At 41.3% G+C, this 71,194-nt stretch overlaps 3 protein-coding genes and 2 pseudogenes across 4 annotated transcripts; 3 read left to right on the top strand and 2 right to left on the bottom strand.

The window, feature by feature from the left end:
• Positions 1-6,392: 6,392 nt before the first annotated feature.
• LOC146671154 (interferon-induced very large GTPase 1-like) lies at positions 6,393-9,207 on the top strand (annotated as a pseudogene).
• A 58-nt stretch (positions 9,208-9,265) lies between these two features.
• On the top strand, positions 9,266-10,008 carry LOC146671153 (interferon-induced very large GTPase 1-like; annotated as a pseudogene).
• Positions 10,009-30,881: 20,873 nt separating this feature from the next.
• On the top strand, positions 30,882-52,131 carry gucy2ca (guanylate cyclase 2Ca). Its single transcript, XM_085403333.1, has 27 exons — positions 30,882-31,434; positions 32,531-32,643; positions 34,120-34,187; positions 34,271-34,489; positions 34,586-34,704; positions 34,923-35,022; positions 35,133-35,238; positions 35,317-35,461; positions 37,317-37,402; positions 37,498-37,615; positions 37,723-37,804; positions 38,055-38,148; positions 38,618-38,680; positions 38,768-38,839; positions 38,927-39,031; positions 40,517-40,603; positions 40,856-40,988; positions 43,044-43,181; positions 43,379-43,467; positions 43,651-43,742; positions 43,956-44,114; positions 47,332-47,524; positions 47,695-47,869; positions 49,006-49,104; positions 49,233-49,327; positions 49,444-49,520; positions 51,930-52,131. Exons 1-27 carry the CDS (start codon positions 31,212-31,214, stop codon positions 52,129-52,131), a joined length of 3,252 nt encoding a protein of 1,083 aa, XP_085259459.1. The 5' UTR covers positions 30,882-31,211.
• A 542-nt stretch (positions 52,132-52,673) lies between these two features.
• On the bottom strand, positions 52,674-57,597 carry LOC146671151 (uncharacterized). The gene is made up of 3 exons (XM_085403334.1): positions 57,371-57,597; positions 56,864-57,046; positions 52,674-53,468 (listed from the first exon to the last, which is right to left on the bottom strand). Exons 1-3 carry the CDS (start codon positions 57,471-57,473, stop codon positions 53,146-53,148), a joined length of 609 nt encoding a protein of 202 aa, XP_085259460.1. The 5' UTR covers positions 57,474-57,597; the 3' UTR covers positions 52,674-53,145.
• A 2,069-nt stretch (positions 57,598-59,666) lies between these two features.
• On the bottom strand, positions 59,667-66,072 carry LOC146671150 (lysosomal leucine aminopeptidase-like). 2 transcript variants are annotated; one of them, XR_014911409.1, is made up of 12 exons: positions 65,710-66,072; positions 65,151-65,373; positions 64,964-65,047; positions 64,504-64,645; positions 63,912-64,052; positions 62,765-62,909; positions 61,956-62,156; positions 61,671-61,811; positions 61,392-61,577; positions 60,562-60,668; positions 60,189-60,442; positions 59,667-59,932 (listed from the first exon to the last, which is right to left on the bottom strand). XR_014911409.1 is itself a non-coding variant. In XM_085403331.1 (11 exons), the coding sequence occupies exons 1-11, from the start codon at positions 65,777-65,779 to the stop codon at positions 60,266-60,268; spliced, it is 1,617 nt and encodes a 538-aa protein (XP_085259457.1). In that variant the 5' UTR covers positions 65,780-66,071; the 3' UTR covers positions 59,667-60,265. The 2 variants fall into 2 exon arrangements, 1 of the variants encoding a protein (XP_085259457.1); XM_085403331.1 differs by having other exon boundaries at positions 59,667-60,442; positions 65,710-66,071.
• Positions 66,073-71,194: the final 5,122 nt, after the last annotated feature.

The raw sequence follows: 71,194 nt of genomic DNA, 5'->3' as shown, positions 1-71,194 counted from the left end.
GCGCTGCCAGGGGAAGAATATCGGGAAACCGTAGCCATCCGTTTACAGAGGATGGTGTCCGGACTCCCATGGCTATTCTGCGCGCTACACCCCCACATCCAGGACTTCCTTGTCTCCACCGTACGCATCCACCCGGAGCAGCCGCTCCAGTATGAAGAGTCGGAGGATGTTCAGCCCGGTCCGCTGGAGGATTCGCGGCCTGGCTTGTCTCCTCCCCCTTCTCGGCGAAAACGGCGTGCACGCCGCCAGCGTTCCCGAGCAGCGGAGCAGCTTTCTTCCTTTGGTGAGAGTGATCGTGTTTCTCACATTCCGCTCAAGCATTCGGCTCCCAGGCTTCCGGACATTGCACCCTCTTTGAGTAAGACTGTGCTTCCCTCCGTGGACTTTGTTAAGCCTGAATCTGTAGATTGTGACTCAGCAGAATTAAAGTGTCAGGGTTTTGAGGCAGTTAACTCAGTAGCATCTGTTTCCGTGCCTGTTGTTCCTCTGAGTGAATCCAGTGTCAATGAGCGAGCAAGTGATTCTTCTGTTCTGCCTAAACCTGGTAATATAGAGACAATTAGCCATGTAGCTACTCAGAGTGACTGTCTTACCTGCTCACCTGCTCTGTCACCAGAAATCCATGACAGTAACCAAATGGGCTCGGTTAAGTGTTGTGTTCCACGGTCTGACCATTTGAACTCTGTGCACCAGGCATTTAGCTCAGTCTCTGCAAAGAATGTTCAGGAAGCGCCTCACGAAACGACTTTTTGTGTTGTTTCCTATGGGACTGCCACTCAAACCTGGGACGGTGCTGCACCTCAGCTGGTAAATGTAGATGGCAACGGAGCGCCACCTTCTCTCGTGCCTGCTAAGCAGGAGACTGTTTCTGTTTTTCCTCGTGGACTCCTTGAAACTGTGTATTCAATGCCTGCTAAGGTTAAGAGCCGCAAGGTTTCATCTGCTATACATAGACTGGCAAAGGATTTTAGTTTGAGCACAGCAGAGCTGGTTGCACAGGTTTACTTTTCTGTTCCCCGGTCATGTCAGTTTAACTCTGTGCGCCATGCTTTTTGGCCAAGTTTCATGGACTCTGTGTGTACTACGTCTCGGGCTACATCCTGTACGACTGTGTGTAGTGTTGTTTCACATCCAGGTTATACAGACGCTGCTTGTGTGAGTTCTCCAGTACCTGTGACTGCTCCTAAACTCACTCCTTCTAAGACTGCTATCCTACACCAGACTCACCCACATACTGCTACCAGAATTGCAGCCCCGCAGAACTGTTGTAATCAGCTTGTACACTCTGAGGTTTTCCAGTCTGAGCTCAGCCACACACCACCACCATCATCAGCCCTAGATATAACAGTGCATGCTGAGGGCACAAACCATCTGAGACTGAGTGTTCTGTAACTGATGCTCCTTCTAGTGACTGTTTCATGTGCCAACCCGTTCTGTCTTTTGACATGTCCAGTGGGGCCCAGTCAGCTCCACAACCAGTGATTAATCATTCAGTTTCTCGAGTGAGCGGTAACAAGATGGTCGCTTCCTTTGTTAAGCTAGCCAAAGCTGTTCGCTACTCCTCTGAACCTGTTGCTGTGAAAACTGTTGTGGGTGTTACTTCGTCCCTGGACTGTGTGGCTCCCCATCCAGTTAGATCTGAGTCAGCCTGCCGAGTCGGTTCACCTATGGACTGTATGAAAATTGACTTTGTTTCCCAACCTGTGATTGTCCTTCCAGCCTCGATTCTGAAAAGACCTGTTTCTGGCGTTCTTCCTTCTCTGACCTGTGTTAGACAGCACACCGTTCCTCAAGAGACAGTTGCTGATGTCTGTTTTGAAACTGCTTCGGTGACTGTCCCTGAGCTAACCTCCTCCAGGACCGCTAGCGCTAACCTGGAGAGTTTAATAGCAGTGGATTTCCTAGGACCTGCTTGCTTTAAGCCTAGGTCTCCTAAAACTGAGTTTGGCACCAATAACTTAGTTCACCCAGTGACTGTTACTGTTCCTGTGCTTCGCTCTCCACCTCCAATTCCTCTACTCAGGGCAGCACGGGCCCAGCTTTCCCTTGCACCCGTATCAGCTCCTCGGGTGAGGGTGGCTGAGGTCAAGCTGGTCCCTGCTTCTGTCCCTAGCCTGGCAGAGGCTCCGTTCATCCCGGCACCCGTACCTGCTCCTCGGTACGGGTGCCGGTACCGAGAAGCACCCGTACCTGCTCCTCAGTAATGGCTGGTTGATGGACACCCAGCCATTGCCTGCACCTGTTCCGGTTCCCCGGGTGAGGTCAGCCGTGACCCTGCCGACTCCTGCACCCGTCTCAGTTCCTCGGGTGGGAGCGGCAGAGGTCCCGCTAGCTCCTGCACCTACACCGGCCCCCAGGGTAAAGGCAGCCAGAGCCCAGCTCGTCCCTACACCCATATCTGTTCCTCGGGTGGGGATGGCTGGTGTTCGGCCAGGCCTAGCACCTGTTCCTGTTCCCAGGAGGAGAGCAGCCAAGAGTCAGTCACCTGCTCAATCACAAGTTCAACTACCTGCTGACCCGCCATCACTGCAACCACCACTACAACTTGCATTTCTGTCCATAGCACAGTCATTAGCTCAGTTATCAGCCCAGTTCCCTGTTTGGTCACCAGCTCATTCTCTAGTTCAGTTAGCTCAGTCACCAGCCGAGTTAATAGCTCAGCAACCCGTTCAGACACTGCCAACCTCAGCTGGAAGCCTTTGTGCGCTTTCTCCGCCAGCTGAGGACTGCGTGGTGCTGACAAACTTTGGACAGACTGTTTGCCCTGCACAGCCCCAGCCGTTGCATCCCAAGCCGACTGCGTGTCCTGTGCAGCTACAGTTAGCGTCCCCTCAGCCAGAAGTCTCTGCACCTGCTGGCTCTGCATCTGTTCTCGCTGGGGGTTCAGGGGAACCTCTCCAGCCTCTCCTCGTCTCCGCTGGGGGTTCAGGGGAACCTCTCCAGCCTCTCCTCGTCTCCGCTGGGGGTTCAGGGGAACCTCTCCAACCTCTCCTCGTCTCCGCTGGCGGCTCTGGTCAGCCCGGCCAGCCTCTCCTCGTCTCCGCTGGCGGCTCTGGTCAGCCCGGCCAGCCTCTCCTCGTCTCCGCTGGCGGCTCTGGTCAGCCCGGCCAGCACCTCCTCGTCTCCGCTGGAGGGTCCGAGGGGCCCGTTCAGCCGTTGCCTGGTCCGGCCTCTGCATCAGCTGCACCCACGCCCGGTCCGGCCTCTGCATTGCCTTCAACGTTGCCTGGTTCAGCGTCGGCCTCGGCCTCAGCTTCGCCTTCAGCTTCGCCTGGTCCGGCCACCGCTTCGGCTTCAGCTTCGCCTGGTCCGGCCACCGCTTCGGCTTCAGCTTCGCCTGGTCTGGCCCCCGCTTCGCCTGGTCCGGCCCCCGCATCCGTTCCAGCTCCGTCGCCTGTGGCTGCCACGCCGCCGTCTGGTCCTGCCTCGTCTAGTCCTGCCTCGTCTGGTCCTGTGCCCACCAAGCCTCAACCAGTACGCCTGACGCTCTGTTGCCGCCGCCGTCTTCCACACGGCCGGCCTCCGGACCCGCTCTGCTGCCACTGCCACTTTTCGCGTGGCCGGCCCCCGGAACAGCTGGACTGAACTTTTGTGCTGTCGCCCCCAGGTTAACCTTCCAACCTCTTTGAACATTGCTTCCATGTTTTGACCTGTTTTTGTGCTCCTTGTCTTTTGTTTGGTTTCGTTCTCTCCGTCCTGGTCCCCCGCCTCCCGCCCTGGGTGGGTTGTTTTCTGTTATTCTTGTGTTTTGGTTCTTGGGTTTGGGCTGTCGGGAGCCAGCCCTTGAGGGGCGGGGGGGGGGGGGGGTTATGTCATGATCCTGGGCCATGTTGGCTCAGTATTCCTAGTTTCATGTATTTTTGTATTTTGTTCCTTATTTAGGCCATGCTTCCTGGGCTGCCCTGTTACGTTGTTCCCCAAGTGTTTTCCCCTTGTGACTCTTACCCCTTGTGTGCCCCTCTGTGTATCTGTGAGCCCTCGTCTCTCCTTGTGTTTTATTCCATGTTTTCCCCAGCCCGTTATGCCTGTGTTCTCTCCGTGCTCTCTCTCCTCCTGTCTGAACCTCTGTACTTCCTGTTTTACTTTGCCCGTCTCCCTCAGTTCTGTGTCGCGTTCTCCCTCATGCTGTGTGTTTCTACCTGTAGCTCCCTGTGTGTTTTGTTAGAGTCTTCCCAGTTTAGATTTTGTAGAGTTTTTGTGTTCAGCAATAAAAGCTGCCATTTTGAGTTCAGTCCTGTCTCCAGTGAGTTTGCGTTTGGTTCCAATTCCTGCCGGCACACAGCCAGATCATGACATGAAAGGAATTATCAGAAAGATTTTATATGAACCTCATAGATCCTTCCAGCTTGAATTCATGGCCAAAGTCCCTGGAGTCACAGTGGATGAAGATGATGAAGTCTGTCAAAAAGGGAAGTCTGCTGCACTGAAAACAGTTAAAATGCTTCAAGGGATGGGAATTTCAAAGAACAAAGATACATTTCTACCTTGTCAAGGCGATCTGTGGCATGAGCGGTGTAAAATAAATAAAGAGCTGTATCACCTTAAAGGAAACATTGAGAAGGAAAAAAGTCATAAGCAACAGCAACTGAATAAAATAAGACAAAATCAATGCAAAGCTTCATGTAGTGAACTGATGAAGTCATTCACAGAAAGCCTCTTGTCTTTGCCACCAAAACAGAAGGAGTACTTCCTGAAATGGACTCAGATCTTAATAGATGCCCTATCCACAGACATAGCTGGACTGGCCATCGCGCATACCGGGCAAATGCCCGGTATGGTTTTATGGGCCGATGGATTTTTTTTTTTTTTTTTTTTTTTTTTTTTAGGAAGGGTATATATAATGAAAGGTGTTGGATTGGCCAATTGGTCATGATCGACTTTGGGCTGGACCAATTACAGGCCGGATGCACCCTCCCCCTTGTTTAGCAATCTCGTGATTTTCGCGCATTGCATGCCGGGAACTCGTGGCAAAACAATCCAAGTAGCGCATCAAATGCAAGCATTTGCAGCACCGCAAAACGTTCATTCTCCGGTTCCAATACCTTCTTGTTTTTTCTTTGCCGCACAAAAAAGGAATGTACAAAACAAAAGGAGAACAATGCCGGTCCGTACAAAGACAGACTCGACGAAAAGACAAAGAAAGGATACGAGGAAAAATCAAAGGAGTGAAAGGGTCAGACCCTTACGAGCACACAGAGTGGACAAAAGACGTTAGCGTGCTGCCCAACTTTCACCACGCTCAGATTTATAATTATACGGTTCTTGGAGTGAGTGCATACACTCATGAAGTTTAGTAACTTCAGGTCACTGCAACAAGCCCAGGTACAGTTTACCGACGATGGGTACAGGACCTTGAAATGCACCGTGAAAGACCATCGTACGAACAAAGGTAAGTTTACCAGTCTCACAAATCGTCGTCATAAATATACTTTCGTTAACCGTTTATTAATAGGACCTTTGAGCTCAACGGTAATTAATTAGTAGTGGAAATAATTTCTGGTAGCATTACAGAAATGTAGCAGTGACAATAATATTGTATGTTGTAATCGTACTGGACAATTAGTGATACAAAACAACTGTTTTATCCTGTGAATAAAAGTATATGTTTTTGTAAATGTACCATGGTAATAACAGAAGCGAAACGCAATATTGTGTCAGGACAATTCACTATTTATGCACAATAAACAAAGGAGCATAGCGCAACAATTTCTGTTCAGCGCCAGACTTGCTTGTAACCTATATCACCAATTATGTTAAGAAAAATGACGTATTAACTACTACAAAACTCTGACCTTTGTGGGAATGCTTGGAGCAGACTAACATGTGAGCTGAGTGTTCTGAGACGTTATATTTGGTATATCCAGACCATCCGTCGGCTCTTACTTCGGAAACATGGCTTAAAAAATTTCTCTTCAACAACGTAATCCGATTAAAAAAAAAAAGCGATCTCTTTACCCGTCGGCTTCCCGTGGCTGTCATGCGACCGACTATTGCAGTTAATAATACAACAGCTTGTTGCCATTTTTTGGGTTTCTTTTTATCGCTGTGTAACTGAGTTCAATTGAAAGCCTGCGTGCGCTAGTACCTCTTGCCACAAGTTCCCAGAATCCTTTGCGGTTTTACCCCTGAATGACGTCACATTTTCAATCTTTATCCTGGTGGGCCGGTCTCTAGTCAAAATGCCTGGGCCGATTTTTTGTCCCAGTCCAGCCTTGTCCACAGATGATCTCTCTTCAATTCTCCAAAGCTATGATGAAAAGTGGACTGAGCTCTTGACTCTGAAAAAGAAACACGACAAATCTGATCTGTTAGCAAGCAAACAAACAGAGCTTGAACAAATCTCCAAAACACTGCAGTCTGCAACCTTTTGCCTGGAGCACATCTTCAGAGAAATGGGACAGATCTATGAAGCCCATAGAGCAGTACAAACACAGAATAAACTGACTTCCTGGTCTAAATATCCAAAGTTGGCTGCAGATCTGATGATTTCAGGACACCCAGTGGAGCTGATGGATGGTGATGCAGGTCATGTGCCTCTAACATGGATCTGTAGTTTTTTAGATGAAGTCATCAAGAAACTAGGTGACCAGAGAGTTTTTGTGTTGTCAGTTTTGGGCGTACAAAGCAGTGGAAAATCAACAATGCTGAATACCATGTTTGGATTGCAGTTTGCAGTGAGTGCAGGCAGGTGCACCAAAGGTGCCTTCATGCAGCTGGTCAAAGTGTCAGAGGAAATCAAGAAAGACTTCCAGTTTGACTATTTTCTAGTGGTGCACACTGAAGGACTGCGAGCTCTTGAGCTGGCAGAAAATGCTACTCTTCATCACGACAATGCACTAGCGACATTTGTTGTTGGCCTAGGAAGCTTGACACTAGAGCTGGGCGATATGAGATTTTTTCATATCACGATATGTTTTTTTCATTTCAGGCGATAACGATATCTATCACGATATAAGCCAAATAACTATATTTGTAAGATTTAAATGTGCCGTTGCTCACAAGTAAAATGTGAAATAATCAGAAGCTTGTTTTTAAATATTTATTTCCCATAATAAGTTCAACAGGGTAGATGTACTTAAGGAACATGAGACTTTTTCAGATAAATAAAGGCAAATATTGCAAACTACACAAAAGGCAGCCGCTAAAGCGTTTAAGTTTCAAAATAGAACAAACGAAACAGACTAAATTGTCAATTCCACTTAGAAACAAAATATTAATTGTAAAAATAAATCTTAGTTTGTTTTACAGAAGAACAGACAAAACTGACTAACTTTTGTCAATATCAAATAAACTGAGAACTAAAAGGAAATTCTCAATCTCTCCTTGTTGTATAGCTTAGCTTTTCAAACAGTTTTAACAGTTACTTTAGTCTGACAAAAGCCGAATGACGAATTAGCGCTTCCAGTCAGAGACTGAGGCTACGTCCACACGTACACGGGTATTTTTGAAAACGGAGATTTTCCGTTTTCGTTTTAAAAAATAATCCCGTCCACACATAAAGGCAGAAATGAAGGAAAACGCTGCTATGAACATGCCAAAGCAGCAGGTGGCGCTAGATTCCTAACCGTGCAGAAATGTTGGCCAATCAGAAGTCTAGAAGCCTCGGTGGGAAAAAGTAAACAAAGCTGGGGCATAGAAGCAGAACCGAGTCGTATGTGTGGACGGACAGTAACTGTGTGTATGTGTAAGCATTTAAACACTGCAGAGAGTAGAATTAACAGTAACAGTATTGTAGAAATTCATTTCACCGAAACAATAACGTGGCGCACAGTGTGACGCATGCACCAGTTTATTGTATTTCCAGACTTGCTTTCGGCACATTTACAGTGCACGCTACTCTGTTTTTTGTCAGACTTGAAATAGCCGAAATACCTTCACACTACGGAACTTCTATGGCTCTTCCGTTCGACAATCTCTCCGGCGTTGGAACCATTATCTGTTTTCTCTTTGGTCACGCTCGGTTGATTTTTCTAGTCGGCACACTCATTTCCTCCATTACCCGCTGGCTCCATTACCCGCTGGCTGCTTCCCAAACAAACACACGTGCGGCTTGGCACTTGTGCTGTACGTTACAAGTCACGCGACGTGACGCTGCGGCTGTGATTGGTTTGGCTCTGCGTTACTTAATTTGGATTGGCTGATCTTTTTTTTTTTTTTTTTTTTAAGAGGACAAGAGCGGCGAGGTCTATCGCGATAGCTTAATTTCTCTATCGAGTAAAAGTTATATCGCGATACATATCGTTATTGTTCTATCGCCCAGCTCTACTTGACACTGATCAACATCTTTGGTGAGAATCCAGCTGAGATGCAGGATGTCCTGCAGATTGTTGTTCAGGCTTTCATGAGGATGAAGAAAGTTAAACTTTCTCCCAGTTGTGTGTTTGTTCATCAGAATGTGACAGATATGGCAGCTACTGAGAAAAACATGGATGGGAAAAGACGCCTGCAAGAAAAACTGGACCAGATGGCTCAACTAGCTGCTAAAGAGGAAGTGTGTGATGCTGAGTGCTTTAGTGATATCATTGACTTTGATGTGCAAAAAGATGTGAAATACTTTGCTCAGCTATGGGAGGGAAGTCCACCGATGGCTCCTCCAAATCCAGGCTACAGCGAGAGCATCCAAGAGCTGAAGAACATCATCCTGTCTAAGGCTAAATGCTCTCCTGGGATCACTCTCTCACATTTTAACAGAAAGATACAAGACCTGTGTAAAGCTCTGATGAATGAACACTTTGTTTTCAGATTCAAAAAACACATTAGAAATTGCAGTTTACAGAAAACTTGAGGTTGAGTATGGAAACTGGACCTGGGCCCTGAGGAGCAACATGCTGGTGATTGAAAACCAGCTTCATACCAGAATTGAAAATGGAGAACTTGACAAGGTTGAGCGTAGTGATGAGTGAAAAATATAAAGAAGTAGAAAAAGATATGTCAAAGTACTTTGAGGATGACAGAGACAAAGATATGTTGGTTCAGTGGAGAGGCCGATTTGAAAACAAAATAAAGGAATTCCAAGAGGAACTGGTGAGAGGAGTGGAACGAAAACTGGATGAAGTTATTCAGCAGAAGAAAGCTTGTAAAAAGCTGGATGATAAGAAGACCGAATTTGAGAACAAGCTGCTGCAAAAGAGTAAAAAGCTTGCTCATAAGTTAAAAGACAAAGCAAAAAATGAAGAGGAACTTAAAAAACATTTCAAGTCAGTTTAGGATTACTGGGTAAAAGAGTTAACTGCAGATGCACAACCCATTCAGGACATCAAGCTGGATGACGATCAGGCAACTATCTTTAATGACCTTGGTTTTGAATGGAATCTCATATTTGAATGCAAAAAGAATGGCAGATACAAAAAAATATCTGAGGTTGGCAATTATTCTGATTATATTGTCCTTGGCAAGCACGAAGATACAACAAGAAAAGGGCTTGCCAGCCAAGTGGCTACATTTTTTGAAGTTGGTGCTAAAACAATAATACATTACTTAAAGAGACCTTTTGAGCATGAAGACCAGGAAATGATAAGATCCCTCATAAGAGACCTGATCAAATCCTCATCGATCAGCTGTGTAACTGCTGCTGGGAAACCTGCCCGTTCTGTGCAGCTGTTTGTACCAACACAATTAAAGATCACAGTCCTGGAGATCACAGTGTCCCCTTTCATCGATCTCAAGCAATCAATGGTTGGCACTACAGAAACACTGAGATATTGTGTGTCGACTTTTGTACAACCCAAGTTGCAAGTGAAGGAAGTTTTTACCCTTGCCATGACTCAAATCATACCATTCCTTTTAAAAAATACAGAACTGCTGGACCACCATATGAAAATTGGAGCATTACCCCTGATGAGTCTAAGCTCAAGTATTGGACATGGTTTGTGTGTCAGTTTCAGGAGAAACTCGAAAACCACCATGGTTTAAAATTCACACAGCGTGGTGAGATTCCCAGTGAATGGAAAATGCACAAAAAAAAAAGAGGCTATTCAAAGTCTGGATGAAATGTACAGTACAAACTGAACAGTTTCAGTTTTACACATTTTTAGTTTGCTGAAAATCACAAGAGCTGTTTTACCTTGATTACTCACAAATAAACTTTAAAACATAATGTTAGTGATTTAAACATTACATGTGGGTGACAGAATGGTATATATATATTTCTGCTTTGGTCACATAAATGCTCACACATGAGAGAAACAATCATTTTGAGAATATAATGAGAATTAAAACCAAATATATTGTTGTGAACATTAACAAATAGTTTATTGTTTTATTTTTAATGAGAAATTACAATATTTTTCTTTTTTGTAGCTTCATGAAACATTTCTTTCGATAATGTGTTTATGTGTGTGTTCTATTCTAATTTTATTTAGATGTAAGGTGTAACAAATGAATATTTTATCTTTCTGATGTTTATGTTTCTTTACGTTTCTGATTTGACATACGAACTTTAACTTCATTTAAATCATCACAGCATGTTTTACCTTTTACTCAAATCTGAGTTTATTTTAACTATTGAATATTTTTAAACAATGTTGTTTCTATTATTTGTGGAATTGTTAATCAATGACAATAAAAAAGTGGAATTTGACCCCATGTTATTAATGGTAAATGGCCTGTATTTATATAGCGCTTTACTAGTCCCTAAGGACCCCAAAGCGCTTTACACATCCAGTCATCCACCCATTCACACACACATTCACACACTGGTGATGGCAAGCTACATTGTAACCACAGCCACCCTGGGGCGCACTGACAGAGGCGAGGCTGCCGGACACTGGCGCCACGGGCCCTCTGACCACCACCAGTAGGCAACGGGTGAAGGGTCTTGCCCAAGGACACAACGACCGAGACTGTCCAAGCCGGGGCTCGAACCGGCAACCTTCCGATTACAAGGCGAACTCCCAACGGTGTTTTTATGTAGCCTATCTGTTTAGTCAATTTAATTAAAAACTTACAGATGACTTCTTATTTTATAGGGTAATCTTAAGATAAATATCAATACCACTGATTTTTTTGGACACTTTTTCTTCTTTCTGAGGTAACTTCCTCCAAACCATCATTTTAGACCATTCATTAATACTTCAATCTTAAATATGACGAACATATGTCTATTAATTGGCTATGTTCTAGGCTGCCTCCTCTTTTAGGAGAATTTGGAGAGTTCATTAGTGGAAAAGAGGATACATCTGAGATGACTGTCAGGTTTATATTGTTGATTGTCATTTATGCTTAGAAATATATAACCATATATGCTTAAAGGTGTATAATCAACTGTGTAGTGATAGGATGTGTGATCCTTAGTAGTCTGCAAAGACTTTGTGTGCATTCCAGAGGCTTCTGGCATACACACACTCAGATCCTAGGGTCATGGGGAGAGGTCGTACCTTATTTTATTGTTTTATGGTAGTATAACTGTATCTATGTCTGTTTTAGTCTAAGTGCCTTTTGTTTAGATGAACTGCTGGACTTCCAGACCAGCAGGTTTAGGGAAGTGCCCCCCCCCCCCCCCACACACACACACACACACTTATACAACGCACAGACAAGGTACTCTTTGTTTGTATGTATACGTCATATGTTAATGAACCTATGCATACTCATGTAACCTCAATAAAGAGCAGTGTTACAGGGGGAGCGGACAAGAGCAACTGGGGTCAAGCGAAAGAACGGTGTTTGTCCAGTTCTCTCCCATGCACGAGAAACATAAAGAACTTTGGCTGCTTGGTGTTTAATCCTTTTGGTGTGTAGTTGAACTGTCTTGAACGTTCCAGCGAATAGGTTTATGCTACAAACCTATCAATGACCGATTGTCCTCTGATATATATGCTGCTGGCATCAGTCTCTCTCTCTCTCTCTCTCTGCATACTCTACAGACTTCACTGACCTACATAGTTATGGTTATTTTACTTTTGTTTTGTTAAATAAACACTTTGCTAAAATATGATATGTGGCCACCTCCTTTTTGTCCCTCCCATGCTCTGGCAGTACAGATACAACAATTCAAAATTGCCACTGTCAGCCAACTCTAAGCCGCTGGGAGTCCTCCTCCTTCTCATGGGGTGTATCTACTTTCGCCCCTTTTAGTCAATTGCAGTGTCACCAGGAGATGGTGCTTTCTTCAAAAAAACTTTGACTTTGATAGTTAGCTGTCGAAGTTTATCTTAGTATTATTTCATCATGGTAATGGAAGTAATCATCAGAGCTTCAAAATGGCTGGTGGTGGGGGTGTCAGCGGCTCACATCTGGAATCCAGTTAACACCAGTCAGGGCCTTCATGGATCACATAACGACTAAACAAATTGCATCTAGACTAATGACTGTTCTTTCTACAGTCATTGGCCTAGACACCATTTTTTGGTAGTATTCTAATGTCCCTTTTTTTGAAAGGCACTATGAGGTGTTTGCTCAGTCCTGCCGTATATACCAGAGGTCACTAACAGGCAGACTGCAGTCAGGAACCAAAAGCGGTCCCATATGGACCCAAAACAGATTTAAAACCTGAAGGGACGTTTCTATTTTAAATGGTGCAGCTTTTCTGTTCTTTACAGTAGTAGTCCAGCATGTGAAGAAATGCACAAACCAGTTGAATGAAGGTTAGCCATTCCACCACTAAACGCGTTACTTGTAACGCGTTACTGCCCATTTCTGCTTACAGTGTACTTGTTTCATTGTTTCCTGCAAAAACCTGACTTGTTGCCTGCAAATTGCATGTAAATACAGGGTATTTGCAACCTTATTCGTGGGTCATGTTTTAAAGTGTATTTTGACATGAAAACTACAGAATATTTACATCTTCTCCACAACTTATCATCGTCACTGAAGCACAGCAGCCACAAGAGGGCAGACAGAATCAGAATCAGAATCAGAATACTTTATTGATCCCTGGGGGAAATTATTTTTTGTTACAGTGCTCCATTTTAAACCAACATTAAGACAAGACAGACAATACGCTAACTAAGAATAGTACAATATATACATATATATACATACATACATACATAAGTCACTTATAAATAAATATTTGGAAAAGAAACATGTGTAGTTGTAGCAGCAAACAGTGTGTTAAGTGGATGCGTTGTACAGGGAGATGGCCACAGGCAGGAATGATTTCCTGTGTCGTTCAGTGGTGCTTTTCAGTAATCTCAGTCTCTCACTGAACGTGCTCCTGTGACTGACCAGCATGTCATGGAGTGGGTGGGAGGTGTTATCCAACATTGTCTTTATCTTGGACAGCATCTGCCTCTCCGACACCACCTTGAGGGAGTCCAGCTCCATCCCCACAACATTGCTGGCCTTACGGATCAGTTTATTAAGTCTGTTGGCATCTGCGACCCTCAGCCTGCTCCCCCAGCATGCAACAGCATAGAGGATCGCACTGGCCACCACAGACTCATAGAAAATCCTCAGCATTTTCTGGCAGATGTTGAAGGACCTCAGTCGCCTCAAAAAATAGAGACGACTCTGGCCCTTCCTGTAAAGTGCTGTGGTGTTTTTAGCCCAGTCCAGTTTATTGTCAATGTGTACTCCAAGGTATTTATAGTCCTCCACAATGTCAACACTGACCCCCTGGATTGAAACAGGGGTCAAGTGTTTCCTGGTCTTCCTGAAGTCCACGATCAGTTCCTTGGTCTTTGCCACGTTGAGCTGCAGATGATTCTGCTCACACCACGTGACAAAGGAGTCGACCACAGCCCGGTACTCTGTCTCATCATCCCTGCTGATGCATCCAACCACCGCAGAGTCATCAGAAAACTTCTGAAGATGGCATGTCTCTGTGCAGTGGCTGAAGTCTGTGGTGTAGAGGGTGAAGAGGAAGGGGGAGAGGACAGTCCCCTGTGGTGCCCCTGTGTTGCTAATCACCGCTGGCAGGGAGTGTGGTGGGGGACAATAGGCCCCCGCACCTATGGGAGCCTGAGATGTTCCTTGAGAGTTGGAGTCTAAGACCTGAGCTGACACATAAACATAGAAAAACAGGCACACACAGACACAAGCATGCATTTCCACCGTCATGTACACATATACAAATACACGCACACTTGCCCAATGAAGAGAAAATCTCCGTCCCGGTTTCCCTCCAAGGCGTGAGCACCGATAAGCAGAGTTTTGTCCTTTCCTTATAAGATTCCTAATTATTCAAAGTAACACTCAAGTATGCCGTTCAGCTGGGTTAGTTACAGCGCCGGGAGCAGCTTGGGAGAACAAGGAAACACAGACTGCTTCAGGTTGCCTTCCCAAACCAACTCAAAGGTTTATTCAGTACAAAACAGCTTATATAGAGGAAAAAAAGGTTCGTGTGTCAGCAGGTTCTCAGTTCAAAACCGGTACAGACCAAATAAGGAAACGTCTTCCTGCCTTGTGAGCAAAGAAGTATCCTTTGTGTAGTTTATCTCTTCAGTTACAATTTATGATCATCCCAGCAAAATACACTCCTAGACATAGAATACAGAGTTCTTTCATTAGTGAATTCTGAAACAAACCACCTGGCTTTTTAACAAGCTCTTTTCTAAAAGATAAGGAAGGGAGGATGGGAGTAAGGAAGTGGTCTCGTCTCTGTGGTATTTTCGACCTTGGGGTACCATCCTGTGATTCTTACACATCAATTCTTGGGTCAGAGAGAAAGAGAAAAACAACTAGTAAATGGGCCTTATTGAGTAACTCTTTTCCTGTATAATATCACTACAAAACAATATCCTGTAAATGCTACCATGGTATCAAAATATCACAACACCCAACATGGAGTCAAAACGGGTGCACAGACCGTTCTGTGTGCCCACCCACACGCCCTATATGTATGTGTCATAAGAGTGTAAATAATGTGAGCGTCTAAGTCAGGGGTCGGCAACCCTAGGCACGCGTGCCACAGCTGGCACGTGAAGGGTTAACTAATGGCACGACCATAGCTGGACTGGCCATCGGGCATACCGGGCATTTGCTCGGTGGGCTGATGGTGAATTTTCGTTTTTATGGGCCGATGATTTAAAAAAAAATTTTTTTTTGTAACGGTATAAACAATGAAAGGTGGTGGATTGGCCACTTGCTGGCTGATGTGTAAAAATAACTCAGTTGTTTGGTGGTGGCTATGGCGGCGCTTCCACAGATTCAGTAACATTAGTAAGTGGTGGAGGCCAGCAGGTGGATGAGGGAAAGGGGAGGCAGGAGGAGGAGAGACCCGAGGCGGGGCCGGTCGGAGTGTCAGGTGAACTGAACTTCAGGTAAGAATTTATGACCTGCAGTCTATCTGGGTCAGATATAAACCAAGTTTAGGTGGAGTTTATTTTCGTTGTGCTGACTTTTTACAGTCAGTTAATGACTCGCACTGCGTACTAGCTAGCATGACGGAGTTTCTATACAGCTGGGTGGGTGCTATGATTTTATTGATAGTGATCTTTATTTTATTCATAAGGTTAATTATTAGAGCTGCCAACCGTCCCGTAAAAACGGAATCGTCCCCTATTCAGAGAAAATATTACGCGTTTCGTATTGAGCTGAAAAGAAACGCAATTTGTCCCGGACTTCAGCTAGAATAGAAAAAAGGACAAAGCTGGACTTATTCTGCGTCTTTGCTGCACAGCTGCCTCTTCTTATCTCATTCTCTCCCCTCTCTCTCCTGTTGCTACTTCAATCATGAAACTGATCAATGATCAGCTGATCGGCTTTTCTCTCTTGTTTGTTTATTGCCCACTTTGTGCCAGAAAAGCTTGATCAGCTGTTGTTAGAATTTATTTAATATTGATTTCTAGATGTTTGCTGGAGCCACAGCTGGAAAAGCTGCTGGTCATGATGTCGGTTTGGATATGTGGTGAGAGGGAAACATGAAGATGAAACCAGGAGATGTCCTTACTGAATCATCAGAGCTGAGCAGGTGATGGAGAAACAGGTTTACCTTTTAGGTCACGTGAATGAGTTGAAGGGAAGTTATGAACTGTTTCTGAGAGACAAATAACACCAGGATCCTTTTCTTTTTTTTTTCTTTTTTTTTGTGTGTCCCGTTTGGATCTTTAGCTGTCAGAATTGTTGTCTTGAGGCCAAGAAAGAAAACTATATTCAATAACACAAGGAGCCTACTTTTTGGTATTTAGGCCACGGGTCATTTAATTATGTTTTAAGTGAAAAGCTGAAGCTGTGAGAATATTAAGTGTGACAGATGTTGTAGGTTAAGGGAACTGAAGCTTTTTTTCATACAATATTATCTGTGCATTATAGATCTAGGCCAGTGTTTGTTTGGACAGTTACATTTTATGTCAGCCTGTTTTCTTCAGCTTTTTTCATTTGAAGTGAAATAATGAACGCTCCATTAAGGTGTCGAGTTTAGACGGAGTGGATTCATTATTGTATTTCAATCTGAATGTACTGCAAACTGAACTGAATGCAAAGCAAAGAGCCTGAAACAATAGGTTTAGCTGCTCAAATGTCTTCTTCTTTTTTTTTTTTGTGTCCCGTTTGGATCTTTAGCTGTCAGAATTGTTGTCTTGAGGCCAAGAAAGATGCCAAGCGGATTTATTTTACCAAGTGGATCATCATGGCCTTGCCATATTGGTCCATTTGATTGACCTTTATTATAATTATGAATTTATTTTATTTTCAGTTGCTACAAACGGGACAGACATGACTGGGGGATAGGACAGGGAGAAAGAATGAAAGAAAGAGGGGGAGAGAAAGAAAACCAAAGGGGAGAAGAGACGGTGAGAAGGGGGGGAAAGAAAAAAAAAAGAGAAAGAAAAACAAACAAAACACCTGGATCACCTGTATGGAGAAAAAAAAAACAGAAGAGAAAGCAAACAACAAAGAGCAACATAATAAAAAAACCAGCACCATCACAATAAACTAGCTAGCAGTAGATAACAGTAGATACTAAATAATAAACGATATTGTGCAGCACGCAAGATAGACAGCGCACAATGTGCTTTGAGGCAGCAGCCAAGAAAGGTGTAGTCCGCGTCTGTGAACACCCGTGTGTACACCTGTGTGCACACCTGTGTGGATCAGCATGCTTTTATTCCAAAGGTTTCTCCATGTAATGATCTGCTAGGGAGTGTGGGGAGCCATAGCCCCGTCCACCAGGGTATGAAGTAGGTATGGAGGAGATCCAGGCCCCAGATATCCAGAGGCCCCAGAGTACAAGGACCCGAGGAGGACCACCAAAGGGGGGGGGAACCGTGCCACCCTCCTGGGAAGAGCTGAGTAGAGCTCCAAAGGAGAGGTCACCCCGCAGCTACGGAGCAGAGGCCAGAGGGGGTTGCAGTGGCGTGCCCGCGGGCTCTGCCGGCAGCCAGCTGTGCCAGAGAGGACCGAGCTTCAGGCCCAGAGGTCTGAGGGCATCCCACCCCCCGGAAGGAGCCCAGCCGGGCCACAGGCGCCCGGCCCCGCCGGTACATACATGAGCGCACAGCCCCAGACGACAAGGACCACCAACACACCAACGTCTGAGGGCATCAGCCACCGGCAGGGAGTGTGGTGAGGGGAGATAGGCCTCCGTACTTTAGAGGACCTGAGATGTACCCAGAGAGGTTGAGTCCAAGACCCAACCTGACATATAGACACAGCCGAACAGGCACACGCGGACACAAACATGCATTCCCACCCCATATGCACAACCAAATACTCGGCACTCACCCAACGTGTAGACAGACACAAATAGACACTGCACAGACAGTCGCACTCCCCAAACATACTCTATATCCCAGGTCCAGGTAACCCCGCCCTCAGAGGGGCAAGCCGCACCTAGACCCAGGACATGTAACCCTTCTCTCTGGGGTGGAGGCAAGCGGACCACCTCCTTATCTGGGAGGCCCCGCATCCCAGACCCCAGTCTGACGGCCAGCACCTCCTCCCAGCCCCCCAGCCCTGACGGCTAACAGAACCGGGGTGAGTGAAGACCTCAAACCTCCCTACGCCCGCTCATATGTAGTGTTGCTGTGTGCTGTTCTAAAGTGCATTTAAAACTCAGGAGAGCATGGTACTAGCTTCCTCTCAGAGAGCAGCAGAGGTGGGACCAAGTCATTGTTTTGCAAGTCTCAAGTAAGTCTCAAGTCTTTATCCTCAAGTCTCAAGTCAAGTCTCAAGTAATGTCAGGAAAGTCAGAGTCGAGTCTCAAGTCACTGGTGTAAAAGTCCAAGTAAAGTCACAAGTCTGAAATTTTGAATTTCAAGTCCTTTCGAGTCTTTAAAAAAAAAAACGAAAAAAAGCATGTTGCAGTTATATGCTAAATGTAAATATTAGACCATGTAATTTTTAAATCTGTGTTTTTCTCAACACATGACAAAATAGTGAACTTAGAAAATATACACAAATTGTGAAATTGCACCTCTTTAAAATGCAGTTCAATTAAACCTAGCTCCAAGAATAATTTTCACCGACAGTTCTGAGATAAGCTGCATGTTATTCTTGGATGCGGTTGTAGGACCGGCTTTAAAATCGCATGACAAAAATATCATACATAAATAAATGATATTTTTTTTAAAATATCATTTAAAAAAAAAACTGCATCACCAACGTAGCCTGGAAAACATTTGCTAGTTAGATGAAGTCAGCTATCTCATCATAGCATATTTATATGCATATTTATTAGGGCTGCCACAAACGATTATTTTGATAGTCGACTAGTCACCGATTATTTTTGCGATTAGTCGACTAATCAGATCATCATCCATTGGACGTACAGCGTACAGCTTATTGCACCAGCAGCATCTGCTCTTATATAACTATCATTAGCTTACAGCTTTAAGTGTTTAAGGTATGTGCTAACTAAAAATAAAGACAAGATGATAGTTTATTAAACTTCACCGAAACAATCTGCAAATTTCATTAAAATTTAATAAACTCCTTGCTATCTAAAATATAACAGGACACCGGAGTAAATTCTGGAGCATCTCACACTTCTGACAATCAGCTGTCTGCTTGACGTTTATTCAGCTGTGTAAAAACTATAACTTTGATCTCAGCCAAACCGATTTACTCAGGAACAAAAAACACTGAAAAAAGCCAAAAAATAACATTCTTAAGTTATGTAAGTGACTTATATGTTTAACCTGAGTAGCGAAAGACGGCGGTGGGTTTGAAAACGATTTGCCGGGAGTCCGGTGCTCTCACGGCGCTAGTGAGCCTAGCCCCCGGCTAGCTATCGAGCTAGAGGGTAACAGACGTCTCCGAAAATGTCGGAGCGCTTTTGAAAATATGTGGTGTCTTGATAAACTGAGCAGATATTTGAGGTTTACACAGCTACATTCTCGCCTGAAAATATGTTAAACGTTTATTTTGTGACCCAGAAACAATAATAAGAGTAATATTAAAACTAACTAGCTGCCGCCATTGTTGGAAACTGAGCTGGGCTGCGCTATGAATTCTGGGACACAGCTGCTTCTTCTTCGGGGTTTAACGACAGCTGGCATCCTTGTACATGCAGTGCTGCCATCTTCTGTTTCAGTCCGTTATTACACTCTTAAATCCTACTACTTATTCCTGCGTCTTTTGGGATCTTACAAAGCTTCAAACGACGTGTCGACTATTAAATCAGTCATCGACGATTTTGATAGTCGACGTAATCGTGACTAGTCGACTAATCGTGGCAGCCCTAATATTTATAATTATACGCTTCTTGGAGTGAGCGCATACACTCGTGAAGTTTAGTAACTTCCGGTCACTGCAACAAGCCCAGGTACAGTTTACCGACGGATGGGTACAGGACCTTGAAATGCACCGTGTAGAAAGTAAAGACCATCGTACATATCATAAGTTTACCAGTCTCACAAATCGTCGTCATAAATACACATTCGTTAACCGTTTATTAATAGGACCTTTGAGCTCAATGGTAATTAATTAGCAGTGGAAATAATTTCTGGTAGCATCACAGAAATGTAGCAGTGACAATAATATTGTATGCTGTAATCGTACTGGACAATTAGTGATACAAAACAACTGTTTTATCCTGTGAATAAAAGTATATGTTTTTGTAAATGTACCATGGTAATAACAGAAGCGAAACACAATATTGTGTCAGGACAATTCACTATTTATGCACAATAAACAAAGGAGCATAGCGCGACAATTTCTGCTCAGCGCCAGACTTGCTTGTAACCTATATCACCAATTATGTTAAGAAAAATTACGCATTAACTACAACAGCAGACTGACCTTTTTGGAAATGCTTGGAGCAGACTAACCTGTGAGCTGGAGTGTTCTGGGACGTTATATTTGGGCTTTGAATGGCTGCAATCCAGGCCACCCGTCGCCTCTTTGTTACTTCGGAAACATGGCTCGAACAATTTCTCTTCAACGTCGTAATCCGATAACAACCGATCTCTTTACCCGTCGGCTTGCCGTGGCTGTCATGCGACCGGCTATTGCAGTTAATAATACAACGGCTTCTTGACATTTTTGTGTTTCTTTTTATCGCTGTGTGACTGATTTTAATTGAAAGCCTGCGTGCGCTAGTACCGCTTGCCACGAGTTCCCAGAATCCTTTGCGGTTCTACCCGTGAATGACGTCACATTTTCAATCTCTATATAATATGCATGTTAAATTTTATATTTGGGGTAAAATATCAAGTCTTTTCAAGTAAACCGGTTCAAGTCCAATTCAAGTCCCAAGTCATTGGTGTAAAAGTCCAAGTCAAGTCACAAGTCTTAGAACATTTTTTCAAGTCAAGTCTAAAGTCATAAAATTAATGACTCGAGTCTGACTCGAGTCCAAGTCATGTGACTCGAGTCCACACCTCTGGAGAGCAGCACAGCTCTTCCTGAAAACCCTTAGTGTCTAAATGCATTTAAAATTGAGGGTAGGGCACCAGCGCCAAAGGTGGGTTGGAGTACACCGACCATCCTCTGGATGCTGTAAAACGTGCCCACCCCCAAGGCCCTATATGTATGTGTTATGTGAGAGTGTGAGTAATGTGGATGTCTAGGTTGCCGAATAAAATTGAGGCACAGGCGGCCAGAAGGGGATAGAGGGGGAGTGCCTCCCCTGCACCCTGGTGACATACCTGCACCCCAAGCCATGCGTGTGTGGGTGGGTGTGGTAGAGCGGGAATAGGGAGGCAGCTGAGGATGGGGAGGGAAGAAAGGGAGGGGCAAGCGATCCTTTTCTATGTAGCTGACGGCTGGTAACTGTGCAGGGGCGGGTCTAGCAAAGTTTTGCCAGGGGGCCAGGTAGGGCATTAACAGGGAGAGGGGGGCACAAAGAAATACTTTTCTTTCTTATTCTCATTTAAAATGTCTAGCTGTTATTAAATAATTTTCTGAAGCTTACAACCAAAGTTTTTATCTGACATAAAATGTATAGAAATCATATATATACCAACAAGACAGTGTACATTACTGTCACAACAGCGTTTGTTTTCATTCAAAGGCTTTATAGCTTTAATACCTGATGGGCCGGTCTTTAGTCAAAATGCCCGGGCCAATTTTTTTGTCCCAGTCCATTCCTGGGCATGACGTGCAGTGAATTAATCTGAGAAGGTGCATTAAAAAATAAATGGCCACACCAGCGGTGCACATCGCAAATTAGCTCGCATAGACACATTAGTTGTGCCGCTTCTTTTTTTTTTTTTTTTTTTTTTTTTGCCTGTCCCATTTGGTTCTTTAGCCATCAGAATTGTTGTCTGAAGACCAACAAGGATACCCAATGGATTTACTTTGCCAAATGGATCATCGTGGCATTGCCGTATTGGTCCATTTAGTCGATCTTTGTTTTTATTATTTATTATATTTTATTTTCAGATGTTACAGACGGGACAGACATGAGTGAGGGATAGGAAAGGGAGAAAGAAAGAGGAAGGAAAGGAAAAACAGAAGGGGAGAGGGACAGTGAGAAAGGGGGGGAGAAAAAAAATAAAAATCTCCTGGATCACCTGTTGAGAGAAGAATAGAAAACAAGCAAAAAAAACAAAACAAAGCAACATACTAAACACAACACCATCGCATTAATCTAGCTAAGTGTAAACAGCAGTAAATACTAAATATTCAATGTTGTTGTGCAGCACGCAGGACAGATGTGCTTCGAAGTAGCAGCCAAGAAAGGTGTAATTTGGGTCTACGAGCAGTGAACACCCGTGTGCATACCTGTGTGGATCAGCGCGCTTGTATTCCAAAGGTTTCTCCATGTAACGATCTGCTAGGGAGTGTGGGGGGCCACAGCCCCGTCCTCCGGGGTGTGAAGCGGGTATGGAGGAGATCAAAACTCCAGACATCCAGAGGCCCCCAGAACACAAGAGACCATGGAAGACCAACAGAGGGGCAGCCGCGCCACTGTTCCAGTAAGAGCTGAGGAGAGTCCCAGATGAGGGTTCACTCAGCAGCCGCGGAGCAGAAGCCAGGGGGAGTTGCAGTGACGCGCCCGTGAGCTCCGCCGGCCCCCAGCTGTGCCTGAGTGACCGAGCCCCAGGCCGAGAGGCCGGGGGCACCCCACCTCCGAAGGGGCCCAAGCGAGCCCCAGGCTCCAGGCCCCGATAAGCGGCCGCCAAGGAGTGAGCCGGTGTGTACCTGGACGCCCACCCCCAGACACAAAGAACCACCAACGCACCGACACCTGAGGGAGTCCGCCACTGGCAGGGGAAGTGGTGGTGGGCGGAGATAGGCCTCCAAACCTTGGAGGGCCTGAGGTGTCCCCAGAGAGGTGGCGTCTGATACCCAACCAGTTGTGCCGCTTCTTAATGACAGTATCTTAGCTAACAACCCCAACTACCAGATTCAACTTGTAATTGGCTAAAACTAACTTAGCCTACTGGTGAGGGGGATGTTGTTAGCTTTCCACATTCCGACACTTGAAAAGCTTCAGGAGCTGTCTGCTCAGCACAGCATCAGCACCGTGGATATACACGGATACATCCGTAGACTCGAGACAGAATTCACAATGTGTTTTTGGGACTTTCAGGTGTATGGACCAATGTTTTCTTTTCTAATCAAACCAGAAATCTTTAATGAGCAGCTGGATTTGTCTCGCATTAACTGGCTGAGTTAATGCCAGTTAATGCAACATCGAAGCAGCTGGAATCCACAGTTGTGCGTGTTCATGGAGCTTGCATTTTCACCTGCTGTACATCACTACCTGACAAGTTTGACTGTCTTCAGAACATTGCAGAGGCCTTATTGACAGTATTTGGCTCTACATATCTGTGTGAGCAGATTTTCTCTCACATGAGTGTCCTCAGGTAGCCGTCTGAATGCTGGACCAGAGATCAGATTAACATGTGTATTAACAAACATGCCATATTGGCTCAGTTTATTTTTCTTGTCATTGTTGTGAGGAGACCATAAATAGAATTTGCATTTTCTGTTGTACAGTTCATTTGCTGTTATGGATAAAAAGTGTCTTTTTTTTGTTTCAAAATAGCTGATAACTATTCGCTGATAGCTGCCAACATCTGCAAACAAATATAATTCTATAAAGTGGTTCTATATAGTGTATAACTGTTCATATAGAGCATTATTAAATTTATTGCTAATGCAATCATATGGCACACTGACTTCTGAGGAAATTTTAGATGGCACTTGTCATCAGAAAGGTTGCCTACCCCTGGTCTAAGTTGTGCTCAGTTTTATTTTTATTAGGTTTGAAGAAACTTTGTGAGACACAAGTTTTAAACATTGAAAACAGAAATGGACCCAAACTAAAACCTTGAGGCACACCACTAATAAGGAAGGCAGTGAGAATAGCAGTTGGCAGTGGTATTGGAAAAAGAGATAATAGTCAGATAAGTCTTGAACCAGTTCAGGGCAGTTCCACAAATACAGTAGATCTATATACAAAATTTACGTGGTTACCCAAATGTAGAACAAAATTAGCCTCATTTAACCCAACTCACCACTATCCCGTATCGGTGTATTGGTTTATTTCTTTTACTATATAACACAGACCAAAATGAAGCTGTGTGAGATTTGTTGTCATCAATTATCAATACTGTAATGCTTTTGCAGTGCCTAAACTGAACTGAACTAACCTAGTTTTTCTTAATTGCATGTGATGAAATGTCCGGTTTCGCAACAAGTCCCAGGTTTAATAGTGGAACCATAAATTACTTGCCTGTTTTATCTTTCACAATAACCATAAATCCCCACTGCACATGAACCTGAATTTCAATATGAGCGATACAATTCTGTGGAAAGGGCTATGGAAAAAAACACTGTGCCACCAAATTGAAGTCGCTAGTTAGGCTCCAGATTTATTAGTATGTTGCCAGTCGATATGGTTAATATGGTGTATGAGAAGGGGGGCATTGGGCAATTATTGACTAATCATAAACAGACTAATAATTAGCTACTGAAATTTTAAGATACCTGTTTATCTTACTCTGACACAAATTTCTGTTATCTCCAGCCCGAGCTGACAGGCGTTTTATAGCCTTTACCTTTGTTTAAAGCACAAGGTTGGTACTTTTATAAACTAAGATTAATTGTTGCAGATACCATGAAAAGAGGAAACCCAAACCTAAATCCAAAGTTGTCTTGTTGCACTAAGCCCATACTGAAGATTTAAATCTTTCTCTGACTAACAATAATATACACTTTTAATGCTTTCTGACCGCCATTAAACAGCCAAGGTGAGATAATAAAACAAAGAGACGTGTTCCTTCTAACATGTTATAATTTCCTGTGGCTGATAAAACTCTGAGTAAAAACATATAGAAAGCCTCTTCAAATGGAACTGCAATGGGACTAATGACTGTGTGGCCCTGTGTCGACTGTGCAATTACGCCGTCATATGTGTGTGTTTGCTTAAGATGTTTACAACCCTGCAAGGTGGCAGCCGGACAGGAGGCTGCGTGTGATGTACAGGAAGAAATGATATGTTTGTTGGTTTTGTGTAAACAGGGTTAGGCATTATTAATGCCTAATGTTAATGGTATGTAAACACAGCACACAGCTGTGTGAAAGACTTTATTTTTACAGGATGCCATTTATATTCACGTGCACAGAAACAAGTAAATCTGTCTTGAAGCAAAGAGAATGAGTCTGCCTCAAGGAAGATTTAGGAATAGATTTGGGACTGCAGCGTGGGCATCTTTGGGGATTGCTTATTTGGTAAATGCGTACAGAGGATGGAAAGATAATGAAGTGACACATGAAATACTTTGGAATACTATGAAACCAACTATGAAAAAACAAATGCATCCATCAAAAATGATGATGAAATGTTCAGATTCACATCTGGTTAATGTCAATAAATCAAAAGACTTCGCAATATTAAATTTAAGGTATAATCCGCACACACCAGATGAGTTTTATACAGTAAAGAAAGGTCAGTGCTCACTTTTGGATACATAAAGATCCAAACCAGTCTTCCAGCTGAAAGTCATCAGGTAAACTCACTGCAACACTGCATCTGACTCTTTTAATGCAATATTTTAATGCATCTGTCTTTGTTTTGTTCTTTTTAAACAATGACCTATAACCTGTGAACAGACAGTCAAATACACACTAGTTGTACTGAAAACAGCTTTAAAAACAACAACAACAACAACAACAACAACAAAAAACCCTAAACAACACTTTTTCTCTTTATGTACATCTAAATTCTGTCTCATTTGTTGCACTTTGAATGGGTCTCAGAGTGCAACAAATGAGTTCAAGTCAACACTGCAAGTTTCTTTCTTGCTAGAAAGTCTAACAAGGACATCGAGGGGATGTTCAATAAGTAACAATAATAATAATAAGAACTTTATTTATATAGGACTTTTTAAAACACAGAGAAAAAAATTAAATGCTTTACAGTTCAAAAACCACACAACGAAGATGAGTGCACATGTTAAAATGTACCGACACATAAACAGAAACATAATCAGCCATACTGACAGACATTCATTCCAACATACACACATTCATGTACGCATGGTTGCAAAACATCAGAGTTGGGAAAAGTATGGATGTTCTGTGCTTATGAGAATACTCCAGTAAAAGTTGAGGTACTGATTCAACTTCTTTACTCAAGTAAAAGTTAAAAAGTTCAGACTCTGAAATGTACTCTAAGCAAGAAAGTGAAAAGTAGCTCTTTTGGGGGATGTTTCTATTTTTGTGCAAAGCTAATTGGACCTTGTAGTTGCTCGTTCTGAGGAAAAAATCATAACTCACAATAATTCCTATTGGGAGCTCTGGTAGATTTTTTTTAGTGTACAGGCTATGATCAGCTCTTTGTGGATGTACACAACTTAATTCAACAAGATGTCAGCAGATGTTTCATGAATTATCCTGGCTGATTTCCATCCTCTACACTGACAGTACACTGTTTGTGCTGTCTTTTTTTCTAGATGTATGGTATGAAGGTGGAATTCAGTGAATGAATCTCTGCATCATCAGCTAAAATTCATATGAATCTCTGCTACACTTGATATAACCTAACTCTGACCATGACACCACAGCCACTGTGCACCAGTCACACACTGTTCCTTACTTTAAATCTATCACAGTACAGCAAACTAACCTGTTTATCCTGCACTAACCTGCAGAGTATTTTCATGTAACCTTTAAATAACACAGTTGGGCTGCCTCAGTTTGCAGCATTTTTCATAATATGAAATTCTAACATATAAAAATGAGTTTTCAGCCGTTGCAAAAACAAATAAAAGAGTCAGCTGACGCCAACTCTGGTTTTAAAATCAGAGCAAGCGTCAGTTAAAAGACCCTGAGTAGATGATCAGAGAGGGTGGCTGCTTTGATAAGGTGTTAGAAGCTTTGCAAAATAAGCAGGGGCCTGTCCATAGAGAGCCTTATATGTCAATAACAGAATTTTAAAGTGAATCCTGAATTTCACTGCAAGTCAGTGAAGGTGTAATATGTAAACCCCTGCTAGTTCGTTCTGAATTGATTGAAGATGAGCTATAGAGGACTGAGAGACACATGTGTAAAGTGAACTGCAATAATTCAAGTGGGAAAAAAACTGAAGTGTTCAATATGAGTGACTGACAGTAAAGGTTTAACTTTTGCAATAATTCTGAGATGAAGGAAACAAGAGTGGCTAACCTTTGAGATATGAGTTTCAAAGTTAGGTGCTAGTCAAAAATGATACCCAGGGTTTTAGCAGATGATTTGATGTTATTGGTGAGGTGACTGATGTAGTGACTGCCCTTCCTAGCGAAACTGTCTGGGCTGAGCACTAGAGCCTCAGTCTTACCTGAATGGAGAAGGAGGAAATTAGAATACATCCAAATAGTAATGGTAGAGAAACATTCATTAGGCAGGATAAGCTGTTGAGGTTGTTGGGCTTGACAGAAAAGTATAACTGTGTGCCATCTGCATAGCAGTGGTAGAAGATTCAGTTAAAAGCATTAATTAGATTTCCCAGGGGTAACATATATCTATATATATATATGTATATATATATATATATATATATATATATATATATATATATATATATATATATATATATATATATATATATATATATATATATATATATATATATATATATATATATATATATATATATATATATCCAGTGGCTGGACAAAGCTGGACTGAAAGACAGCACAGAGGCACTAATCATGGCAGCACAAGAACAAGCTCTGAGCACAAGATCCATAGAGGCTGGGGTCTATCACACCAGGCAAGACCCCAGGTGCAGGCTGTGTAAAGATGCCCCAGAGACAATCCAGCACATAACAGCAGGGTGCAAGATGTTAGCAGGCAAGGCATACATGGAACGCCATAACCAAGTGGCCGGCATAGTGTACAGGAACATCTGTGCCGAGTATAACCTGGAAGTCCCGAGGTCAAAATGGGAGATGCCCCCAAGGGTGGTGGAGAATGACCGAGCTAAGATCCTGTGGGACTTCCAGATACAGACGGACAAAATGGTGGTGGCTAACCAACCGGACATAGTGGTGGTAGACAAACAGAAGAAGACGGCCGTAGTGATCGATGTAGCGGTTCCGAATGACAGCAATATCAGGAAGAACGAACACGAGAAGCTGGAGAAATACCAAGGGCTCAGAGAAGAGCTCGAGAGGATGTGGAGGGTGAAGGTAATGGTGGTCCCCGTGGTAATCGGAGCACTGGGTGCGGTGACTCCCAAGCTAGGCGAGTGGCTCCAGCAGATCCCAGGAATAACATCGGAGATCTCTGTCCAGAAGAGCGCAGTCCTGGGAACAGCTAAGATACTGCGCAGGACCCTCAAGCTCCCAGGCCTCTGGTAGAGGACCCGAGCTTGAAGGATAAACCGCCCGCAGGGGCGTGCTGGGTGTTTTATATATATATATATATATATATATATATATATATATTCTTTATGGTAGATTTTTGTTCTGTTTTCACTGTTTTTTGTTTTTTTTTTCTCACTGTTTTCACTGAGATTTGAATTTGAATGCTAATCAATAAAATCAAATCAAATCAAAAAAAAAAAAAAATCAATCAATCTATATATATATATATATATATATATATATATATATACATATACATATATATATATATACATATACATATATATATATATATATATTTACTCTTTCTAAATATACATTGTCAACACATATTTCTACTTCAATGTTTTTCTTTTGGTTTCCAAACAACATAAATTTGGTTTTATCGAGATTCAATGATAATTTATTTATATCAAACCACTTCTTTAATATCGTTAATTCCTGTGTGATCATTTCCAAAACCTGTGGCAATTCCCCACCTGAACACAGTATATTTGTGTCATCTGCAAATATTACAAACTTTAAAATCTCCGATACTCTGCAGATATCATTTAAGTACATAATAAACATTTTTGGACCCAGTACTGAACCTTGAGGTACTCCACAAGCTATATCCATCAAATTAGATTTATATTCATTTATTTGTACATATTGTTGCCTATTCCCTACATAGCTTTTTAACCATTCCAAAACCACTCCCCTAAACCCGTACTTTTCCAGTTTTTTTAATAGAATTTCATGATTAACAGTATCAAACGCCTTCTTTAGATCTAAGAAAACTCCGAGCGCATACCTCTTATTATCCATACATTCCGTTATCTTTTCCATTAAATCTATCAGTGCCAAAGCTGTTGATCTGTTGCTTCTGAACCCATACTGACTATCTGTCATTAATTCATATTTTTCCACAAAACTATCAAATCTTTTTATGAAGAGTTTTTCCAGTATCTTAGAGAACTGGGAGAGTATTGACACTGGTCTATAGTTTGTAAAATGATGTCTTTCACCGGTTTTGTAAATGGGAATAACTTTAGCAACTTTCATTTTTTGTGGAAAAACTCCTTTTTGAAACGACAAGTTGAATATATATTTTAATGGTTTTACGATACCATCAATAACTGTCTTTACCGTTACCATATCAATATCATTCCAGTCTGTACTGGTTTTGTTCTTAAGTCCTCTAACCATGTCATAAATCTCTTTCTCTTCCACTGCTCTTAAAAACATTGAGCTACTATTCCTTTCAATATTTTCACCAGTGTCCCTTTCTATTCCATCAACCTTTATTTCTTCTGCCAGTTTTGGCCCTATGTTTACGAAGAATTCATTAAAGCCATTTACTATCTCTTCCATGTTATTAATACTTCTTGTCCCTTCTATAAAGTACCCAGGGTAATCATTATTCCTTGATTCATTTTTGATTATTCTGTTTAATACATTCCATATATCTCTTGTGTTATCTTTATTGTGTTCTAACCTTTTAATGTAATACTCTCTTTTACAGGATCTCATTATATTAGTTAATTTATTTTTGTAAGTTTTATACTTCATTTCAGTTTCTATTGTTCTCTTTTTTATGAATTCTCGATATAAGGTATTCTTTTTTTTGCTGGCATTTTGTAGTCCTTTTGTCATCCATGGTCTTCCTGCATAGTTGTGTTTCCTATTGATTTCAATTACTGGGCAGTTTTTATCAAGTAATGTGTTAAATGTTCTTAAAAATCCTTCGTAAGCTTTATTAACTTCTGTTTGTTCATATACAATATTCCAATCTTGCTTTAAAAGTTCATTTCTAAGACAATTTAAGGTCTTCTCTGTTCTTATTCTTTTGTAAATAATCTTATGTCCATCGTTGTTCACTTTATAATGGCAATTATACGATGCAAAGACTGGTAAATGGTCACTTATATCATTGATTAACAGCCCACTTTTTATCTTTCCTTCTATTATATTTGTAAATATATTATCTAATAGAGTTGCACAATGAGATGTTATTCTGGTCGGTCTTGTTATCAGTGGAAATAAACCTATGCTGTACATGGAATCAATAAATTCTTCTGTACTCTTATTATGATTTGGATTCAATAAGTCAATATTAAAGTCCCCACAAATAAACATTCTTTTCTGATTTATATTTGTAAATAAGTCCTCCATATTATCCTTAAATATCTCAATCTTAGATCCTGGTGTTCTATATATACAAGGATTTGTATATATAGAACACTGAGGATTTAAATGTTTTTTTCTTCGGAAAATGCAGTGGCACAGGTTTTATTTTACAGGCTTAATCGACCTGGCTTTTATGGTCAGCAATATTTATCAGCTCCACACAAGCCTTCGCTTTTATGGCCTCCTGTGAGCTTTGACCCCCTAAGCATTAAAGCTTCTCCCCCGCCTCTGCGTAAAGACGTCTACAGTGCAGGAAACAAAGCGGTTAGAAAAAAGGCAAAACAGGTGTTTAAGTGGTGCCACTGTGTACTGTTGTGTTCTGTTTCCAGGAGCCAGATTTAATGTGCTGTTGTTAAAAATCTGACATTTGTTCTCACACTTGATGGGATCATCGCTAAAAACAAGGAAATAAACTTTTTTTTTAGATGGTAATAGGGAGGCAGGTCTAAACTTGGTGTTTATAAACAGGGTAAATTATAATCCTGGTCACTTTTTAAAGTAAGGTGTCATTCCAGGTAGAGTGTGTGAGTTTTTCCTGCCCTGCCCTCCCTCTGCCTCACTGCAGTTGTTCATTAACAAAAGGAGACCAGCCTGTACTAAGGTGGACGATTAAAGAACTCGGTCTTTACCAAGAGGAACATAACAGCTGTTATTTCTTTTCTTTTTGGTCTTCAATCTCGATATTCTGAATTTACTGAAAGTTTTGGGGGCCGGATCTTACACAAAACTTCTCTTACCTGGATTCTTGGCATCGGATCAGGAGAGCGACTTCTTTTTGGTTACTGCAGAGATGTGCTGACTTCTGTTTTTGAACTTTTGTCATCAGTGGGGAAGATATGTCGTGCTTCCAGCATCCTGTTTACCTGAGCAGAGGTCTCTATTTTTGACATCTATACTAGAGCCAAAAATTCAGAGGCAAAAATGAAAGTCTCAGTGATCAGGATGTCCAGTTTACTTTACCTGGGCGTACTTACGCTCGCCATGGTCGCCAGTGACATGATTGATGACTGTTTGAATTCAAACCGTTCTTACTACATGAATATTGTACTGCTGGAGGACAACACTTATGAATGGAGCATGCCACTTGTGAAGGCGGCCGTGGAACAAGCTATTCTAGCTGACAAGCAGGAGAACGATAAGTATGGTATGGACAGATAGATACCCAACAGAAAAAACACACAAAACAAAACACATCAGGCTCGAAGAACAACAAGAAGGGTATCAATATATACAGCAGTATCTTAAAAGTCTCTCTGCGAATGCATTAACCTACACAAAACATACTTTACTGTCAACTTTCACACTTAGCTTAAAAATTAAAAATTAAAAAACTGGACTGCTTGGTTTTTGTTTGCCTAGTCTAAAAGTATGACATTTATGTATGACTATTATCTTATTTTCACATGAAATTGTATTTATCATAGGTTAAAAAGATATAACATATAAATACATTTTTCTCAAGCTGCCTGCAGATAGATATAAAAGATACCTCTTTCTAGGTCCTTTTACTGTGTGTACAAGGCGAGGCTAAAATAGTCGGGTCCCGCAAGGAAACCATTAAAGTAGCTTTTAAAAGTGTTCTGTGTATTTGAATCATTCTTCCAGGAATCTGTCTCACTGATGTTTGACCAGTGTTTTACTGCTTGTGCGTGTTTACCACGAAAAAGTTAAATACATCATTAACTTGTGGTTTATGTACCAAATCATATGTCACTTTCGCTGTTGTTAAATAGTTCAAGGTTGCTCGTTTTATTACTAAAAGGACTGATGCAAGATTTCTGCAGTCAATGCCAACAGAAGGACAAAAGATGACTCACGGTTCTCAGGAATGTTTAATAGCTACCCGTAACACCATTCGACTCTGATCCTGTACTCCGTCACACACAACCTTGGCTGTGCTGTTAACAGCGGAGCCAGAGCTGCTCTGGTGGACAAAAGCATTTGTTATGATGCTATTTTAAGTAATTTTTAGCATTTTATTCTGTAGGGGAAAAACATATTGACAGATATGATACAAATGAAACTAATTTAGAGATTTAAATATGTTATGTTTAGATATGTTATTTAAACATATCTGCTGTATCTGTTATTAAGGGACCCTTTAAAAAAAAATGTTACTGTTCTTCCTGCTTCTGATGCAAATTCAACCATTAGACCTATTTTTGCCAGTGTCAGACTAATCTAATCTCATTGTTTTCCGACATTCATAACTCTTATCAATTTGTTTTCCATGACTCAAGGTTTAGACTTCACTTTGACTGCTAACTTCAATGGGTTCAACACCAACTTGTACAAGCGGCAGGGCTGCGGGAGCAGCACGTGCGAGGGGTTGACAATACTCAAGAAACTAAACGTAAGTGTGGTTACTTGCTTAAACATAGTGGGCACAATCAGACATAACACTTTCTGATGTGATTTTCTTGTTCCTAAAGCCCCTGAGTTTTTTTAAAGCCTTTGTTTTAGATCTTGTAAATAGGTCTGAGGGGTTTTTGCAGTTCTGCAACTACTGATGGTTTGAGGTTGTTATGCTTAAATTGGCTTGTAACTGGCATCATTACACACAGCAGGACAGTTCTAGTTGTAAACATGAACTTAACATCGTGAATGGACATTTTCATTTCTTGGGGATGCATGAAAATATTATTTCTAAAACATCATCAGTAGAAAACAAAGAAATCAGTGATGACCTCAGCTCTCTGTAGACTTTTTCCATAAATGTCACCACTGTTATTCGTCATAATTCAAATAATAATAATAGTAATATTTATATTTGATTTGTAAAATAACCTTTCCTCATATATGAACAAAAGTAATGGGACATCTACATGTTACATCTAGAGAAGGTGCCATGAAGCTCCCGGTGGACAGTTTTTATGCTGATGTTAATGCCAGAAGGGATTGGGAACTCTTTTGCTCCCTAAATGCTTCCACTTTGCAATAAAAACACTTACATCTGATCATAGAGGATCTAGGAGGGAAGAAATTTATGAACTGACTTCTTGCAATGATGGCATCCTATTACAGTGGCACGTCTGAATTCAGCGAGCTCTTTAGAACAACCCACTCTTTCGTCAGTGATTGTAAAGGCAGACAGAATGACCCAATACTTTTGCCCATTTTATGTACCAAAAAGTCATACAGTATAGACCTCAGGTAAACAACAGTCAGTATATAAGGTCTGCAGCTTGGAGATATTATCTGACAAGTGTCCAGTGTCAGACGAGCAGAGATTTGAGAGGAAGGGGGCAGAAGTGAAAGAGATCAGAGAAATACTGAAATATTTTTCTGAGTGGTGTTGGGGGCAGGATGACTTGATGACTTGTGCTTGATGCCACAGACTCATTGATTATGTGAAGATGATACTGCCATCACTTGCAAGAGATTAAACTATGAGCTTTGTTTGGTTTAGATTGGAAGGTAACTGTGTGCATCGGTCACAGAGGCAGCTGAGCTAAAGAGGAAGTTTACCAGAGGGTTTGGTGATATAGAAGTTATGATACTTATAAATTAGTGGAATGTCAAGATACAAGTATCACCACAAACACCAGGCTAAATAGAAGCACAGTGCAATGTAGACAAAGCATGCCACATAGTGAACTCAGTCAGTGCAGCTGACATTAGGCCAAACAGCTGATACTGCTTCCTCCAGCACAGTCAAGAGCAACAGATTTGTCCAATTTTACTGGGGACTAATGAAATGGATTTGGGGAAATATTGCAAAATTACAGAGCTAGGAGGAATTGAAGCAAAAAGACTAAATGCAAGTACTAGACTGTGAAGTAACTGCTCTGAAGTTCATTTTCCTTAATGCAGTTGTAACTTTCTTCAGGCTAATGGTGAAGTTGGATGTGTCATGCTGGGGCCTTCCTGCACATATGCCACCTATCAGTTAGTAGAGTAAGTATGGATCTTTTTCTTTTACTTTCAGGAGATTTTTTAATTCATGAGTTTTTAATTTTTGCCCGTTTGTTTTTCTCCAGTGAAAACATTGGTCTGCGTTTAACCATTCCCATCATCTCTGCTGGAAGTTTTGGCCTCTCTTGTGACTACAAGCCTAAACTAACCCGAATTCTGCCTCCAGCACGAAAGATCTGTGACTTTTTCCTTCACTTTATGAATGAAACTCTGCCATTCAAGGAGCCGTGGAGCCGATTCTACGTCTATAAGAAAACCAACAATGCATCTGAGGACTGCTTCTGGTGAGCCAAACTCAAGTGATTATGGATAAGATCTGTTGTTTCATTTGTACTCCAGCATAAACCAGCTTTTTGATTTGTTTCATTGCTTTGCCACAGGTATATCAACGCACTGACGGCACAAAATAACAAGTTTATGCTGGGCACAAACACAGAGCCAATTCATGGAGAGGAGGGCCTGAAAAAATTGTTCCAGTCTCCGAAAAGACACAGCAACAGTGAATATATATATTTTTGTCTGTTTTTGAGAATTTATAGTTTTTTTAATAAAGCAGAAAATGCCTTGGTCCTCTGGGGATTTCATTGTAAGTTGATTATTTAAGCAGTAGTCAAGACTGAAAGAGCTGAACAACCAGTAGTCTGACTGAAGAAGTGCACAAAGACAGCTGAAGAATTTTCCTTCTTGCTTACTGTAAAACTGATTTATTTCTTTCAGTTTTAATCTTATGTGGGAACACTGATGAGATGATTTCAGTAAAGGAGCTGGTGGGCCAGATTCCCAAAGACTTCCTGTTTATTCTCATAGATGTGTACAAGTAAGCCTGGACATGAATTTATTGTTTCACATATGCACTGCTACCACAATGTTTTTATTAAGTGGGAATCAAGAAATCTTAATACTAAGAAACTATTTTCCTTCATTCAGCCCTGATTATTATTTAAACACCACATCTTCTGCGGGTATGGAAAGTGTCTTAGTGGTCACTCTGCCGCAGAGAAACTACACCTCTGGCTCTTCATTCAATGAAACGGTGAGTCGCACCTCAAGTTTAGAAAGAAGACCACATGAAGTAACTGCTCGGTCTTTTATCGTCCATTCTTTCGTGCAGATAAATGATTATGTGGCTGGATATCATGATGGGACTCTGCTGTTTGGTAAAGCACTCAGAGAGAGGATGCTCAGCATGCAAAAATACAACGGGACCGACAATGGCTCTCTGGGTGACAACCCATTTGGAAACATCTCATTTTATGGTGCGTATGACCAGAGATAACACAGCTGGAGGCAGAATGCCGGAGGACTGTGATAAGCAGTATCCGGGAGGACACCATACCTATTCAAGTAGCTGAAATAAGAAGGATGAGTTAAACATTCTTTTATTTTATGCCCACAAGATTGATGTTGCTTAGATCAACGTTTGACTGCAGCTGAGGAACAAAGATGGCTTTCACATTAAAACACAACCGCCGTCTCTTTTTTAAATTCTGCTGCTCTGTGTTGAGGTTTTGGATGCTATCATACAACAAAACCAATCATACCTGAAGATGACTTCAGATGACTTTGAAAGGATAAAGAGATTTTCATTGCTTGTTTTTTCTTCAAGTTAATATTTACTGCAGTTCAGCTCACTGTAATGTGGAGATTGTCCTCCAAGATACAGAGTATGAGATCAAAGTGAGTATTTACAGCCCTTGATCTTTTGTTTTATGGTAACTTTTATTGTTTTCTGGCTAACTCTTATCCTGCCCTCTTACTTGTACCCAAGTAAAAGGGTCAGTCGGTCTTCTGGATTTTTCTTTATGGTTAAAAGGTACAGGTATGAAAACGATTCCATTGTGATTTATTTTTCTGTACCGACTACAGCAATAATGGGATGCCACAGACTGTATATAAAAGATGGATGAGTCACCATAAGGTCACCTGCTTCTGGGCTCAGTTTTATGAAGCCTGCATGTCAGGGGTTTTGGAAAATGGCTTCTTTTTTTGTAGCCAGAAGTGATTGTCACCTCTTGATTTCTACATGGAGGTTTGATTTGTTCTACGCTTGTATGAAAATACACATGCTTTCTGTCATTACTGGAGTCACAAATAAACAGCTTTTCAATTGTTTAATTCACATAACTGTTGTTTGTTATATATAACGTTAGGAATCTATCAGGGCAGGACAGTGGCACGGTGGTGAGCACTGTTCCCTCACAGCAAGAAGGTCCTGAGTTCATTTCAACCATCAGGGCGGGGTCTTTCTGTTTGCGTGGGTTCTCTACGGGCACTCCGGCTTCCGCCCACAGTCCAAAGACATGTAGTCATGTGAGGGGTTAGGTTAATTGGTAACTCTAAACTGCCCATAGGTGTGAATGGTTGTCTGTCTCTATGCGTTATGAGTTATGTGTATCCTGCCTCTACCAATCAATTTTATTTACAGCAGTCACATGTTTTATTGTGAAAGGTAGGGCCAGGAAGAATCCCTCTTTGAACATTCATAGAACAATTTAAGTTTCACGTGTATTATTTTATGCATGTATACAATAAATCAAGTTTCCACTTATGAAAGTGTTACCGTCGTCAGCAGTCAAAGCAGCCACATCCTGAACTTTACGTTTTAACAAAATACAAATGGATGAGTAGTTTTTGGGCTTTTAAACATGGGAGTCTATAAGGATTGAGTCACTTTAGGAGACAACCTCCAGTGGCCACTCCAGGAGCAGCAGTTCTTGCCACCCTAATCATTACTTTAATTTTTCGAGTAGTGCTTTTTGTAATTTGTGTGTGATTTATCTGTTAATCCGTTCAGCTGGCAATAATTTTGATTGGAGTATATAGAATCTCTATGTTTTGTAGTTATTGTGTAAAAAAGAAAAAACAAAGCTTCAAAAGATCAACTTTGACTTTCAGAAATGCAGATTTCTCATGTTGTATAGCTGCAATTACCTAACAGTTAATAAAGGATATAAACAGAATTTATTGATAATGAAATAATTATTTGCAGTTTTTCATGTCAAATTTTTAGGTAACATTGAGTCAAAGCATTTTTTTTAAATGAAACTTTTTGGAAAAGCATAATGCAAAAATGTTTTATTGTCTTGTTTATATGATTGTGTGTGCAAGCAGGTATGGGAGGACACTATGTGCTTGATGAATATGGGGACAGAGATGTTAACTTCTCAATCATTTACACATCAGCTAACACTGCCAAGGTGAAACCTTTGTTTATTAATCAGTTAACACTGCTGCATTAAAAGTGAATAGCTGTTTTTTTCCTTACATTTTTCCTCTCTCTCTTCCTCTGTAGTATAAAACTCTGCTATTGTTTGATACATCACTAAATAAAACCATCAATTACACCCAAAACCCCACTCTGCCGTGGGCAGGAAACAAGCTGCCTCCTGACGAGCCAAAGATGCCGGATGGTAAAACACACATGAACTTTTTGCAGAATAATTTACAGAATGATTTAATGCTTTATTCAAGGCAAAGCTCTGAATCTTCTACTCTATTCATGCATGTCTGCTTTCAGAGTTTGACATGCAGGAAATCATTGTGATTGTTCTGAGTCTCAGCGTTGTGGTGGTGACGGGAGTCGCTCTTATCTTCTACAGGTAAACTGCAGATTCATTTCCCAGTTGTGGTAGAAGAGCTGCATGTCACATTTTAGCACAAGTGCATCACTAGAGCTGAGCTGAAAAAATGAGGCAGTATTTGCCTTATTTAGGTAAAGGAGGACAGGGTAACAGCTCTGTGGCAAATACTGCCTTGTGTTTTTCAACCTGGCGCAACAACATCTTATTATGCAGTAAACATATACGATCATTTACTGCATGCTTTTTAAAAATATTTTTTTACTGACAGGCAGAACAGGAAAGAACGCTGTCTACAGAAGAAATGGTCTCACATCGAACCTCACCTGATTGGCCCTCTGGATGAGAAGGAAGTGTCTCTGAAGGTAAATGCTCTCATCAGCAAACTTTAACTCCAGATTTTATTCCCTGACTGCTGAAAAAATGCAGCTCTATGACACAGTAAGGCTTTTTTTTTGATACGCATTAAACAAGATAAATAAGATATGACTACATGAAAATGTCAGAGTATGTGCTAAATTGTTAAAGTTCAATAAAAAGTGAAACTGATGTCCAAGAGTCACACAATCCCAGGTGATAACAGATGATCTTAATGCCTCTGCAAGCTGCTTTGCAGCCCATGTTGAACATGATACACCTAGAAGGAAGGTGAATGTTAAGTCATGGATGCCTGCTCTGTTTTGGACCTGTTTGCTCAGTGATTCTTGTGTTAGAACAGGGCCATACATCTGCAGCTATCTTATTGAAAATAAAACCTGTCCTAAAATGTATGTAAAAAGCTTTCAAATCTATGGCAGTTCAAGATAAGAATGTATGTGTGTGTTTATGAAACAGATTGATGAAGATAAGAGGAAGGACAGTATATACTTCAGGCAGCGAGGCCGCTACGACAAGAAGGTATCAGCAATCCAAAAAATTGATATCTGATTTTAAAAAGATTCAAAGGGAAATGATCATGTCGGTCCTTTTCTCTGTGTTCTCCAGCCTGTAATCATGAAAGAGCTGAAAACCACAGAGGGAGACTTCACCGAGGACCAGAGGATTGAGCTCAACACTGTAAGATAACTCTGCGTTTTATCTTAGAGGTTAATAAAAGTACATAAAAAATAATTAACTCTCCCTGCCACTGTCTTCATGTTCCAGCTGCTGCGCATTGACTACTACAATCTGACCAAATTTTATGGCACAGTGAAGTTTGAATATGGTGTGTACGGTGTGTTTGAGCTGTGTCAGAGGGGCTCCCTCAGGGTAAGAGCAGAGCAACGTTCACACACTGTTTCTACCTTCATATCAGGTCCTGCTGCTGGGATTTCTGTTTGTAAATCAGTTTATCTTATCGTTTAGATTGTTTTCTAATCTGTATAACAATAAAAAAAAAAAAACACCCATGAGCACAGAAATGCACTCACCAGCCACTTCATTAGTTACACCTGCTGTTCCCAACGGTGCTCGACTGGATTGAGATTTGGTGATGTGGAGGCCGTTTGATTACAAAGTTCAAAGAACTAATTTGAGATGATTTGAGCTTTGTGTCTGCTTTTTGTCACACTGCATGCAGAAAAACAGTGGCCGCCAGCTCGAAGCCAACCGGGAGGTCGAGGCACGATGTGCCGGGAAAGCGGTGTTCCTCCCGGCTGTAGTAGGTCTCGACCTCCCGTTAGCTTCGAGCTAGTGGGTGTCAGATCTCCAAAAACGTCGGAGCTCTTTTGCAAATATGTGATGTCTTGTAAACCGAGCAGGTATCTGACGTTTACACAACTACATTCACGCCTCAAAATATCTTAAAAGTGTATTTTGTGACCCAGAAAGAGTAATATTACAACTAAGTAGCTGCCGCCATTGTTGGAGTTTTGCGAGATCTCGCAATACTTTTGCGAGCGCTCGCAATACTTATTGCGAGATCTCGCAATACTTTTGCGAGCGCTCGCAATACTTTTGCGAGATCTCGCAAAAGTCCGTCTTAATTTTTTTTTTCTCCCTAATTTTTTTTTTTTCCTCCCTAATTTTTTTTTCTCCCATGTCCCCTGGGGGGCTCCGTACATATCGGTATCGGTCCGATACTGACCTAAATTACTGGATCGGATATCTGAGAAAAATAAAAAATGTAATCCGATCCATTAAATATCACGAAAGCACCTCACAAAACTTGCAACACGCCGTAACTCACCTCAGAACGTTAGCACGTCGGAGCAGTATGCATCACGTGATAGAGCGGCTGTGGCATGCGGGACCTGTCGGTGGTCTGGATAGCATGTGGAGCTTCGCTAGCAACCCGGCATTTCATCGCCGACAAAGTTATCCCCGAGAGAAGTAAAGCAAGTGTGTAAGTCCATCTCTGAATGTTTGTAAAGCATTCCTGCGTTAAGCTTACCAAACGATATATGGAGCGACTGCCTCTTCTTGCTGCTACTTCAATCATGAAACTGCTTAATGATCAGCTGATCGGCTTTTCTGTCGCGAGTCCGTCTCTCTGGTTTGTTTTTGGCCCACTTTGCACCAGAAAGAGGAAACCAGCGGCTGAACAATTTTTGACTCTATGCTGATTTGACTTTTCAGTGCTCACATAGTTCACAGTGACTTTGATGTTCACTTGTTGATAAGTTATGGACACTCAGTGTTTAAAGAACACTTACAGTGTGTATGAATGCATATGATTCAGACTCTCTCACACACAGACTTGTTTCAGTTTCCAAAAATGCTAAAACCTGAATTTGCTCATGTTTTCCCCCCCAGTACATTCTCAGTGACAGGATCTCTTACCCAGATGAAACATTCATGGATATGGAGTTTAAAATATCAGTCATGTATGACATAGCAAAGGTATTGTTTCTTTAAGTTGCCTTTCTGAGTATGTGATTTATTAAATGCTTTCTTTTATTTTTATTTTGCCTGTTTTCTTTTGGGTAACTGGTTTGTTTTTAAATACCACATTTAAAGCACCTCCAGCACATATTTTGTTTCAACAACATATAATTTCAGGATTTTCTTAAGAGAAAAAACAACCAGAACACATGATAAAAAATTGTTGAAATAGCAAATAATAACCACTGCTCTGCTGTATATATTCGATAGGGCATGTCATATCTCCACTCAAGCAATATTGCAGTCCACGGCCGCCTCAAGTCCTCCAACTGTGTTGTCGACAACCGTATGGTGGTCAAGATCACTGACTTTGGCTGCAACACCATGCTAAATACAGGAAAAGGTAAGCTTTAAAAAAATGTTATCAGTGTGGCTGAGTATTGATCTAAGCTCTGAGATCATCGTTTTCTCCTAAAAGCTCCTGCTGAGTTAGAATCCTGCTCTGTTCTGAGTGTTTGTGTGAGAGTTTTGAGTGTTTGAAGCTTTTGGAGTGTATTTCTTGATTTTAATTTAATCATATCATTTCTTGACTTAGAGAGTTTAACTGGGTTAATTGTGTTTTATATGCTTGGGTTGTATCATCCTTCTCTAATGAGGGTTGCCAGCATGGGTTAGACTGACGGCTCTCTAATGGTCATTGTTGCCTTGCTCTTGCTTTACCTGTTGGTTGAGCTTGGGATGACATGTCTGTGGTCAGGTGAGCACAGTGATGTGGTGGTTAGCACCGTCACATCACAGCATCAGCCAACCTCCCCGTTGGCTGTGGCCATTCTGTGCAGGGTTTGCCTCTTCTCCCTCTGATTGCATGGGTTTGCTCCTGGTATTCTGACTTCCTTGAATAATAATCCTCCCCTCATAAACTGTCCAGGATTTATGTTAATCAAATATAAACATTAGCTTAACTAAAGCAACGATATGACTGGTTTGGCCTCCGACATTACCTTACGGCGACTGCAATGCATGACTAAATCATGCATTGCAGTCACTAAATCACTAAATCAGCTTTTCTTGTTAGTTTTTCTCTGACTTCTGAAGTCAGTGTGAGGAAAAAAGACTGGGAAGGAAAAACAAATTAGTTTTCTGGCAGCAAACTGGCACAAAACACACAACAATTATAAAAGGTATAAACTAGGAAAAAAAAACAGCTTTTAATTCAGAGAGTTATTTTAAAGTACTCTCAGGAGTTAAATAGGCTACTAATGAAATCAGAACACAGAATTTTTAACTGAAGAACAACGTGACACTATTGTATTGCTGTAGAACCTCTACAGTAGCTGTAGACACAAAAAAAAAAAATGCAAAATTTCTTTGGGTAAGACTCCATCCTGTTTTGGAGGGGGCAGGGTCTGATCGACTTTCGGAGCCACATAGCAGAATTTTGCTATTTGGCTGCGACACATAGCAGCAGCATCTCTATCATAAACAGCAATCACCTTGGTTTTAAATGGCGTCCATGTTACTTCACAGAGTAGCATAGATGCTATTTTAAAGTTCTCCTTGACCAGCCAGACATAGACTTTTTTTCACCAGTGGATTCTCCACACTTGGACAATTGTTTTAAAAAACAAAAGAGATTGCTCTCATTTGTAAGGGTTGTAACAGTAACACTGCCGAGGAGCTTCTACTCCATGACCCAGGACCTTGTAACAGCAGTGGCGGGTCTGAGGTCTGCAGGGAAGCAGAAAATGCAGCCAGGCTGGCTCAGGAAACTGGGGTGAGGTCTCAGTAACTTCTGTAGAGGCTGCTGGATAAAGTCAGGATTGTTTGGCCTGTTAGATGTAATCAGGACTCATTCTGCAGGTAAACAGTTAATCTCTTTGCCTGACTTTCCATCATTGCTGAAGGATCACTATTATTATCTTTTCAAACACATCAACTATGAATAGTCAGAGGTGTTGCTTTGTCTACTGTACCTGTAATAGGCTTCAGGGGCAGCTGGAGATCCCTGTACAAAGCTCCCATAGAGACACACAGTAAGGATCTCCAATAGAGAGTCACTATCTGTTTCTGTCAGGCTGAGGAAATATTGCACCGCCTGTGGCTTGGCTGTCAAAGACTAGCTAACCTTTTTCTTTGCTCCAGCAGCAGCTCACTGGGTTACGTGTAATTTCAGATAAGTCTTCTTATTTTTTGTTCAAAGTACTGCAAGACAGCGGAGGAAGATATGTCTGACGAACATTCTAATAAGCCAGGCTAAGATGAGCACTGGCTACAAGGGGAAGTCAGATGAAGGGGGCTGACTTTGTAAATGCTGAACTTATGTTCAGGGTTAGGGTAGCTGCAGATTTAAACATAGAATTAATATATTTGAAAAATGTGTCTGACATTGAAAGGTGTGATTCTGATTGGTGAAAGTAACTGATGATAAACTGATGTTGCTGGTTTTCTGTCCAATCAGATTTGTGGACCGCCCCGGAGCATCTTCGTAAATTTGGGGTGTCTCCAAAAGGCGATGTCTACAGCTATGCCATCATTGCCCATGAGATTGTTATGAGACAAGCCCCTTTCTACACAGAGTACTGCACTGATGTTAGAGGTAGGCCACCATTATACAGCCATAAACAGCAGAACTGAAAAAATGTATTTCTGTCTTTGTCAGTCGGTTTTCGTTGATTTAAAGACCATTTTACACATACAAGATGCAAAATTCGGCACACTGTGAAACACAGAGGTCACAGAGTAACGTGTGTCCCATACTTATCTTGTTTAACTGACCGCTGTGCAAACCCACAGAGAAGATCTACAGATTGCAGCATCCTATCGGGCACAATGTCTTCAGACCTGACCTGAACTTTGAGGGTGTGTCAGACAGAGAGATTGAGGTAAAAAAAAAAAGCCTTTCAAACGCAAAGGAGCTGTTACAGCAACACACCCTGATTCTTATAGAGTTTATAAAGTTATATGGATCCATTCAACTAAATGAAGTATATAAAAAACACTTTCCTCTTCTTTTTTTTCTTTGTGTTTTTTATGCGTGTTTTGTGTGTATCTCTGTGTCTATACAGCTGTACACACTGATAAAGAATTGCTGGGAGGAAGACCCAGAACGGAGGCCAGATTTTAAAAGAATCGAGTTAACGCTTGGAAATATTTTCAGGTAGATTCCCATTGTGTGTTTCTTCGGTGTGGCTTCGATTCATTTTTATAACTTGACACATTCCGAACTAACTGCCAAACACCTCACCTCAAAGACCCAAGTGAGGAGGTTTTCCTCAAAAATACGTCTTTCTGTCATATTCTCTTAAATGAAGAGCAGTAAGTAGCAGTAACAGCTGATATGGTGATATAAAACATTTTTGATCTGATGCAGTAACCTCCATAACCAAGCCACAGAGACGTACATGGACAACCTGATCCGTCGTCTGCAGATGTACTCCAGGACTTTGGAGAAGCTCGTGGAGGAGAGAACGGCTTTGTACAAAGCTGAGAGGGACAGAGCGGATCGCCTCAACTTTATGCTTCTTCCTGGGTGGGTTTTTACACTCAGCTGACTCAGAGGCATCTGACACCAGGAACTTTCAAGTCTGCATTCTCCTCCTCATTACAGTGTTTCTGTATATGTTGTGCTGATTATAGTGTTGCACACCACATATGTAAAAATTAGAGATGGACCGATCCGATATTACGTATCTACGGAGCCCCCCAGGGGACATGGGAGAAAAAAAAAATTACGGAGGAAAAAAAAAATAATTAGGGAGGAAAAAAAAAATAATTAGGGAGGAAAAAAAAAAAATTAGGGAGGAAAAAAAAATTAAGACGGACTTTTGCGAGATCTCGCAAAAGTTTTAGCCGCATTCTTCGGAGGCCGCCAGCTCGAAGCCGATCGGGAGGTCGAGGCACGATGTGCCGGGAAAGCGGTGTTCCTCCCGGCTGTAGTAGGTCACGAAAGCAACTCAAAACTTGCAACACGCCGTAACTCACCTCAGAACGTTAGCACGTCGGAGCAGTATGCATCACGTGATAGAGCGGCTGTGGCATGCGGGACCTGTCGGTGGTCTGGATAGCATGTGGAGCTTCGCTAGCAACCCGGCATTTCATCGCCGACAAAGTTATCCCCGAGAGAAGTAAAGCAAGTGTGTAAGTCCATCTCTGAATGTTTGTAAAGCATTCCTGCGTTAAGCTTACCAAACGATATATGGAGCGACTGCCTCTTCTTGCTGCTACTTCAATCATGAAACTGCTTAATGATCAGCTGATCGGCTTTTCTGTCGCGAGTCCGTCTCTCTGGTTTGTTTTTGGCCCACTTTGCACCAGAAAGAGGAAACCAGCGGCTGAACAACAGCAGCACGTTTAAGCTTGATCAGCTGTTGTTAGAATGTATTTAATATTACTTTCTACTCGAGGATCTTTTTCTACGTAGCTGACGGCTGGTAACTGTGCAGGGGCGGATCTAGCAAGTTTAGCCAGGGGGCCCGATAGGGCATTAACAGGGAAAAGGGGGCACAAAGACATACTTTTCTTTCTTATTCTCATTTAAAATGTCTAGCTTTTAATAAATAATTATCCGAATCTTACACCCAAAGTTTTAATTTGATGTAAAATGAATAGAAGTCAATTACTGTATATAGTGACTATTAAGTCTAATATATATACCCTAGTAAGCTATAGTACTTTTTCCTTTGGGAAGGTACCATCTGTGCAGTCTGCAATTTTGTTGAAGAAAGATGTTGAATCTATTTAATATTTCTTGAAAAATAGTTGATTTCTGTGCATTTTTTTTTCACACTGCATCAAATTAAGGTTGATTACGTTGATTAAGCATCATGAGGTGGAGCGTGAGGGGTGGTTCCCTATTTTTTATTTATTTATTTTTGTTGTTGCTGGGAGTTGGAACCCTATTAGTTAGGTTGCTTAATATTTACGCTAAGTACTCTTTAAAATACCAGAATAGGGAGGATGGTGTAGGTTTAAGTTTATTAGATTGATCAGTATTGCTGAACTATGAAATTTTTTTTTTTGCATATAGGTATAACAGAATAGCTTTAGTGTAGTTGTTGTTTTAAACTTGAGTATGAACTTATACAAAATGCAGCAAGATATTTAAAAAAAAAACAGTTTTGTTGATTAAAAAACACTATATCGGATTCATATCGGTATCGGCAGATATCCAAATTTGTGATATCGATATCAGTATCGGACATAAAAAAGTGGTATCGTGCCATCTCTAGTAAAAATAAGCAGGTTTAGCAGCAGCAGGCAGTGGTTTTGTTTAAAAAAACAAACCCCTCTAAATATCCACCTGTTTAGGGACATAGGTTATGCAGATTTACACTATTTATGAATACTGATATTAATAATGTTATCAAATATAACACATGTATCATAACATATAAACATAATATAATTATAACAAATTTTCAATCATAATCAGTGATTGGTAATTGGAGTATTTTGTAATACAATACCTGGCAAAATCTATAGAATCACCACACTTCATTCTTTTATTTGTTTTTGTAGAAGAAAAAATATTAAGAAGTATTAAAAACACTTAATACTTTGTTGCACAGCATCCAGCTTTTATAATGGTCAGAATTATATCAGGCTTGGGGTTTACTATTGAAAAATCATATTGTCCATCAAACTGCTTCCAACTTTTTGAGGTCAGAAATAAGTTGCTAGGTCAGCTTTGTAGGGAGGAGGCTTGTTGTTGTCCATTTTTTGTTGTTCATTAATTTTTATTTGGATAGAGATACAGACCTTTTCCTTTGATTGCCTTTCAGCAAGAAAAGATTTAGCATTCGTTGCGCTGTAACAAGATGGATTATCATCCTCAAAGTGACTTTGCCATCACAAATCTAATCATGAATTTGATTGTACACTTGTGTATTTACTGTTGAAGTAATGACCGCCGTCTCTTCTGGGCATTCTATCTGACTATGCAGCCTTATAACTGCATAGTCATGACCAGTGTTGGTCAAGTTACTTGAAAAAAGTAATCAGTAACTAATTACTGATTACTTCCCCAAAAAAGTAATCCCGTGACTTTACTGATTACTTATTTTCAAAAGTAATTAATTACTTAGTTACTTTTTAAAAACACGATTTACAACCTGAATAGGTGATAAAGCGATAGATCTTTCAGCCCAATTCTACTTTTTCTACATAATCCATCATACAAAATGTAATCAAATGGAAAAGTCTCTTTTTAAAACTTGTTTTATTAGTTTTAATCTTTTAACTTTATGCATCAAGCAAAAAATAAATTATATGCAACATTCTCTGACTTGAAGAAATTTGTTTAACATTTAAACCTATTTTCTGCACATTCCAGCACATAAAATAAAAATATTTTTTGTGTTTACACTCAGTCTTTCAAATAGATGCAAGTAAAACACAGCTGAAAATAAATAAAATCAAAGACTAGCGGTCCTGTTGCTCTATTTTCACCTGTAAAGCAGGAGTGGGGTGGTTTGCCCTGGTGCAGGTGTGCCGCAGCGGTCAGTGGAAGAATCCGCGAGTTTCTCTGTCAATTTCCCATTACGTCATTGCGCACTCGGTGCTTGTTTAAGTAATCAGATTACCCATCTCTGGTCATGACTGAGCGCAGAATTTACACTCCAGCATTTACTGCGTGTAGAGGCTGAAAACCCCCATCATGCTGTATTTGGATGTTTACATGTTGTAGTCATGTAACATTAATATATCTGACAGTAATCACATTTTCCACTCTCTCTGCGTCTCCATAGCCCAGTGGTGCGTTCCCTGAAGGAAACGGGGAGTGTGGAGCCAGAGCTGTTTGAGGAGGTCACCATCTATTTCAGTGATATTGTGGGATTCACCACCCTCTGCTACTACAGCACCCCCATGGAGGTGGTCGATATGCTCAACGAAATCTACAAGAACTTTGACAGCATTCTTGATCACCATGATGTCTACAAGGTAGCTTAGCAGGATAACAGAAATCCAGGCCTCTACTATCAAGGAGGTCACAATTTCTTTAAGCATTAATCTATCATTTCTAAGAAAGTGCTTAGGGTTAGACATAAATATTTTCTTTTTGAATAAAGACAAAGATTTTATAGATAAGTTACATTTCCATTGTCTCGTAGGTTGAAACAATAGGAGATGCTTACATGGTTGCATCCGGTTTGCCCAAACGTAACGGCAACAGGCATGCATTGGACATTGCCCACATGGCCCTGGACATCCTATCATTTGTGGGGACGTTTGAGCTGGAGCACCTGCCTGGGATTCCTCTATGGATCCGTATTGGTGTACATTCAGGTACCAGAGATTCACAATGATTTTACTATGGTCTCATCCGAATTTTGCAAAAGTTGGGATGCTGTGTAAAATCTAAATAAAGACAGAGTTCAATGATCTACAAACTTCATAAAGCCACAAATGATGTTCACAACAGAGAATAAAAAATACATCAAATGTTTAAATTGAATAAATGTAACATTTTATGAAAACTCCTGGCAACTGCTTGTTAACAGCAGCAACAAAAAGCTGGAAAAAAGAGGAGAAAATATAGAATTTCTTACCAGTAAAGATTGGCAGAGGTTCACAGATCTGCAAAGATTTTATGTCTCAAAATTATGGAACAATTTTATAATAATGGTCCTCAAAGTGAAATTGTGAAGACTTCGACAAACTGATCATCTCTACACTAGATAATATGATCACAGATTGAGATATCTGCAGTAATCTCGCCGTGCAAGGGCCAAGACTGAAAATCAATACAAAGATACTTGTGATCTTCGGACTCTCAGGCAGCGCTGCACTAAACACAGACATGATTCTGTCACTGCATGGGCTCAGCAACACTTCCAAAAATATTGTCTGTGAGCACAGCCGACCGTGCCATCTACAAATACAAACTCTATCATGTAAAAAGGAAGCCAAACGTCAACATGATGCAGGAACACTTCTGTCTATGCTAAGCCAAAACTCATTTAAAATGGACTGAGACAAAGTGAAAAAGTATTTTGTAGTCAGATGAATCCAAACATTCTTTCTTTTTTTTTCTTTTTTTTTGCAAACATGGATGTGCCACATCCTCCAGATTAAAGAGGTATAGGTATCGTCCAGCTGTTCAGCAGCAAGCACTCAGTTCATAATTGTCTATCTCTGATGTATGGGGGTGCATTAGTGGAAATATCAGTTTGCACATCCCAGAAGTCCAGCATAATTTCATGTTTGTTTATGTTCTCCTAAAAATTCTATAAACCATTAAGTTTAGACCTCTCTGTGTGTAGCCCTCAAACTCGGTTTTCCTTTGTCTGTCATGGAGCTGCTGACATCTAGTGGCCAAATAATATACGTGTAGGTTAATGTTAATTATATGCTAATAAAAAACTAAATACATTTTTTTTAAAGGAAGCATAAATTGAATCTTGTTATGTAATTGTGTCCAGGACCATGTGCAGCAGGAGTGGTGGGGAAGAAGATGCCTCGCTACTGTCTCTTTGGAGATACGGTTAACACGGCTTCACGGATGGAGTCCACAGGCCTGCGTAAGACAACCACACACATTTTACACACTCACAACACTGGCAGCTTAGGCGCTTAGCTTGAATTGGCACAAAGGGAGGGCAGATGCAAGCACAGAGTCCGATGGCTGCTTTTCACATCATCTTTCCAGCTCTGAGAATTCATGTCAGCCAGTCTACCATCAACATCCTGCAGAGGACGGACTGCAAGTTTGAGTATGAAAAACGAGGAGAGACGTATCTGAAGGTGAGCTGGGTGGTGTTGGGCTTTTTAACTTACTTATTTACTTTAAATGCCATACCACACAAACTGAGGTCACGAGTGTGTGTGAGTGTTTGTGTTTGTCTGCACTTCACCCACAGGGTAAAGGAAAAATGATGACATACTGGTTAACAGGCGTGACCGGGGGAAGTTACAACCTGCCGACGCCACCGAGCGCGTGAGTAAAGTCCTGTCAATAAAGAATTTTTACACAAACTGTTGAAGAACTCTGGTATACCCTGAACACAATACGTAAACAGTATTATGATTTAATAAATAATGTATGTTCTTTATATTATTAGATTACCACCTACTTTAAAGTGCTTCATTTGTTAATTGATAGACTAATTAACTGTAAATTTTTTAAAAAGTTACTACATGAGGATGAATTATGCGGATGTTGGCGTAATACATGCTGCCACTCAGATAACTGCTTTTCCAGCCTTGCTTGTTTTAGCGAGACAATACCAGACTACCCTGTGGACATGTTACAGTAAAAGAGTCAAACTGGTCAGCCTGAAGTTCAGACCTGGCACTCACTGAAAGTATTTTTCATATTATGAAAGAAAAAATATCACAAAGAAGGCTCCAAATTGTTGAAAACATTTTTCATCATTCGTCTGCTTGTAGGTAGTGAAATAGCTAGCTTGTCAGTCAGCTGTCCAATGACTTTTGAGCCTTTGTAATACAATAGTTTTTGTTAAACCCCTTGTTTTAAAGCTGCAAGTCTGCACTTCAGTCACATTTAAAATATTTGATCTGACAAAATTACATAATTGTGGCACAATCCAAAAAACCTATGGATCTAAGGGATGGTTCAAAGCTTGTCCGATGTTATGCACACTGAGTTCATAAAGAGCAGTTTCCCCCTTGTAATGTAGTTTTCTTTTAGACAGATTGAATATTAGATAAAATATATTGTAGGCTAGCATTTGGTTTTCAATTTATATTTTACCGTTCCACATTTTTTTTCAGAATCTGCGTGATACCTAATTTTAGTTTTACATCATTACACAACTAGAAAGTGCATTTTCTGAAGAAACTGCAGTGTGAATGCTTGAATCTGAATGTATGCACTGAAATGAATTAATTACTGAATTTAAGTTAAAAATCTTGAATGAGATAAAAAAAAAAAAAACCGAATTTAACCTGAAAACAAAAGTGCTGAACTGCTAAAAGCTGAAGGTTACACAGAAGAAGTTGGAAAAAAGCTGAAAATGTTTTAATTGTAAATTAGAAAAACCTAAGAAATGAGAAAAGAACATTTAGAGTCAGAAAACATCTGAAAGAATATTAAAAGGTCATATTCTTTGAATCACTGAATGACTAAAATGTGATCCCTCCACTTGGACCCACACAGTTTAAAAAGTTTACATCTCTGAGCTTTGAAAGACAAGATGTTGGAAAAAGAACAACGATGGCGACGTTTTGAGGGTAAAATGATGGCTTTAACACTGTGGACACAGCAGCAGTTGAAAGAGAAGTGTTTAAGATGAATCTTGGCAGAGTGAGAGAGAGAGCTCGTTAAGCAGGCAGGTGTGAGCCTGGTTGCTATAGTGACTGCACCCAAGGGCTCCATACACACGTACACAGACATGCACCTCACTTTTGCTGCTTAAAATGAACAGAAAAGTCAGGCCGAAACAAATCGCTCCCAAATGAAAAGTAAAAGTCGTATTGACGAAATTCTTTCACCGTGAGCGACAGCAATGTCTAGTCTACCTAATTCTCAGTTTTCATGTCTGTGGAGTTTATTATATGGACGTGGTGACAGTGGAAAGACACCATGCTCTTCTGATTTTCAAACGAACCTTCTGAGCCATTTTAACATTAGAGTCTATGGAAGAGTTGGAAGGAGGAGGCTGTGCATTGGTGACATTTATGAGAGAACCGTAACACCTAGGACAATAGTAAACACATTGGATGAAAGAGGACAGCCATGGCTACGTTTTGAGGGTAAAATCATACCTGTAGAGCAAACGCTGCGGACACAGCAGCAGTTTTAAAAAAGATTTTAAGATTAATTTTTTTGCTCCTCTCACTCTAGCAGTTGAGCTGCCTCACTCTAGCCCCAACATTCCGTCCCATACACACCCATTATAAACTCTGAAACGGCTGAAAAAACATCATGAAACTTAAACTGGAACTGAAGAAAAAGTATAATAGATATTGAAAAGATAAATACAAGTTGAATAGTTGAATGTCTTGTCTTCGTTTTAAAGTTTGAATGGTGGCTCTATGTCAATGTATGTGGAAGTAGATACAGTTTAAAGAGGAGGAATTTGAATGAGAATTTGAAGGGTCTCCCCATTGAAATACATTATAAATTTTTGTTAAATAAAGTTGAATAAAATAAAAAATATAAATGTTAAAAATGAGAAAAATAGAAGCAGTGTTGTCCAAAAGAATAGGAATCTAACGGTGTTTGAATGGTTTTTCTAAGTTGAACGGTTTTGAAGGAGATAGATTACAAAAAACGTACGGAATACAGAATAATAAATAAAATAGAATAAAGATTAGAAGAACAATACTGTGAATGCTTTTCAAGCATTCACACTAATAATCTAAAACAATGTTACTGTCTCAGGGAGAACTTCCAGTCGCTTCAGAAGGATCTGGCAGAGATGATCGTGTTAAGTCTGGAGAAGCGTGGAGGGGACAGCTTCAAAAAGAGGAAGACCCTGTCCACCAAAATCCGCCGGAGGGAGACCAACAGCAGCGCGCAGAGCGACAGCCTGCCAGAGTACTTCCACCTAGCTGTCACTGAGAACCCGAGCACCTACCTGTGATCATAGAAGAGCTTTCAGCACAAGACGTAGACTTTGTACAAGTTTGTCAAGTTAGATTCAGGACTGCTGGGTTTCTTTGGACAGCTTTGTTCATTCATCGGTTGGAGAGACAACGCCGCAGCAGCACGTCTCTTCATCCCCAACAGCCTAACGCCTTGAGATCAACTCGCCTTGCTGATCCTTTAAAGATGTTAAGTAGTTACTGTTGTGGCACAAAGAGCGGCATATTTATATACAAATGTTTCTCCATAAGCGATCCAGATAACGTGGACGAGGATACCCAGTGCACTCTTCTTTACTTTGAGCCATCCTTCTGTTTATGTCTCAATGTTGCCTGCAGGAAGCTCACTGATTGAGCAACACGTGATAAAGAAAATATATATTTATCGTGTAAAGATTTTTCTGCTTCAAAGACAGTGGAACTCTATCCAAACAGTACTCATCAAGACTATTTTGCACTGTAATGATGCTACCTTTCCGTTTTCACAGCATCAGAAATATTTGTGTTGATTTTTAGTTTGTTTTATTAAAACATGTTTGAAATACGACACAAGATTTAAAGCAGTTCCTGTACTTTTCCTGTACAACGGCAAAAACAACAAACTATACAGTCACCTGGTACACTATTTTTTTCACACAAGCAGTGCAGAGGAATAAAAACAGCTGTAGAAAATCGTAATCTTATTTTTAAAAAACCCATAAAAACATGGTAGAAACACAGAAATCTCAGTATACTGAGTACAACGTGCAGTATAAATGCAGTGGATATACGTTTTTAAGAACACAGGTGTGTTTTCATCTCTTTAGAGAATATTACTTCGACCTCACATTTCATGGAGACCCCTCTCAGTACTCATGAAAGCTGTACCCCAACCTGAAGCCAAGTCTTCACTCTAAGGTTTAATGAACTTGCTTTTTGCCCACAAAAGGGAGAGGTGTGGCCACAATGTTAGTGAGCAAACAAATGTGTTTCCCCACAGCCTGCTTAAAGAGTACGACCACACACCCGCAGCCTTACATGGTTTTAGTTGTAACTAAAGCAGTGCCACCCAGCTCTGTGGCAGGAAGTGGGATTCTGTGCTCCGCCATTGTGCTGCATGCAGGCGAGTCTCCGCCCACCTCTGCTCCACCACGCATCATGAGGTCCCTGCAAGCTGTGAAGCCATTCTCCCACTCTGAGCCTGTTTGGCTCCCAGAGTGCACGTGAGAGCAGGGTGATGGGGCCTCTGCCGCTCTCTGAAATATCTCAGCTTGACCGTTTCTTTCTGAGGGCAGAGGGTGCAGTTTGGCAGGTGGCTGCGCTTTCTGAAGAAGTTCCTGTCTTGGCATGCCATCCTCTGTGACACAAACAACAGAAAAACTGTCACTGAACGTTCACGCTGAAAGACTCCTCAGCCATTCACAACATTATACCCCCCCCCCCCCCCCCCCTATTTCCTCAATTGATCAATAAGGTGCTTTTTATATATTAAAGGTAATCGTGTTTTTCTTTAAATTAAAGGTTCATAACATGCTTTAAAATAATTAAACGAATGTCTATCAAAACAGTTAACGAGGTCATGAGATTGATGAGTATATAAATCCTCTGTATGAAAAAGAGGACTTCTGACTGGTTGCCCCTCAAAAACAGAAGGTTTGCACAGAAAGTGGGCGGGACTTCTCACAGGCAGAACTGCGGGCCTGGGATGAATATATTGCCCCTTTAAAGGCTGTACCATTAAAAAAATTGCCACAAAATTCTATTTTTTTTAGTTGATTGTTCAGTGAACCTCCTGACAATTTAAATTAAATATTAATTTGCATATATGATTTTTAATTTACATCCTATTTGCTAAATTCCAAATTTTTCATCTCTTAGAGAAAACTTTACTGTGACTTTAAAAAAAAAAAAGCTCAGCACGAGCTGTTATCAAAGTAAAGATTGGGAAAAATGTAGGCGTGCAACTAAAATGTTTGAACTACTGCACTGCAACAAAACGCAGCTAAGCAGTAATGTTTTTACATTCCATATTTCCTGTGGTAAGAGGTGTGAGTCGACAGATTATTCACTGACGCAAAGGATGCCCAAGTGACTTGAGCTTCTCCTCAGCCCTTTCTTTGTTTTTCCTCTTTTTTTAAATTAAGTTAAGGCTGAATAAGAGCTGCATTCCAGGAGATTGAAAAAAATGGCCACAGTCATGTTAGTGTATTTACGAAACACAAAAACTCGTGTGTCTGATTCAGGCCATCATCAGACACAGAGGCCTTTAAAAGCAGCTGCTGTTGGCTGTCAGACTGTCAGTTTTAGTTTCACAGGTTTTGTGTTTTCACAAAGTAAATCTGTAGCATTCAAATGTTCAGCCTCGGGCTATGCAGTGCTGTGAGAAAGTAATTGCACCCCTTTCTGATTTCTTAGTTTTTTTGCATGTTTGTCACAGCTGCGTATTTGGGATTATCAAACGCATTTTAGTATTTGACGAAGAAAACCTGAGTAAATACAAAATGCTGTTATTATAATGGATTCATTTATCAAGGGAAAAAATCTATCCAAACATGCATGGCCCTGTATGAAAAAGTCATTTCCCAGAAACCTAATAACAGGCTGTGCCACCTTTGGCAGCAACAACTGCAATGAAGCATTTGTGATAACTGCCAATGAGTCTTCCCCATCACTGTGGAGGAATTTTGGCCCACTCTTCTTTGCAGACTTGTTTTAATTCAGACACACTGGAGGGTTTTCAGGCATGAATGCCAAAAGATCTCAATTGGATTTAAGCTCAGACTTTGACTAGGCCACTCTAAAACATTTATTTTAGATTTCTGGAGTCATTCAGAGGGGACTTGCTGGTGTGTTTCAGATCATTGTCCTGCTGCATAACCCAAGTGCACTTGAGCTTCAGGCCATGAGCTGATGGTCGGACATTGTCCTTCAGGATTTACTGCTAGACAGCAGATTCTATGGTTCCATTGATTACAGCAAGTTATCCATGTCCTGAAGCAGCAACAGCCCCAGACTGTCACACTACCAACACCATAATTAACTGTTGTTATGATGTTGTCTTTATGAACTCCTGTGTTCGTTAATGCCAGACATAACAGGACACAAATCTTAAAAAAATAATAATTTTTTGTCTCATCAGTCCACAGAATATTTTCCCAGAGGTTTTTTGGCAAATATGAGACGAGTCCTTTTGTTCTTTTTGGTCAGCAGTGGTTTTCATCTTGGAACTCTTCCATGGATGCCATTTTTTGCCCAGTATCTTTCTTATTGTTGAACCATGAACTTCCCCTAACTAAGGAAAGTGAGGCCTGCAGTTCTTTAGATGCTGTTCTGGGTTATTTTGTGACCTCCTGGATGAGTGATGGATGCGCTCTTGGAGTAATTTTGGTGGGCCAGCCAATCCTGGGAAAGTTCACCACTGCTCCACGTTTTCTCTATTTGTGGATAATGGCTCTCACCGTGGTTCAGTGGAGTTCCAAAGTTTTCAAAATTGCTTTGTTGTGTTGATAGACCTCTCTGCATTGAATCATACTTGTTATTAATCCGTGGCTCTCTTCCACAGCATGTCTTTTATTCTGTCTTCCTTCTCTCTCCCCAATTGGTCATGGCAGATTGTCGCCCCTCCCTGAGTCTGGTTCTGCTGGAGGTTTCTTCCTGTTAAACGGGAGTCATATGATTGTTGGGGTTTTCTCTCCGTCTATTATTGTAGGGTCTACTTTACAATATAAAGCGCCTTGAGGCCACTTTTGTTGTGATTTGGCGCTGGATAAATAAAATTTAATAGAATGTGTAATCAAATAGATATCAATGACTTTGTCTCTCAGAGTTTTTTTAGATGGTGGCATGCTGTGCTGGTTTGAGATCTTTCAGCCTACTTCACTTTGTCATACCGGTTCTATTTAATTTTTTGAGCAAACAATTACTTTTTTCACATATGGTTTGGATAACTTTTTCCCCTTAAGAAGGGAAATAATCATTTCAAAACATCATTTTGTATTTAATAATGTTAAAATTTGTTAGTTGACCTGAAACATATAAATATAACCAAGCAAAAACACACAAAAAATAAGGAAGGGGCCAAATACTTTTTCACAGCCCTGTACAACCTCTGGCACGGAAGAGTCTGTTTATGTGTTTTCAATGTTGTGCGGGGGGTGCCTACGTTTTCTTGCCCAACCAGCGGATGTGTGCTGAAACCAGAATAGATGGTAAGGGAGCGGGACTGACCCTTGGGACAAGTGAGAAGAAGAGAACAGAAACTGTGGAGTTTCTACTGTGCTGAACGTCACAGTTCATCACCTGCCCTTCTGCAGCCCTGTTTCCTCCACCCGACTGTCAGCTCTGCGTGTCAGATCTCCTCTTTTTAAGTAAACCGACTTCTCTCCACAGCTTCAAAAACCATGTTGTCTTGTAAAATATGTATCTTAGGAAAAGACCTCTTATAACTTCTCTAGATCACTAGATGTATTAAAAGCATCTGATGTATATTTTGCTATTTAGTCTAATGAGCGGAATTTAAACAACTATAAAAGCCGCTTTCAGCTTCCTCCTTTTTCACAAGCGGTGGTCACAGCGGGGAGGTCTGCGTGTATGATTTTGGTAGATTTTTACAGCGAATGCCCTTCCTGACACTACCCCAAAGGGATTTGTGTCTCCTCCTGTGATCGAACCAGGGATCTTTCACTTGTTAGGCAAACTTATAAACCGTAACACTCTAAGTGACACAAACCATCAAAAGCTTGTTGTCCTTACCGGAGGTGCTGCTGCGTCTGGTCTGTCGCTTGTATATGATAAACCAAAGAGTCAAAGCCAAGATGGACCCCACCACGACCACGACCACAGAAATCCACAGAGTCGGACTCAGCACCACCATCGAAGTGGGCTTGACAGTGGTGTTTATGGCTTTGAGCTGGTTCACGACAGTCAGGGGCGGCTCTGTGAGGGGGGAGGACAGCCACACGCTGACTACCTCAACAGTTAAACAGTTTGCATTCTGACATGTAAGAAAAGTTTCAGAAAGAAAAAGGATGAACTCAAGTCTGACTCGCTCACTCATTTTATAAGCGGCTGTACAAGAAAAAAGAAGATGATAACGTTGATGTATTAGGTAGTCAGGTAAAATAAAAGTCTACATGATAAAGTTGTAAAGACATGCTGAATCCACAACTGAGACATACTCCAAGACAGAGGCAGAACACTGAGAGAACAAACTTGTGCCCAAGAGGCAGAAAAAAATGATTAGAATTCAGTGAAACTCACCTTTTGGTGGATCAGGGTGAGATCTCATTAGTGACTTGCTGGGCACACACGTGTGGACTAAGTTGTCAAACTTTTTTCCCTCAGGACAAGACTTCTTATCCATTCCTGGTGCTACGTGAGTAACGAAAAATAAAGTGGACTGTTGCCTTTGTCTAATGCTGTGTTTGTTGCACACACACAAACACACAAAAACACAGAGCAGCGAGCCACAGAGGAGGGCTATGACGGGAGGATTTGTGAAATGAATGCAGAAGGCCCAACAGACGTTTCAGTTCCTCCGTTTAATAGGAAAGAGTGAATCACTACATGTGTCTCCTGGGGACAGCGTGACAGAGAGAGAGAGAGACCACATTTCTATTTCAAAAACAAAGAGTTCCTGACTTTCAAGCTTGCAGGTTTATATTAAACAGACTCTTCACTGGAGACATCTCAACATGACGGCTTTATCAGTCTTTTTCCCCCCCAACCACTGGAAATATTGTTTGCAATGAATGCACAGTGCATGGGGTCAGATTTCAGAACCCTTTGCACAGAGGGGCCAAGAATTATGCAGATATTTGACCTTATATGCTGCTGGTCCTCAAGCCTTGAGCAAAGACACATATCACTGAATAAGACCTCTGTTTTATACTGAGATGCAGTGACATGTAAGAAATAATGCACTATAAGAAAAAAAACAAGAAAAGAACAAAACAAACCGCTAAAATGCTCAAAGCGCATCACCGGGTAAATTTCAGCACCCAGTGATGCGGTTCAGCACACTGGACAGACAGTTAAAGCAAAGAAACCACAGTGAGCTCAGGTAAAGATGCTTTCTGTGACCCCACTGTGATCAGGAAAAAACAAAAACACACAAAAACAGGCACCATCTAAAGGTGGACCCACAACTTTCAAATTCAAATTGCGCTTGCTACGATAGCAATGATGAAAACAGCAGCTCACCCTCTCTGAGGGGAAAACTACGATGGGAGTTCAGTACAACCAGGCTTTCTTTGCGTTAGCTGGTTAACCCCCAAACCTCAGCTGGAAATAACGATTGTCGCGACGATGGTTATCAACTTTCTCTGATAAGTCGGGTTTTCTGCTTCCGGTACACCCCGGATCTGTGTTCGCATAAATAAACAAAAAAAAAAAAAGGAGCATTTCTCGGATCATGTGACTCTTCTTCCGCAGAAAAAAAGGCGGCTTCTATGAGTGCAACTTACTCACAAATGATGACGATTAAATGTATAAAGAATGTAAAACAAAAATAACAGTTAAATACAATATCTTTGCACACAAGACAAGAGATTAATGCTGCAGAAAATCTGGGATTTTCTAATTTGAAGAGTGCGCATCAGAGCTCTGAAACTGTAATCTGGATACATTTAAACATTAAACGTTTCTGTCCCACAGGACAGGTAAGGACGTGTAAATCTCTTTATTTTGTTGGCAGATCAAAGTGAAATGCATTTTGATTGCTAGTCGGTCTTGGTGACCAACGAATGTAACTGATCAGTTTTCCAATCTGTGTACTAGTAGCTGCAATTCCAACAATGTAAAATAAGACCATCCATCCATTCGCTTCCGCTTATCCTTTTCAGGGTCGCGGGGGCCGCTGGAGCCTATCCCAGCTGTCATATGTATGATGTAAAATAAGACTTTACAGCCAATTACAAGTATGTATAAAATTATAAACATTTTTCTGCTTCATTAAATTGACATAGGTTTACGGGCCAATACCAAAAATCACTTTTTTCGGAGACAGCTACAGAAGAAGACAAGTTTTCGAATTGTCTTGCTTTGTTACTTTTCCATTAAATATTTATGAAAGCCTCGAACTCACATGAACAATCCACTTGATCACTAGATTTGACTTTGGTGACAAAAGATCAAAGGCTTAAGAACTCTAATGCTAAATCTGGTGATAAGTGACTGATGGAGGCTTAGAGCCACATTCATTTAGAGAAGTTCACCGCAGAGCTCGATGAGATTCCAATCCTAATGTCCTGGTTTGATCTCTTTTTGTGGGGATCTGATTTAAAGCCTAAACTTGAGCTCACTTAATTTGATGTAGATTTAATAGAACTGAGTTTAGATTGTGAAGAAAACTAACTGAAATCTGAGTAAAGTTTAAACTTAATCACTCAAACATATGTTTTAAAATCTCACACATCAAATGACCCTGCACCAGAAAAAAAATCTAAACCCGAGTAGCTGAAAGTCCAGACTGTGAGAATTTAAGTGTAAAACAAAAATGGAATAAAAGGCATATCGTAGACATGCAAAGAAAGAAACACAAAAATACAAAAAGAGGTTTTTAATTTTGCACAGCACAATAAAAAAAGCAGCAAACAAAAATCAGATCATAAGAGATGATCAGCTCCTGAGTCCTGAGGCATTGCACTGATTGTTTCCTCTACTCCTGCAGCAATAGTGTTTGTATATATGAAGACATTCAAGCATCAAAAATAAAGATTTTACTTTAAGGTGGCACATCTGCTGATTTTGTGATTTGGTATTTTATTATATCATAAAGCTACTGTGAGCATCAAAGGCACCAATGGCTGCACACAGGACACCCTGGGAAAAAAAACGTGTTTAGAAATAGATCAGAAATCTGTGTTTACCAGCGTTGAATGAAATCATATATATATATATATATATATATATATATATATATATATATATAAAAATTTAAAGAAAAAAGAAAAAAAAAGTGACTGCTGAGAAGAAAGGAGATCTACTCATGGATGCAATAGCAAACATGCAGAAAAAAAAAATCATCTGCTGGATGGACATTGAAAGGACAGATAAAACCCGCCTCCCAGAAACTCACTGGGTTGTACAGATGGGCGTGGACCTCCATTACCCTGAAAGAATCTCTGTCGCGCGCACACAGTCACACACTGATGCTCATGGATCGAAAAGAATGGGCTGCATCTTGATAAAGGTGAAGTTGTAATACTGTGGCAGACCCTGGTGGCTAATGCTGCCGAATTTGTCCCAAAAGAATGGCGGGAGTCCGTCCTGTGTTGTCGGCCCGTTCACCGCCTCCGCACGGAAATCCCCAGCCAAGTGGAAATCTGTCACCTGCACAGGGAAAAAGACGCCAACAAGAAGAAAGCTGGGTAGAGCTTAAAAGCATCTGAATTCATGAAACCTGCATGACTGCTACTGATGAAAAGGCTATTGTGGCGCTCTGGGAATACCTTAGTGTCATAGCAGCCTCCTGGTGAAGGCCTCTCGCTTTGCAGGTCGTTACGGCAACAGATGGACTTGCAGGGGTCACCCTTTGAGTACGGATCCTTCTTGTAGTCTGAAAACAAGCAAACCAAAAATATCATGCTTGTGAATGTAAATGGGTGGCTACTGGAAAAAGAAATGAAAAGATTTCAAAAATTAAACAGAGATCCAACTAAGCCTAATTCTGTGTCACAGTCCAGCTATCACACTGGCTACTGCAGAAGAAACCCTGGGACACTCGTGGACCTGGTTGGGAAGAAATGCTCTACCTGTGCATCTTTGGTTTAAACAGACGTGCAACAAGTCTGAACAGAAGAGGTACCTAAAAGAAATGTATAAAACTATATCAGCTCAAGCTATCAGAATAGCTAGGAAAAGGCCACTTAATTAGGTACAGTTGTTCAACTACTTGTTAGTGCAAATATCTAATCAGACAGTAAAACAGCAGTAACACAGTGGATTTATGCACATAGACATGGTGAAGACAACCTGCTAAAGTTCAAACTGAGCATCATTTAAATCCCCAAATCCACTTCAGTATTGTTATGACTGTTATGAACATGTTCTACCAATCTTCTAATGGCTGCTTCCAGCAGGACAACGGACCACATCGCAAAGCTCAGATCATCTCAAACTGCTAGATGTGATTTGAATCCAGCAGCTTGTTGAATGTGTGCCTCTAACAAGATGTAACTAATGAAGTGTACTGCAGCCAAAAATCTAGCTTATGAAACAGCAACATACAAAGAGTCAGCAGAATGAGTTAAAACTAAGAAGCTGAGATGGAGCCACACACCATTGAATCTCATGATGTGCTTCAAGGACTCCAGGTCCTTAACGCCACACTGGTCACGGCGAAAGATCTTGGCTCTGGGACAGAGGTCATAGGAGAAGTCCTCTCCGTACTGCTCCCACATTTCTACGTAACCACTCATTGTGTAGATCTTCCGATGGAAAGGAATGTTGTAGGACGGCCAATAACCTGTAAGAAATGGATGTGGTGACGAAATCACAGAAAAGTCTAAAAATGAAATACGATACAAAATACAATTGAATGTAGAAAATGATTAGCTGCCTCTGCGCAGAGTCTGTGTCTGGTCCGAGTACTCCACCAAGCTGGGGATCTGCTCCACCACAGTCAGCGCACCGTCGTCGAGACTGTGACCCAGCTTCACTTTGCTTCTGTCCAACACCATGTACTGATTGTTGTAGGTTCCTGCAAGAGTTACAGGTGGATTTATGGAAGAGAAAAAAGTTTAATAAAGAGGCCTGAGCATGATTTAGCTTTTTCTATCAAAACACAGCACAGTTTCTGTGCTTCGTGTATAAAGATCCATGTACATAAGGCAGACATGCTCACCGGAGTTATACATGGAAAAGGTTTTGGCCCATTCTTCTCCGGTTTTTGCCAAACTGTGAGCCAGCCTGACCCTCTGCCAGGCCAGTAGGCTATTTGGGGTGATTGTGTCAAAAAGGGAGGAGTTGAAGACATTGTTGGTCGTCTGCGTCATCATCAGACCACTTCCCAAGAGGTAGAAGTCATCCAGCGACACCAGGAACCCTGAAGCCACAAACAAGCCACATTACAAACATGAGCTTTATGGATGATCTTCTTCCATAATGATGTTCTTTTTGCATGTGTGCCATGTGTGAAGAGGGCGAGATAACCAAAATTGTTATACAGAGACAGCAGAATGAATGGTTGGCCTTCTGGAGATGGCTGACACTGACTGAATTACGAAGTGGAATCATCAGCAAAACTCTAAAACTTAAGAAGCTGATCTCACCAAATTCATTTAAGGCGTCTTTAACTGACCTGGAGGCAGCTACTACAAATGTACTGCATGAATATTAACAGCACAGTACTATTCAATAAACTCAGTGACTTTTACTTTTATTTATGTTTGTTTCAGCAGTTCATAAATGTTGGTTGTGTTTGTATTTTACTCCATCAGTTTTACATTCTTATAGTTTTAGTGTGTTTTTGCTGTGTATTTTCATCTGTGTTGTACTAGTCTGTGCAGTTACTGATTGTAATGCTGCCTGTCTTGGATAGGACACGTTTTAAAAGAGTTGTGTAACCTTAAAGTAATGTTATCCTGGTTAAATGAAGGTTCAATCAAAATAAATGAGGTAAATTTTCACTGATGCTCTTGCTTTCTTACATACCAGGGTAGCTGCTAAAGGATAGTTTTCCAGTGGCTGTATGGGGCTCGCTGATGTGAAAGTCCCAGTGTTTGTAAATCCGCATCGTAGCAGCGTACGTGTACCAGCTGGAATGAGCGAACAGGAGGTTCTCGTACCCCGGCAGCATCTAAAGATGATGACAGAAATCAGTAATGAGACAATCGTGCGTCATGTCCAACAGTTATGTAGCTTAACCAACATAATAACATTGGTTTAGTTAGATAATTAACTTAAATTCAAGAATATCCTGTCAACAAAAGCCACCAAACAGACAGAACAAGAAGTCAGAACAGGTGACGTTATAGGACTTTTGAATTTGGCCTGTTATTTAGCACAAACATACATTTGTTAAAGCTGCTGTGCAAAAAACACTTTGAAGTTACAGGTTTTAGAATATGCACCTCTGTGTACAAAACTGTCCCCTGATTTAATTATGTCACTGAAAATTAAACTTAGTTTCTTTAAATATGAAATAAAGATGAATAATGCGTTACTGCACTAATGCACCAGCACATTCGATTACACAGGAAATTTGCTCTTCACTGGTAGTTTCTTGTTCTTCTTATTTTGCACACCTATGAAAATCAGGTTACAGCTGATGTCAGTGAAGCATTACTAATTTGCTGTGAAGTAAATTTGAGGAACTACTCATATACATCAGCTGCTTTTTGTGTTATGTGTATTTTTTTTAATATCTAATAAGAATAAGAGCCTGATCAGGATCGTAGACTGTATATAAAAGATGGCCACTGTAAGCTGTGCGCAAACTTGTATTTTAGATCCTCGGGTTTGGCATTTTATCGGTTGCCATATTTTTTTCCCCCTCAAACTTGATGAGAAAGAGGAGACACCACATCTTCATAAAGTGAACTTATCAACTGCTCGTTTTATGTTGCAGAAACGGAACATTTTGATGTATTCACCAAGACTTGAAACCAGCGGCTGAGAGGAGGAACTGAAAAGTAAGATGTTTACGGAGTTCATAGATCAGATGCTTCTTCAAAGTCAGACTACCTTTTGCAACCAGAAGAAAGAGTGAGTTGATTTTAGGCATCGCTAGCTTCACTTTTGGTCTCTATATCCATCTTTTATATACAGTCTGTGATTAACTTGTGTTTTGACCTCTGACCTTGATGAGTGCAGAGCAGTGGCCCATCCCTGGAAGTCTGAAGTCTCTGAGTGAAGGATAGGAGCTGGGGACCAGGGCTGGGATCAGATCCAGCAGGTCTCCCACAGAGTTCAGGAACTGGACGTCAAACAGCGTCAGCGGCTTTGGGAAGGACAACAGATAAACAGCTGGTCATCAAATGCAAACAAACAGTGCTGCTGCTCCTGATGTGAGACGGCCATTTATCAAAAACCCCAAAAAACATACAGAATAAAAGCTACAAAATAATTAATTATGAGAAAAGAAAACATAAAAAGTCCTCTCACATCTTACAGCAAACAAAAGTCGATCCATTAAATAAAATAATTATTTGAATTCATAACTGCTGGTATGTAGTATTACTGCTAGTGCCATTAATGTAACACTATTGGCTCTATAGCATATTTATAAAAATCTTCTTAAGTACTATTACTTCTACTTTTTATATTTAACATGGTTTAAGGCTGTGAAACCTGATATGAAACTGTTGGTTGATGCTTCTGCATCTCAGAGTGCAGATTTATTTGTTAGTAATTTTTCACTGTTCTTGTTTTTGGTCACATGGTTATCCTACCTTCTTCCCTTGCTTCTTGGCCCACGCTGCCACTCCTGCCTGCAATCCGTCCAGCTGAGCCATGATGAAGCCGGCGTGTTTCCACAGAGGATCGGAGCTCTTGTTCCCTTTCACCTGCTGTCTGACCCATGAGTCCTGCTTCCTGAATATACAAGAATCATATTAGACTGACATTTAAGTAAACAGATAACTGCTACTGTACAAAACTCCCACCGTAATACTGCATCAGCAGAAAAACATGATCAAAACTGTTCTTTATTCTGCAACATTATGAATGTCAGGGGTGAACTTCTGTAAGCTCTGTTGTGGTCAAGAGTGGCTGAATGCCAACGCTGAGAGTGCTTAAATGTTTGGTTGAACTTTTTTCAGAAGAGGATATGAAAGATGACAGATTGTGAAGTAGATGTGACATTTCTGCTGCTCGGGTTTTAACTCTGAAAGGAAAAGGGAACAGACTCACTCCATAAATTTCTGAACTGGGTCGAGCATCTTTGGTTCGGTGATCAGCTGCGGGTACATGTTGGTGTAGTGGTCCATCATCTGCCTCGGGAGGAGGAAGAATGAGTACAAGTATAAGAGTGAATACAAAATACCATAGCCTATAGAGTAAAATAAATAAGGTTATAATGAGAACTGACAGCACTTACTGGGCGGTCAGGAAACCTTCGAGGTAGCCAGCCAGGAAGAAAGTGATCTCATCCGTTTCAGGAGTTTTTCCATACCCTGCTCGGATCTCCAGGACGCTCCAGCCTGTACTGGATAGGGTGTTATTCAGGAACCCGTAAGCATCCCCCTCGACCTCCATCACCCCCTCCTTTAACTTGACAAGCTTGTGATCAGGGTCCCAGTACACAGTGGCTGCTGTCAGCTCTGAGAACACATCAACATAATGAAAATATAAACAAAAAGGGAGGCACAGATTCCAGCTCCTCTACTTAGGGATTTTTTTCTATATTTGCTGTGATGAATTAATGGATGCAAACAAAAATGAAAGTTAAATGTCAGGTTAGGGATCACACTGCACGAAACACTTCACTCAGTCTCCAAAACAACTTAAAACTCAACGCGTACAAAAATCATCTGTACGGCACATTCATACAAGCAGCACGGACGCTGGAAATAAACCACCACTTCATTCCTGAAAGAATGAAACCAACAGATCCTTAAACAATCACCCGTGACTTCTCATGGACTCGTCCTACTTACTGTCAGCAGAGCCGAAGGTCGCAGCCACGCTGAACAGAAGACAGACATGTAACCAATTTAGCGAAGACATGTCTGCGAGAATGGAGCTAAAAACTAAAACTGCTGCGGGACATAGAAATGGTTCGAGCAGAAGTGGCAGAAGTAAAGAGGAAATCTGCGTTTTCTACGCAGGGAAAGTCCAAGTCACGCGAGCTCAGAGTTTCCTGATTGGCTGCGGCCAGGAGCGGAAAAAAGGGAACAGTACGCACACGTGAAAACACTTCGAGACAAGCTGCTGGAACAACTAAGATAGTTGGTAAACAAGAGATTTTTAGTTTGGGGACAAGAAAAGAAAGAAAATAACTTTCCACCCCAGATGGGACTCGAACCCACAATCCCTGGTGTTGTGGATAGGCGTAACTTTGGGTCACGTGGTGTCGGTAATAGTAGTAGTGATTACTATGTTACCTGTTCTCCACCCGAGGGAATCTTTCTGAATGAGCGGGTGACGGGGGAAGACAACTTTTGCTGACCGCTCAAGTCTGGAATGTCTGATCACTGTTTTTCCATGGATTTTAATGATTTTTGATAACAAATAAATGAGTTTTAAATTGGAATTTTGACGTTTTAACAGCGAGCGCGTCAACATCATTCCCCTATTCAGCTGCTCGGCGACTCTAACGCCGACGCGAGCCCATCCACCGCCGCCACTACACCCACAAAAACGACTTGTCTGACAGAGAAAGAGAAGGCGACAGTGGTATGTTGAATGCTTAAAATGAGTGGTACGCAAGCTGCATCTGTTGTTGGAAAACCTGAAAAGGATAAAAGATTAATTGTTCTCACTGAGAAAGCTTTTGCATATAAAATTGAAACCACCCAAGCAGATCGGAAAAGGCATGTAAACAAAATGAAAAGTGTGATTATGTCTCTTAAAGAGCTAATGAAAGATGATAAAAGTTATTCACAAGTTAAATCACAGTTTGATGAGTTAACACACTTGTTTAAGGATGCCAGTGCATTGCATGAGTCTCTGTTTTCTTTAATCTCAGTTAACGAGAAAGATAAACAAAATATATGGTTCTCAAGCATTGCTAAATACAATAAAGAGTTTATGGAGGATGTCAAGATATAGCTTGCTGAAACTGAAAAACATTCAGGCAGGCCATCATCTGACAAAGCATAGTCAGATGATGGCCTGGAAACTTCCCTGGGAGGAGAAGTGGAGGTGCAAGAGCACATTGGGAAAAGAACCTCAATTATGTCTTAATCCCCAGAATGATGTTCAGGATGACGTGTTGTGTCAAATCAAGGCAGTAGGTCGAGCTCAAGAGTATCATCTCCTTCATCTGCACATCTCAGGGCAGAAGCTGAAACGGCTGCTTTGCTCGCACAGCAACATATACTTAAAGAAAAACAGTCTCTTTAAGAACAGGAGGAGCAGTTGTGGAGAAAGAAAGAACAACTTCAGCTTGAAGCAGATATAGCTGCAACTGTTGCAAAAGTGAATGTGCTGAGAACTGGTTCCACAATGCGGATCGTTGCTTTGTAGAAATCTAATGGAATAGAATCATATTTTAAAACGAAAGGAAACAGGCTTGAAATCCTTATTGTGGAAGCACAGACTTTTGTTCCACAGACGCTTACAAAAGGTAATGCAATCACTGGGAATGCAGAGCTTCAAGTAAAAACAGTGCAACATAATATGAAAAGGAAAAGGCCTGCACCCCCTCTTATGGGGCCTTCTGACACTTTTAGACCAATTCCATCTTTGTCTAATCAACAATCTGCTCATCCAGTAGCCAATGAAAATCCGTTGTCCATTATGGAAAAACAAAATAAATTAAAATGTATGTTGGTCAATCAGCAAAGTCTCTTTTCACTGCCCAAAAGGGAGGTTCAAACCTTTGATGGCGATCTTTTACATTTTCAGGCTTTTATGTGCTCGTTTGAACAGATCATAGAAGCAACGACTGGCGATACTTTATAAGCACTTTGGGAATGGACATGTGATTGCATCTTCTTATTTGATCAAAGTTCACTCATGGGCACTGATTAGATCAGAAGATGGAAAGGCTCTTCAGGCATACTGTTTGTTCCTACGTGGATGCTGCAATGCAATGGAAGAGATTAATGATCTCTCTGAATTAAATACACCTGCCAAAATGCTTGCTTTGATTAGAAGACTGCCATATAAGTTAAAAGACAAATGGTGAACGGTAGCATGTGACATCCAGGAGAGGCAACATCGCAGAGCTGAATTCGTTGACGTTGTTTCCTTCCTTGAGTGTCAAGTTAAAATTGCTACAGATCCCGTCTTTGGAAATCTATGTGATGTTCCAGCAACACATCTAACAGCCAAGGGCAGCAATGGAGGGAAACGTTCTCCACATCCAAGAGCTAAAAGGAGTAGCTTTGGTACAACTCTGATGCTAAGAGACAGAATCAAACAGGAGCTCAAGATCGCCACAGTACTGTGAAGGCTTGTTTGTTCTGCAAAGGCGGACACACACTGGGGTCATGTGCTCTGCTTAATAAGATACCTCATAATGAGAAGATTTCGTTTCTTAAAAGGAATGGCATCTGTTTTGGCTGTTTGTATACTGGGCACATCAGCAAAGAATGCAGAAAATGTCTTTTATGTAAAATTTGTGGTTTCAGACATGCCAGTATTCTCCATATCCACCACAAGGAGAAGAATGAAGCCAAACCTGATAACGAGGCAGATAACAATCCAGATTAGTGGTCATACGGGGCCGGTGAATGAGATTGTAAGCTTGCCATCATGCCAGTTAAAGTAAAATCAAAGAGAGGTCAAAGAATAGTTGAAACATCTGCCTTTTTGAACCAAGGGAGTTCAGCATCCTTTTGTACAGTGGGTCTTATGGACAAGCTGAATATTGCTGGGAGGAAGACAACGATTCTCCTGCACACTATGGGACAGGAGAAAGTGGTGGACAGTTTCATTGTACCTGAACTTGAAGTTGCTGGATTGGACAGTGACATATACTGTGATATACCTGACCTCTTCACTCAGCACAAAATGCCTGTAGATATTGGTAACGTCCCACATCAACAGGTCCTGGATGATTTGCACATTTGAAGCATGTTCATTTGCCAGAAATGAAGTCCAGTGTGGAGCTTTTGATTGGCATGAATATGCCCAGAGCTCTGGAACCTTTGGAGGTCATCCGGAGTGTCGGTGATGGACCTTTCACCGTTAGACTGTGCTTGGTTGGACAGTGCATGGGCCACTTAATCGAGAATGCTGTGGAAGGCCAGGATGTTTGGCAACAGTTACTCCCAAAAGAGTTTCTGCTGTCACACTGGATAAGCTATGGAAACAGCAGTTCAAGATGGACTTCCCTGAGAGCAGCCATGATGAGCAGATGGGCTGTCAAAGGAAGACTCAAAACTCCTGGAGTTGGTGATGGGTGATTTGGTATATCCCTCACCATGGGGTTTACCATCCTACCAAGGAGAAGATGCGGGTCGCCTTCGGCTGTGCAGCATCATTCCAGGGTGTCTCTCTTAATGCGCAGCTCCTGAGTGGCCCTGACTTAACAAATGCTTTGGTTGGAGTACTGACGAGGTTCAGAATAGAGCCTATTGTTTTGATGTCTGACATCCAGGTTATGTTTCACCAGGTGCATGTGCCAGAGGAAGATTCTGACCTATTGATATTTCTCTGGTGGCCTGGTGATGACTTTAGAGCATGCAAGAGTACAGGATGGGTGTTCATTTGTTTGGGGCAACATCCTCTCCAAGCTGTGCCGACTATGCCCTGCGGAAATGCGCAGAGGACAACAAAGCATACTTCAGCCAGCAGGTGATAGACACCATTCTGTATAGTTTTTATGTGGACAACTGCCTTGCTTCAATAGGCTCTGAAGACAAAGCCATCAATCTTTACTCAGATCTCAGAGACATCTGTGCCAGGGGTGGCTTCAACTTAACAAAGTGAGTAATAGCTGCAGCATTCTGGCAGTTATACCTGAGGAGGAAAGAGCAAAGAAAGTTAAGGTCATAGACCTGGATCGTGACCTGTTGAGGGAGCATTGGGACTGTGGTGGTGCCTACAGTCAGATGCATTTAAGTTGCATTTAAGATGCATTGTAAATGTAAAACCTGATTTTGGAGAGACGGCCACTGCTCAGTTGCATCACTTTGCAGATGCGAGTGGAAAGGGGTGTGGCGCTGTTACTTACCTGCTGCTGCACACCAGTCACTCACAGATACACAGTTCCTTCATAATGGGAAAGTCCAGTGTGCCTTTAAAACCAGTCACAATCCTACGCATGGAAATGATGCCAGCAGTGGTAGCAGTTTGCGAGGATAAAATGTGGAGGAGGGAGTTGAGACTACCTCTCCTAAACTCAGTATTTTGCACAGACAGCACCGCAGTGTTGAAATATATCAATAATGAGACTTCCAGGTTCCGTGTTTTTGTGGTGAACCAAGTGTCAGAGATCCTCAAGGCTTCTAGTGCCTCCCAGTGGAGGAATGTAAACACAACGCATAACCCTGCAGACTTTGCCTCCAGAGGCATGAAGGCAGAGACCTTTCTACACTGAATGGATATCTGGTCCTGCATTTTGTTACACAGCCAGAGAACAATTGGCCTGTGAACCCAGAACTTGCAATAACTTTAACATGAAGATCCTGAAGTTAAGGTGTCTGCTGCCATGGATGTCTCACAAGCACATGATGATGATCATCCTCTGACCCTTTTAATCCATTGTGCTTCATTCTGGACTTGTCTCATCAGGGTGATGGGTTGGATTTTGAGGTTCAAGACCTTGCTATTGCACCGCAGGAAGAACAAGACAGACTTCCAGTCTCCATCTGATACAACTCAGTCTGAAGGTGCTCATCACAGGGTTGAGTTCTGCCACGGCTTTCTTTCATTGGGAGAGGTTGAGGATGCTGAGATGCAAATAATCAAGTTCTGTCAGAGGAAAAGATATCCCTAAAGGATATTCCTGCCTCCAAAGAGGAGAGACTTTGAAACGAAGCAGCCACATACATAAGGTGAATCCTGTTCTGGAGGATGATGTGCTGCGGGCTGTCGGACATCTGAGTAGAGCTGTCATGTCAGAAGATTCCAAGCATCCTGTCATAATCGCTAAAGATCTTCACATTTCTTTAAAAAAAATGTATTTATAAGATTTTAAGGTCAAAGATCTTCATATTTCTAATCTAATTCTGAAGCATATTCATAAAGAGGTGGTTCATGGTGAAAAGAACCACATACTCTCAAAGCTGCATCAAAAATACTGGGTTCCTGGCGCCTTATGTCGAGGTGTGTGGCCTGTGGAAGGTTTCATGGAACTGCAGGCCAGCTGCAGCTGGCTGAGTTGCATGAAAGCAGAGTAACCCTTGAGAAATCCCCGTTAAGCTTTGTTGGAGTGGACTATTTTGGTCCATTTGAAGTAAAACGTGGGAGAAGTGTTATGAAGCGGTATGGCGTTATTTTCGCTTGTTTGGCGATTAGAGCCAGGCGTTT

The sequence above is a fragment of the Rhamphochromis longiceps genome, linkage group LG4 (genome assembly GCF_057381845.1).
Source record: "Rhamphochromis longiceps isolate RC_006_pf linkage group LG4, R_longiceps_female_GT1.1, whole genome shotgun sequence".
In the NCBI taxonomy this organism is placed as follows: domain Eukaryota; kingdom Metazoa; phylum Chordata; class Actinopteri; order Cichliformes; family Cichlidae; genus Rhamphochromis; species Rhamphochromis longiceps.
The sequence above is the reverse complement of the archived record's forward strand: the minus strand, read 5'-3'. Positions and strand labels throughout refer to the sequence as shown.

What these genes read in the sequence shown, in the direction of transcription:
- LOC146671151 (XM_085403334.1), bottom strand. Translation starts at nt 57,473, where the DNA reads ATGGATAAGAAGTCTTGTCCTGAGGGAAAAAAGTTTGACAACTTAGTC. An exon ending in TCACCCTGATCCACCAAAAG is followed by an intron (nt 57,047 to 57,370) that starts GTGAGTTTCACT and finishes CCCCCCTCACAG; the next exon opens with AGCCGCCCCTGACTGTCGTG. An exon ending in CAGACGCAGCAGCACCTCCG is followed by an intron (nt 53,469 to 56,863) that starts GTAAGGACAACA and finishes TTTGTGTCACAG; the next exon opens with AGGATGGCATGCCAAGACAG.
- gucy2ca (XM_085403333.1), top strand. Translation starts at nt 31,212, where the DNA reads ATGAAAGTCTCAGTGATCAGGATGTCCAGTTTACTTTACCTGGGCGTA. An exon ending in TGGAAACATCTCATTTTATG is followed by an intron (nt 35,462 to 37,316) that starts GTGCGTATGACC and finishes GTGTGCAAGCAG; the next exon opens with GTATGGGAGGACACTATGTG. An exon ending in TGTCAGACAGAGAGATTGAG is followed by an intron (nt 43,468 to 43,650) that starts GTAAAAAAAAAA and finishes GTGTCTATACAG; the next exon opens with CTGTACACACTGATAAAGAA.
- LOC146671150 (XM_085403331.1), bottom strand. Translation starts at nt 65,779, where the DNA reads ATGTCTTCGCTAAATTGGTTACATGTCTGTCTTCTGTTCAGCGTGGCT. An exon ending in ATCCTTTAGCAGCTACCCTG is followed by an intron (nt 62,157 to 62,764) that starts GTATGTAAGAAA and finishes TTGTGGCTTCAG; the next exon opens with GGTTCCTGGTGTCGCTGGAT. An exon ending in GAGGCTGCTATGACACTAAG is followed by an intron (nt 60,443 to 60,561) that starts GTATTCCCAGAG and finishes TTCCCTGTGCAG; the next exon opens with GTGACAGATTTCCACTTGGC.